The sequence below is a fragment of the Notolepis coatsorum genome (genome assembly GCF_963971535.1).
Source record: "Notolepis coatsorum genome assembly, chromosome: 9".
Lineage (NCBI taxonomy): Eukaryota > Metazoa > Chordata > Actinopteri > Aulopiformes > Paralepididae > Notolepis > Notolepis coatsorum.
This window is the reverse complement of record NC_140173.1, coordinates 127,823,705-127,895,793: the sequence shown is the minus strand read 5'-3', so window position 1 is coordinate 127,895,793 and position 72,089 is coordinate 127,823,705. Positions and strand designations below refer to the sequence as shown.

The following is a 72,089-nucleotide window of genomic DNA, read 5'->3' as shown; positions in this document are numbered from 1 at the left end:
TCGAACCCGGGTCGGCCGCACCGCGGGTGACAACATAGACCGCTATACCAAGAGGTGTCTATGTGTTAAGAGGAAGTGAGTTTAACTCGCAGTACCGCTTACTGCCACAGTCACTTCACAACACACGTCCATCGTGACTGTGGATATTACTCACGGACCTCCGTTACACTCACCTCCCTAAACTCACGCCACCTCAGGACATCCGGGTCACGGCACCAGTGTGACCAATCGTATGTTACTCCTTCTGCGTTGTGTTAAATGTCGATGCCCCGAGGGAGTTTCGAACCCGGGTCGGCCGCACCGCGGGTGGCAGCATAGACCGCTATACCAAGAGGTGAATTCACTTCTTGGTAATGTGTCTGTGTCTTTTAACACATCCACCGCCATAAACGGCTTACGACGGGTTTGCTGATCATGCGAATTCCTCCAATCCACGGCATACGACGTTATTGAGATCATATTTTTTCGCCATGGTATTCATAATTCCGCCACCCAGCCTCTGCTGAGACAGTGGGACTCGGCACAACCGTGCAACGCTTCAATACCGCCGCCTGGTGGATGATCGGGCGAGTTACAACCGGAAATGGATCTCTGGTGATCTCGGTGCATCTCGGAAAGCCGTCCGGCAGGCACATATTGTTGCAGGACTCTAGACACACATCCGTGTATATGGATCGCTGCCATAACTCAATAATCGATATGATTGGATCTAGTCGATCGACGTCAAATAAGTGGGATCTTTTTCCTCCAGTCTGATCGGCGAACGGTAAGAGGACAGTAACGTTACTTTCAGCGTGATTGTTTATTCATTTCAATGCAAACCGCTCTGATCAATATATCACCCATACTACATAAAGCATTTACTGACGATCACGGAATTATAAACGACCCCCCCCCCCCCTTTCATCCGTGCATGATGAGTCATAACGTTTAGGATCGTATTCAGTTGGATTTTTTAATATAGCGTGTATCGCGAATAAACTGCAATCGATAATCTATATTATGCGTTTAGGCCTATAACTAGCGTTCTAGGAATTACTGCAGAAAACGATTAAATTATTAAATTATTAAATTAAATTATTTAAAGGTCAAACTTTTGAACTTTGAAAGATCATGGCTCCCACGCCGTGAGCTTGATTGATGCACACATTGGTACAGACATCCATCTATCCTCCCCCCTACAAATTTGCCTCAAGGACCCACAAAGTTTGTCATATTGGATTTTCTGCCAACTGTAATTTTCTGTGGATCATTATTGGAATATGCTTCTCAAAGGTTGCCTACGGCTTGTTGATATCTTATTGTGTTATGAATAGGGATGCTCGATATTGGCTTTTTTACCGACACCGATATACCGATATTGTCCAACTCTTAATTTACGATACCGATATCAACCGATATCAACCGATACCGATATATGCAGGGTCCCCCCCCCCCCCCCCTAAAAAACTGAATAATTTCAGGTAATTAACATTACATATCTCTTGTTGTGGAATTAACACAACATGATGCATACTTTTGACAATAAATAAAATCAGAATTTGTTCTTACTTGCTTGCCTGGGTAAATAAAGGTTATAGAAATGTAAAAAAGAAATAAAAAGAAATTGAAAACCGATACCGATATTTTCCGATTTCACATTTTAATGCCAATATCGGCCGATAATATCGGACATCCCTAGTTATGAATATACTGACCAATGAACTTCAAAAGGGTACATAAATAAACCAAAGTCAACTAACTGTCAATCATAACGAGACTTACAGGATATGTCCAGATAAGTGCCTGAAACATTCCCTGAACGGTTTCTTCAAATCGACCTCTAAGCGGTTGTCCAATCATTAAAAAACACACATGACGTGTTTTATAACACTGTTGCACCTTGTCTGTGGAATCATTTTGAAATCTTAATAGCTTGAACCCTGGGAATCGCAGCTTGTGGCTATATTTATCTGTTTGGACTTGTACAAAAGCCTACGTCAGGGTGGTGTAATAGAGATGACACAGAGATTGCAACCAAAGGCCCTCACCAAGCTACAGTGCCCTGCCCAGCACTTCTTGCCTATATCAAGTTTCAAGTTCAAGTTTGTTCATTATTAGTCACAACTAGGGATGTCCGATATTATCGGCCTACCGATATTATCGGCCGATATCGGCATTAAAATGTGATATCAGAAAATATCGGTATCGGTTTTCAATTTTTTTATTATTATTATTATTATTATTATTATTATTATTATTATTATTATTATTATTATTATTATTATTATTATTATTATTATTATTATTATTATTATTATTATTATTATTATTATTATCATTATTATTATTATTATTATTATTATTATTTTTTTTTCTTTCTTTTTTTTTCTTTTACATTTCTAGAACCTTTATTTACCCAGTCCCAGGCAAGCAAGTAAGAACAAATTCAGATTTTATTTATTGTCAAAAGTATGCATAATGTTGTGTTAATTCCACAACAAGAGATATGTAATGTTAATTACCTGAAATGATTCCGTTTTTGGGGGGGGGGGGGGAACCCTGCATATATCAGTATCGGTTGATATCGGTATCGGAAATTAAGAGTTGGACAATATCGGTATATCGGTATCGGTAAAAAAGCCAATATTGAGCATCCCTAGTCACAACAAAATACAGGATACTTTATGATGAAATGCTTGTGTCTGTATGAGCCCCTGAGAGTGTGCTACATACAGTAAAAGAAAGTAAGTAAAAAAAAAAAAGTAATAAGAAGTAAGTAAAAAGTAAGTCAAGTCAATATACACAATACAGAGTAAAATGAGTAACAGTGAGGTACAATGCAGAAATGAGATGCGGTACAAAACTTAGGGTAGGGTGCAAATGAGGTATGAATGTAGCGCACATCTCTTTAATAATAGATACATATAAAGTGTGTTAAAGTGTCTAAAGTGAGTAAAGTGAGTGGTAAGGTGAGTGTTTGTTTAAAGTGAGTGTACATGTGGATGTGCGTGCAGTGAGTGTAGATGTCTAGATATATAGATACTCTATGTAGTACTGCACATACAGGAGACCATAATTTCACCTAGCCCACTACACCAGACATATTATTTACTAGTTTATTATATTTCATAAAGTTTGATTAATGAGGCTATAAACGTTTTAAATTTCTTTTTGTATGAGGTTTCATCTCCCCAATGACAGATCCATTCCCTGACTAATGGCTATATCACAGAGGCAATCCTAATAATAATGTCCTGTCATCTGGCAGTCCATCTAAAACAACACCCACTTGTCTATACCTGAGCCTTTTATCTGATGTATTTGTCTTTTATAGAGAGTGGGCCCCACTCTCCTCTTTCTTCTCCCTCTCTGTCTCTTTCCCCGCTCTATTCCCGCCCCTCTCTTTCGCTAACACCACTCCCTTCCCTTTCTCATGTTCCCCATGTCATGTATTTCTCTCTGTCTCTCACTAACTCCTTGTCTCCCTCTCTCTCCCTCTCCCTCTCTCTCTCCACAGAGGGTGATCTCTCGGGTAAGGCTGCACTGAGTGATGATGACCAATGGAGATGAGGCACTGGACCGTGAGATTACATCCTGCCGCAATGCACACGTACATACGCACACATACACACACTCTCTCTCTCTCTCTCTCTCTCTCTCTCTCTCTCTCTCTCTCTCTCTCTCTCTCTCTCTCTCTCTCTCTCTCTCTCTCTCACATGAAAAGTGCACAACACTCTCAGGAACACACACACTTTCACATGAACACAGCCACCTACTCTCTCTGTGATGGATCACGGTTTATGTCGGTTTGGTTTTAGTTTATTCCTGTGTGCTTTGGATGTATTTGGGGTTTTCTCTGGTGTGCTGTCAATCGCAAGACACCAGTTAATTGCCATGTGGCATCATGGCAGGTGTGTGAGCTTGATTGCCACCTGATTGGTGTCAGGTGTGCAGTGCCTTTAAAGTAGGCTTGGTTTCCTGTGTTTGGATACTTGTTCATTTCATGTTTGCCCTCAGTAGTAGAGGAGTGTCTCAGGAATGGTTTGCTTTTTTGGTCGGGTGCCGGAAGGATGAGTCGGAGGGGGAGAGGAGGAGCAGCGAACATGGAAGCGCCAGCAGCACAGAAACGTTTCGAGTGGACCAAAAGTGATGTGACGGAGACTTCAGCCAAGGAAAAGGAGAAGGATAGTGACAGTATGGAGTGTAGTGAGGGAGAGGAGAGCGGGGGAGAAGGGTGGACGAAGGTGGAGAAGAAGAGTATGGAAGTGAGGGGAAGGGGAGTAAGAGGAAGAAAGAGAGGGGAGATAGCTTGAGTGGGTCAGAGGATGAGGGCAGAGGGAAGGATTTTGTGGAAGGGTTGAATGTAGTGGTGCGATTTGAGGGAGGAGACGGAGTTGGGGAAATAGAGCCGAGTCTGTTGTCTAAACTCATTGAAATGGAGTTAGGAGGGGTAAGGTACGCAAGGGTGTTGGACGGTGGGAACTTGTTTATAGGATGTGTAAGTGTAGTGCAGGCAGGGAACAAACTTAACTTTTTGACTTACCAGCCATTTGGCTGGTAGATTTTAAAAACTACCAGCCATCCAGATTTTTTACCAGCCAAAAATTATAAATAGCTTTTTAGTATATCGCCATGTGTTATTATTACTATATAATACTCTTGTATGCTATTTTCAATTCATATCATAAACAACATAAGGAATATTAGCATAATTTTTAGTGGACTGAAGGAATGAGTCGGCGTTAATAGTTTTAAATGCAAATAATTTATTGTGAATTTATTTACAATATGGAAGCAAAAGAATTAAAGAACATATTAAAACAACTTCAAACAAGATAAACAAATCCATACTTGCCACCTACAAGGGATGTTAGCGGAGTCTGTAATGCATCCAGCCTTGTATGGAATAATAATATAATAATATCATGCATTGTTATGTAAACAATTCCACTGGGTAGGCTTTACAACCATAATTAGCTGAAAGTGAAAGCAGACACACCTATATGAACATGCTGGACTAACGTTATAAAAAAAACACAATAAACTTACTCGCACATCCAGGCGAAGTCCCTGTATGGTCTTGATTTTTTCGCTATAGCGTGGGCGTTACGGAATAGTATCCGCATTTTAGCCAGAGTCGACTCTGACAGCTTGGTCAACAGTCGTACAGTCGGAGCAGCCAGGAGCGGAGTAGACTGTGCTTTGTATCTAACAGAGCAGTCCCTGTGACAGCGTGACGTCTCGTGGCTTTTGATGGCTTCCAGTTTCATCACCGACATCCTGATGACAAATGAATTTCGTTTTCTTTTATCCGTTGCTTTGGCACAACATGGTATACAAAACATTTCCCCCCCGCCCCCCCCCCCCCCCCCCCCCTCAAATTTAAGCCATTCTCGTGGTTTCCCGGAATCAGATGTGTACCATTTCTGGCTAAATTTCCTAACTACACCGACGCTAGTAGCAGGTGCAGTGTTATCGGTGGTGCTGGTGGTAGCAACGGACTCGTCAACGTTAATGTTGTCGCCTGTTTTTCTTAATTTTGAGGGGGGACCCGGGGGAGCTACTCCGGGAATATGCCTCCACATATTTGGTCAAATCAAATGCAAAATTAAATATCAGAGCACAATCAAAAACGCGATTGCAGGGTTTTTTTGTAGGCTAAAGAACGGATGAAGACAGACCTCATGTGTGTCTCATGTTACAAACTTGATCTCGTGAGCAGAGCGCATCTCATTTACATTTAAAGGTTCATTGTTTGTAAACATTAGAACGGACACGCGACACACACACAGTTTCACTTTCGTTTCAACTCACCACGCCCGCATCCAATAGGGTCCAGCTGCAGCCCCGGAGATTGTTCCAGATTGGGCAACTTCCGCCCGCTCCCACGACATTTCTCCCGCTCAGCTGGAGGCTACTCCCTGCATCATATTAATGCCGACCCATGCAGTGGATTTTGTTGGCCGCCAGATGGCGCCCAGGCCTTAATTTATGACGGCCAAACATTAAATCTACACGCCTGTGGCGCTGGGCGTGTAACTATTTTGTACCCTGAGTGCAGGTAGAGAAGGCAAGGGAAATGGAGAGCATTGGCCAGGTGAATGTCAGTAGAGTAGTGATAGTAGGGGAGAAAAGGGATGGTGGTTGCAAGGGGGTGATTAGTGGTATTCCAATTAAGGTTAGTGAAGAGCAGCTGTTGGGAGAGTTGAGGAGTGACGAACGTAATGGGAAAGTTAGGAGTGTAGAAAGGATGAAGAGAGGGGCAGAGAAGGAGGTGACAGGGATGATGGTCATTCAGTTTGAGGGTGAGGTTAGTCCGAAAGTGATATTTTTAGGGTTTTTGGCATATAGGGTTAGGGAGTTTGTGCCGAAACCGTTGAGGTGTTACAGGTGCCAGGAGTTTGGACATATAGCTAAGTTGTGTAGGAAGGGGCAGAGATGTGGTAGATGTAGTCGGGAGCATAAGTATGGGGAGTGTGAACAGGGAGTGGAGCCGAGGTGTTGTAGTTGTGATGGGAACTTATTATGGATTGAAAACTGAACCTTAATGCACAGTAACTGAACTCAATAAGTTCTGGTAACTTATTATTATTATTTTTTTTTACAGTGTAGTCTTGCGATCAATCAAAACTTATTTACACGATATACCTCACATTCACCCTCCATTCACATCCTGGTGTTCTCCTGGTGTTCTCCATTAGGCCTGTAGGTGGAGCTATGACAGCACATGTACAGTAACACACACCGATGGTGTGTGATGTGTCCAAAAGTGAATGGGCAAATGTGAGTGAAATGGTCGCACTATATGCAGCTGTTTGTCTGCATTGCATCCCCCCCCCCCCCCCAACTCAGATTTAGGGTTGATACAACCATCATAATAATATTGTTAATAATAACAATAACAATAATGATGTAATAATGTAAAAATTATCATTAAAAAGACCTGATTATGAGAAAAAATAATTACAATGCCTGGAATATTGTTGAGGCACACTAGTTACAACTATATTGCAAACAGGCACTCCATGTCAAAAAGGTTGCTGACCCCTGGTGTAGGGTATTGGGGTTGTGAGGCGATGAGACGAGAGGTAGTGGTCCAGCAGGTGAGAAGGGAAGGTAGGATTTCATATGCAGAGGCAGCTAGGAAGGTAGGACAGGGACAGCAAGACAAGGGACAGGGGTTTAGAGAAGGGCAGTTGGCAGTGAGGATAGTGCAGGAGAATCAGGGAAAGCAAGAGAGGGATCAGGGTTTTAGGAAAGGGCATCTGACAGTAGAGGAAGTACAGGAGGAGAAAAGGAGGGTGTGGGGGGAGAAGTTGGATATAGTGGCCTTTGTGGCAGGAGTAGTGATTACAACAGCGATGGTTAGTGGTAGGACAGATAGGACCAAGTTGGTAGTTCAAGCAGCAGTGGGACACTTGGGTATGAAGGGGTTGACAGTGTAGGATGTTATAAGGGAGTTAAAGAGGGTGGCTGATCAAGTAGAGTTAGAGAAGGGGGGTGTGTGTGAGCGAGTAGTTCAGAGTCAGGCCGCGGGAGGCGAAGCATGTATCGCGGAGGGGGACTCAGTCAGGGGGAAGCAGTGTTAGCTGCAATTCAGGATGGTGAACGCAGAATGGACATTGTGGGAGGTAAAGGGGGCCAGAAGATGGCGGTATTGTAAAGTTACGAACGTGTCAAGCTAGAGGAGGTGGCGGTAATGCACCCAGAAGGATGTGCCAACCGCCAATAAATTCAAACGAAGAAGAAGAAGAAGAAGAAGAAGAAGAAGAAGAAGAAGGAGTGTCTCAAGTTCATGTTCTAGTGTTTTCTCTGTCTGTAGTGCTTGATTGATTGATTGATTGAAAACTTTAATTAACATATTGCAGAATGCGTACAGTACAGTACAGCTCAATACACTTGTTAAGGGGATGCAGACCAGAGAAAGACTTTCGTGTTGTTTACATCAGGGTCCCCCATTTTCAATTCATAATGACATTTATGACATACCCAACATACAGATATACACAGATATAATAATCTAATCTAATCATCTAATCTAATCATGACATTTATGACATACATGACATACAGATATACAGTACTGTTACTTTTGTGACATACAAGATATGTAAATGTACAGTATATACATACGAGGGGGAGGGAACACATTAGGCGGGGGTGGGTGGGTGGGAGGAGGGTTCAGACATTTACCGGGGCCAGTTTCGAATGGCAGCCTCCCGTAGGTGCTCTTTGAGAGCGGTTTTGAAGGTGGGTAGTGATTTTTACGGCTGTGGGTAGAGCGTTCCACATTGATGTGGCATAATTACGGAACGCGTTTAGTCCCTTGTTTGAGCCAAATCTGGGTTGGACATGATTTGTGGAACTCCCTCTGGTGTTGTGGTTGTGTTGTGGTATTCACTGACCTTTGGGAAGTATTTCGACATGTACATGGGTACCTTAGTGGTGTAGTGTATCTTGTAGACCAGGCCCATTGCAAGTTGCTGAATGAATGAATGTATGAAAACTTTATTTAACAGATTGCAGAATGGGTACAATACAGTACGGCTCAATACACACAATTGTTAAGGGGATGTAGACCAGAGAAAGACGTTTGTCTTGTTTACATCAGGGTCCCCCATTTTCAATTCATATTGACATTTATGACATACTCAACATACATGACATTTATGGCATAGGGACATATAGGTATTTAGTACTGATACATTTGTGACATATACGGTATTCAAATATACAATACTGTTACCCATAGATCCTGACAGAGTATATACGGGAGGGGACTGTACATTAGGAGGGGGTGGGTGGGTGGGAGAGAAATATACATGCAGTGGGGAGGAGACTGTCTATTAGGAGGGGGTGGGGGTGGGGGGTTTGGACATTTACGGTGGCCAGTTTCGAATTGCAGCCTCCCGTAGGTGCTCTTTAAGAGCGGTTTTGAATGTGGGTAGGCATTCACATTCCTTTACAGCTTTGGGTAGGGCGTTCCACATTGATGTGGCATAATTGCTGTACTCTGTTAGTCTGTCGTCTACTCTAAGCCATCCTACTAGGTTGTCAAAATGGGCAGGGGTGAGGTGGGTTCTAGGAGTAAGGTCAAGCAGTAGTCTGACCAGTTTGTTTTGTGATGTTTGTAATCTTGTTTTTAGTGCCTTTGAGGTGCTTTGGTACCATGATGAGGTGCAAGCATAGTCGTAGTACCCTTGAATGAGTGCTCCTGCCAGAGTCTTCAGGGTATTTTTGTTTACCAGAGAGGAGATCCGGTACAAGAATCTTGTTCGTTGGTTGACTTTTTTTATTACATTGGATGCCATCTTGTCACAGGAAAGATTTGCCTCTAGGATGGAACCCAGGTATGTAATTTCATCTTTCCTTATGACAATATTGTCACCCACTGTAACAGAGAAGCAGTTGGTCTTGCTGAGTTTGTTATTTGATCTGAAGAGAATGGACTCTGTCTCTGTTTTACCCAGGTGTAATGATAGTTTGTTATCAGCGAGCCAGGTGCAGATACTGCCGAGTTCTGAGCTGAGGGTTTTTTCAACCTGTAACTTGTTCTTGTCATCTGCGAACAGGAACAAGTTGCAGTCACAAGCTGATGACATGTCATGCATAAATTAGGAACAGTAACGGTCCTAGTATGCTTCCTTGTGGAACACCACAGCTCACTGGGAAGGGGGGGGGGGGGCAGTGTACCGTTCACCTCCACCATCTGTTCTCTCCCCTCCAGGTAGGATTGCATCCAGCTCACTGATAAACTATCAAAACCAATTGCTTTTAGCTTGTCAATCAGAATGGAGTGATTGACAGTGTCGAGGGCCTTTAGGAGGTCCAGCATGACCATGCCGCAGTATTTGCCCGCGTCCACCTCTTGTTTGATGTGGTCGTTCAAATAAGAGAAGGTATGTGTCAGTGGAGTGGGATGTTCTGAAACCAGATGGGAATTCATAGATTAGATTGTTTCCTGTGAGGTACTTTTCGACCTGTTCGTAGACAATTTTTTCCATGACTTTCGAGATGGAGGTAAGAATAGAAACAGGGCGGTAGTTACCTGGGTCTAATTTGCTACCTTTTTGTGCAGGGGGGTCACTCTCGCAATTTTGAAGCCTTTGGGGACGTGTCCCTGTTTTATGGAGAGGTTTATTATGTGTGTGATGTGTGTGTATGCTATGATGTGTTCTACCCCATAATGCCCTGAGTGGGAGGGTAGTTTATTTACCAGTGTTGTGGCTATGTTAGTGAAGAATGTGTTTAAGTATTTGGCCACATCCAGCTTGTCTGTGATGAGAGTGTTTTCTGTCTTTATGTTTATGTTTGTAAACCTGGTTTTTAGTTTTTTACTGCAGCCTAGTTGGTTGTTGAGTAATTTCCAAAGGTCACAGGGTTTGTTTTTGTTTTCTTCAGTTTTGTCATTGATGATTTTTTTTTGCGGATTTGATCATGGTGTTTACATCGTTTCTTAGTCTGTTTCTTTGTATTTTGAGTTCCTCCACATGGGTTTGGAGAACACTGTTTGAGCTTTTGGCAAGCTTTGTCTGACTTTTATGAAGTTGAGAGAATTTTTTTGTCTCTGGTTTTCATAGCGGTCAGTATTTCAGAGTGCATCCATGGTTCAGCACGATCTTTAACCCTGGTGGTTCTTAGGGGGGCAATGTTGTTAAGTATTGTTTTGAATCCAAGCCATGTTTCTTCAACTTGTGTACCACTGAGCTCATCTGACCAGTCCAGGCTCTCCAGTTCTAGGTTAAAGGCCTCTCTGGAGTAGGTTTTGAGGTCCCTAGATGTGACTGTTTTGTGACAGTCAGCCTTTTGTTTTAGCTTTTTGCGGGTACAGAATATCATATAATGATCACTTAACCCAGGGGTTCCCAAAGTTTTCAGGCCGCAACCCCCGAAATAACGGTGTCAGAGACAACACAGTAAGGGCGGGAGGCGTGGATAAGGGGGCGTGCTAGCGCGGGTCACGTGGGGGTCGCGGCCAATCAGAGGAACCCGGAAACCGAGCTCCGTTGCGGAAAGTATAGACGCTCCCCCACCAGGAAATGTTTTGTTACAAAGACTTCATTTCCTGCATTCTGGTGCAGGATTTTTTTTATTTGTACCCTTTAAATGCCAGTGTTTGTGATGGCATCACAAATTATTGTTAAAAAACCGGCTAGCATGTGTATGATTAGCAACAACACTGATTTTGATGGATTTTCTGTTTTTTTGTAATGTCAGATTGAAAAAAATACAATCTTTTATTCAACTTCAGCCCTGATCATAACACCACATATTCATTTTATAATTCTAACCCTTTAAATGCCAGTGTGTGTGATGGCATTATATTTACAATATATCAAATGCAAAGTAGATTTTTCTGGGGGGGGGGGGGGTATTACAGGCTAGCATGTGTCAATGATTAGCAACAACACTGATTTGGATGGATTTTTTGTTTTTTGTAAGGGTCCCGCGTCCACCAATCACATGCGGCTCCCTTTGTGTGTGTGTGAGCAAGAGAGAGAAAGAGAGATCGTTCTCCAACTTGTGTGAGTTGCAGTGATCTCCTGGTTGTTCCCCACCTAGGTTATCTAACTATTGCGCCGCTGCAACTAGAAACACTGGCCTGGCCTGCTTCTAAGTTCAGTGGCCTGACTGCATAAAAAAATATATATATATATATATATATATATATATATATATATATATATATATATATATATATATATATATATATATATATATATATATATATATACAGTTGCCCTCATATTTATTCGCCCCCCATGTTAGTTAGTGACAACAAGGCCCTGCCTTGTGTGACCAGAGTGAGAAGAGCTGAAACTGTGAGAGAGAGTGCAGTGCTAATCAGTGGCACCTGTGGTGCCTGTAGTCTGCAGTGCAATCAGTGGTAATCAGTGGCACCTGTGTCGGACTCAGAGATGCAATAATCATGGTGAAGATAAGGGAATACTCCGTGAAGTTTAGGGGAGAGCTAGTCCGGTTGTACCGAGGGGGAAATGGATATAAGACTGTATCAAAGCTCCTTGATGTGCCAAGGTCGACTGTTGTTAGTATCATGAAGAAGTTTAACCAGCATGGGACCGTTAATAACATCGCCGGGCGAGGTCGGAAAGTCAAGCTAACGGCGGCTAACTCTCGTTTTGTAACAAGGAATGTAGCCAAAGATCCACGCCTCACTGCAAAAGAACTGCGTCAGACATTGGACGTGACTGGTGTCTGTGTGTCAACCAGTACCGTGCGACGGGTCTTGAACAGAAATGGATACCATGGTCAGACTCCACGAAAGACCCCTTTATTGACAAAAAAAGTTAAAAAACACAAAGGATTACGGGTGAAATATGCCAGAGATAATCTGGCGAAGACACAGAGCTACTGGAGGTCCGTTCTATGGAGTGACGAGACAGGGATTCGACTTTTTGGCCCGATGAACTGTCGGTATGTGTGGAGAAAACCCAACACTGGCTTTGAAGAAAAGAATTGTTTGCCACAAGTCAAACATGGCGGCGGAACTGTCATGCTTTGGGGCTGCTTCTCTGCTTCTGGTACCGGCAATATAGCACGAGTTGATGGCATTATGAACAGCATTAAATACCAACAGATCATTGCGGGTAATGTGTTGCCCTCTGTGGCAAAACTCAACATGGGGAAAGAATGGTGCTTTCAACACGACAATGACCCAAAACACACATCGAAATCAACCAAAGCTTGGTTACATAGAAGGAAATGGACCGTTCTCGCCTGGCCGAGTCAAAGCCCCGATTTAAATCCAATTGAACATTTGTGGTGGGATTTAAAGAAAGCGATTCAAAAACACAGACCAACGAGTCTGTCTCAAATAGAGGAAATTGCACGCCTCGAGTGGGGAAGAATTTCACAGGCCCGCTGTGCAAAGCTGGTTGATGGATACGGTGCACGGTTGAATGCAGTGCTGAAAGCAAAGGGGTGTTGTACCAAGTATTAATAACCGGGTAGCCTGGGTCTTGTTCATGTGAACAGACATCTCATGTTAATATCCTGTTAAAAAAACATTAAAAAAAACCAAAGAGTCATTGTGTGTAATGTGTGTTTTGTGATTATATTGCAATAAGGGTCAATAAAGGTCAAACCTCGCATAAGACCCCTAAGAGTAGCCCTCAAACTGGGCATGCCATCTGACACACACACCCCCCCCCCCTAACCATAACCCTAACCCCTAAGAGTAGGCCTCAAACTGGGCCTGCCATCTGACACACACACACCCCCCTAACCATAACCCTAACCCCTAAGAGTAGGCCTCAAACTGGGCCTGCCATCTGACACACACCCCCCCCCCCCTAACCATAACCCTAACCCCTAAGAGTAGCCCTCAAACTGGGCATGCCATCTGACACACACACCCCCACCTAACCCCTAAGTGTAGGCCTCAAACTGGGCCTGCCATCTGACACACACACCCCCCCCTAACCATAACCCTAACCCCTAAGAGTAGCCCTCAAACTGGGCATGCCATCCTCAAACTGGGCATGCCATCTGACACACACACCCCCACTAAGCCTAACTCTAACCCCTAAGAGTAGGCCTCAAACTGGGCCTGCCATCTGACACACACACCCCCACCTAACCCTAACCATAACCCCTAAGAGACCCCTTTGGGCCAGCCAGCCCAAATGAGGGTCGAATATTTTTGGTTGCAACTGTATATATATATATATTAGGGCTGTCAGTTTATCGCGTTAATTAGATTAATTAATTACACAGCAAATTATCGCGTTATGAAAATTAACTCAAAATTAATTACAATTTTTTTTTTTTTTTTTTTTTTTTTTTAATAATATTTTTTTTGTATCTCATTCATTCCATAAGAATGTAGAATACAAAATGAATCCAAAATGTCAATGTGGTTAGAAGTGGTGGAGAGAATAAAAGCTAGCTTATAATGGTAGTGTCTGGTTAGGTGCGAGGGATAGTGGAGGTACTTCTCAAGGTGGGGTCCGGGAGGGGGGGGTTCGAGCTGAGCATATGTATGTAGGGTTTTTTTTTTAGATAACAGGTATTATGGGTATATCTTATATAAAACAACTAACCAAAAGGTGATCCCATTGGATGTGCCCTGACAATTAATGCTTGTATATCTTATCGTGTGTTGTCATGTTTGTTTATATGTTTGTTTTAAAAAAGAATAAAAAAATAAAATACAAAAAAAGAATGTAGAATACACATTTACAGATTTTTTTTTAATATGGTCCATTTGCATGTTCTTGGTATCTGATTCTAGGGACATCTATGAATCTCAGGGAATGTATTCCCAGTGTCAGAAATACTGTGGGCTAGATCCACAAAGAATGGATTGCACAGTGCAAGTTGCACCCTTACTTACAATTCATTATGAATTGAAAATGGGGGACCCTGATGTAAACAAGACGAAAGTCTTTCTCTGATCTGCATCCCCTTAACAATTGTGTGTATTGAGCCGTACTGTATTGTACCCATTCTGCAATCTGTTAATAACATTTTCATTCAATCACTCAATCTGTGCTGTGATTGATTGAATGAAAATTTTATTTTGAGTAAATTGTAATGAACCAAATGAGAATATCAATATTTTTTTTGTTATCTTTGACTGTGAATAACACCATGCTCAAATTGACCAGACCTGAAAAATCTAAGCAAATTAATAGATGGAAGATGATTAAACAGAAGGTTTTGTAGATACAGTACTGAATTCTGCCATCCGGACACATGCAATTTGAAATATGATTATAGAATATAGAATATCAGGCATAAAATGGTTATGCGATTAAAATGCGATTAATTAGATTAATTAATTACAAATCCTGTAATTAATTAGATAAATTTTTTTAATCGCCTGACAGCACTAATATATATATATATATTTTTTTATCATCTGGCGACCCCCCCCCCCACTTTGGGAACCACTGACTGCATGCTATGCTTTCTTGTTTGTTTCCAACTGCTAGGCAGTGGTGGTTACTTTGGGTTTTTTCCCCATTTATTTTATACTTGTGTTTTGTGTTTTCTATAGCTTTTATTTACATTTATTTTATTCCTGTGATTTCCCCCACCCTATCTCATCGCTCTGCGATTCCAGACGACCCGTTTTGTGTGTGTCCTACACCCCCGTAATCCTGACACTCTCTCTCTCAGTAAAAAAAGTCAACCAACGAACAAGATTCTTGTACAGGCTCTCCTAATAATAATAATAATAATAATAATAATAATAATAAACTTTATTTGTATAGCACTTTTCATACAGAAGTTGCAGTTCAAAGTGCTTCACAACAGTAAAAAATACAGGCATAAGCGAGCATAAAAAAGATAGAGAGGTAGCAAGGTAAGGTAAATCACAGTGTTTCACATTAGGATCAGCATCCCAACAGTTTCATTCAGTAAACAAGAATACCATGAAGACTCTAACAGGAGCACTCATTCAAGGGTTCTACGACTATGCACCTCATGGTACCAAAGTACCTCAAAGGCACAAAAAACAAGATTACGAACATCACAAAACAAACTGGTCAGACTACTGCTTGACCTTACTCCTAAAACCCACCTCACCCCTGCCCATTTTGACAACCTAGGATGGCTTAGAGTAGACGACAGAGTACAGCAACTTGCAATGGGCCTGGTCTACAAGATACACCACTAAGATACCCATGTACATGTCGAAATACTTCCCAAAGGTCAGTGAAGTCCACGACCACAACACAAGAGGGAGTTACACAAATCATGTGCAACCCAGATTCGGCTCAAACAAGGGACTAAACACGTTTAGCAATTATGCCACATCAATGTGGAACGCCCCACACAGCCGTAAAGGAATGTGAATCTCTACCCTCCTTTAAAACCGCTCTCAAAGAGCACGTAAGGGTGCGTGCAATTAGAAACTGGCCCCGGTAAATGTCAACCCCCCTCCCCCCTCCCTTCAATGTACAGTGTCTTCCCCTTCGGATGTATATTTTTTTATGATCTCTTTTTCTTACACAGTACTGTATATTTGTAAGTCTTGAGTTGTATGTCATAAATGTCTTGATGAATTGAAAATGGAGGACCCTGATGTAAACAAGACGAAAGTATTTTTCATGTCTGCATCCTCTTGACTTAGCAGTTGTTTGTATTGAGCCGTACTGTATTGTACCCAATCTGCAATCTGTTAATAAATACAGTTTTCATTCAATCAGTCTGGAATACATGCCGTGCGCCATACTTTCTCTCTATCTCTCTCCCTCTCAGCCAAAAAAAAACCCTGGCTGCTGTAGAATGACCACCAGGAATGGGTATCTGTGACGTGTATGTCACACACACGCGCACACACACACAATGTACAGTAAATTACCATGTATGGTTGTCAATATTCCAATGTACAGTTTTGCTTGTACAGGTGTACAGTGTCCCACCCCACCCACCCAACCTCCTCCAATGTACAGTCCCCACCCCCCCACCTAGTACCTCCAATGTACAGTCTCTACGTCAAATGTATATACTCTCTTTTCTGGACTCTTTTTGTATCACAAACAGTACTGTATTTGCAAATCTGATATGTCATAAATGTATAGATGTAGCAGTACTGTCTATCTGTATGTCATGTATGTCATATACGTTATGATGAATTGAAAATGGGGGACCCTGATGTAAACAAGAAGAAAGTCTTTCTCTGGTCTGCATCCCCTTAACAATTGTATGTATTGAGCTGTACTGTACTGTACCCATTCTGCAATCTGTTAATAAAGTTTTCAATCAATCAATCAAAACACACACACGCGCGCGCGCGCACACACACACACGTACACACTTACTGTCTTTCACTCTAACTGCGATTAATGATGTAATTTACACTCAGCCTTCAGCAAAGGTGAACTAACCGATGGAGTGGAGACTAAATCAAACGCGCTTCCACAGAAGGCAGTACATTTGTGTTTAAACTACAGAAAATATCCCGGCCCGTTTTGATGACGTATACGCATGTCATTTTACATGGACATGAAATTGTAAACATGAAAAGTGTGCAAACTAGTCCTGTGACTTCCACATGATTGTTGTTTCATTTACGAGCAACACACACACTGTGTCTCTTTAGATTTTAGACGTTCGTAACCGTTTTGACCGACAACACGCTACGTTATTATTTAAGAAGAGTCACTGCGCATAGCAGCAGTCTTGGAAACGTGCGTTTCTATCCAAATCAAACAAACAGTTTGGTCCGCACTAGTTGACAAGGGGTTTTGAAATGGCACAGGTGTCAAGGGAGGACTTTGGTGAGATCTGCGGCCAGGGTCGCGTGGAGAAGTGGACCCTGCTGTCGCCTCACGCCGCGGTAGAAATCATCACCCTCGGCTGCATCATCAGATCAATAAAGAGCAAAGGGAAGGACGGGCAGGTGGCTGATGTGGTCCAGGGCTATGACACTCTGGAAGGTAAGCTACCTGTCCTGTACAGTACAGTATGGCACACTGAACGTTATCCTTCAAGGCAAAACATAGCTGGTATCCCAACATCTTCTGTGATGATCAACTGCATAGTATTTATTGATTGATTGAAAACGTTATTAACAGATTGCAGAATGGGTACAGTACAGTACAGTACAGCTCAATACATATACAATTGTTAAGGGGATGCAGACCAGAGAAAGACTTTCGTCTTGTTTACATCAGGGTCCTCCCTTTTCAATTCATCATAACATATATGACACACACGACATACAGATAGACAGTACTGCTATATCTATACATTTATGACATACCAGATTTGCAGTATGATGTTGGGTGACAACACCACATTGCTTTGACTTTGTTATTATAAGTTGTAATATTCAGTCATTCGTTTGTAAAGTGCAATGTGTGTATAATCCCAGCACTGTTTGTTTGCGTATGGCTTTCCCTCAAAGTGAGCTACTGTACGCATTCCGACACGTGATTGCATTTGCAGGTGACTGGTCATGCACAAACCATGTAGTAATTTAAATTGGGATGAATGAAAACTTTATTTAACAGATTGCAGAATGGGTACAATACAGTACGGCTCAATACACACAATTGTTAAGGGGTTGCAGACCAGAGAAAGACTTTTGTCTTGTTTACATCAGGGTCCCCCATTTTCAATTCTTAGTGACATTTATGACATACACCACATATATGACATGACATTTATGGCATAGGGACATGCATGACATATAGTACTGTTACATTTGTAACATATATGATATGCAAATATACAGTACTGTTACCCATAGATCCTGACAGAGAGTATATGATGGGGAGGAGACTGTACATTAGGAGGGGGTGGGTGGGTGGGAGAGAAATATACATACGGTGGGGAGAGAATATATACATACGGTGGGGAGGTGACTGTACATTAGGAGGGGGTGGGTGGGAGAGAAATATACATACGGTGGGGAGAGAATATATACATACAGAGGGGAGGAGACCGTCTATTAGGAGGGGGTGGGGGGGTTTGGACATGGTGGCCAGTTTTGAGGAAATGTTTTGGGAAACCTAGAGGAAGCCTAATTTTGGCATGGCAGGTCACCTGCAAATGCAATCACGTGTCAGATTGCGTGGCTCAGTTTGAGGAAAAGATTATAAACATTGCACTTTACAAACGATCGACTGAATTATTGCCATTTCGCGCCAAGGTAGTGTAATAACAACATCATTTCAAGTCTTTATTATTAAGTCAGGCCCTAATTGGCGAGCATTTGTTTGACCAGATACCTATAATATGACATAGTACTGTAGCTCTTGTAGGAGTCTGAATAGTTTTAGTTTGTCTCTACTCCATGGTACTGTAACCTAATGTTGGCGTGATTTAGCCCATTTCGGTACTGTAAATCACGCCAACATCGTTGGACGAGCTAAAGCTCTCTGTGAATCTACAGTACGTCTAGTAGGAAGAGGGGGGTATCATGCACCACCCGGAAATATACTTCTAACCAGACTTTCTAGATTGGAAAAAAGGTGAAAAAAATGATAGGCTATGTTAACAAGTTGTCAGAGTGTCCCATGTATCATTTATATGCAAATTAAGGACGCGATTATCAAAAAATCACAAAGAAATCAGTTTAATATATCTCAGCCAATAATATTGCAGATAACTGAACAAATGAGGTGTCTAGACCCATGTCTCGAGGGTCAAAGATCACAATAACACTATCCCTAGAGTGATCACATGTTTCTATGTAAGTAGCCTATGCAAATCTGTGCCGTCAATACAAAATACTCATGTTTTGAGGGTTAAAGATAGTACAATTTCTGAAGTGGTCACATTTATCTCTGGCATGCTTATATAGTGCTGCTTTCAATGCCATTTTTTACGTAGGTCTACATGTATGTAATAAGGTAAATACGCCCTCTGTTCTGGATATCTTCTTTGTTGACACAACATTCAAGTCTTTTTTTCTATTTGTATTTTGTGCCCTAAACTACTAATCATCATCATCATCACTAAAACAATTGTCAAAGTCTATCTCTTCGATCTCCATCTCTTCCTCCGCCTCATCACACTCGTACTCTCCATCCTCCTCATCCATGTTATTTTTTGTTATATATATATATATATACTGATGATCCTCCTCTACCATGTCAGCATGACCAACCTCTATACATACTGATGATCCTCCTCTACCAGCATTACCAACCTCTCTATATACTGGTGATCCTCCTCTACCAGCATGACCAACCTCTCCATATACTGATGATCCTCCTCTACCATGTCAGCATGACCAACATCTATATACTGATGATCCTCCTCTACCATGTCAGCATGACCAACCTCTCTATATACTGGTGATCCTCCTCTACCATGTCAGCATGACCAACCTCTCCATATACTGATGATCCTCCTCTACCATGTCAGCATGACCAACATCTATATACTGATGATCCTCCTCTACCATGTCAGCATGACCAACCTCTCCATATACTGATGATCCTCCTCTACCATGTCAGCATGACCAACCTCTATATAGTATATACTGATGATCCTCCTCTACCAGCATGACAAACCTCTCTACAGTATATACTGGTGATCCTCTACCATGTCAGCATGACCAACCTCTATATACTGATGATCCTCCTCTACCATGTCAGCATGACCAACCTCTATATACTGATGATCCTCATCTACCATGTCAGCATGACCAACCTCTCCATATACTGATGATCCTCATCTACCATGTCAGCATGACAAACCTCTATATACTGATGATAAGGTTGTCCCCGAAGCCTGTTTTTGGGATTCGAACTTTGTCAGGGTTTTTCGAACGGACATTCTAACCTTCGTTTTTAATGAAAAAGAAATTCTATAATATATTCTATAATAATACTATAATATTAGTGTAGCCTAATCTTTATCTGCAACTGTGAAGAAAAATAACGTGTACCATGTCAGCATGACCAACCTCTCCAGATACCTGGACCACGGCACTGGCACTGCAAGCTAATACATGTGTCCATTCCGAACTGGCTGAGTCTCTGGGCTCAGAGTACTGCAGCACTCTGCTGGGATGACTTTTCTGGGGATGACTGTGCCAGCGCTTTCAAAGGAAAGAGACGGGTGAATCCGTTGAATAAGCTGCAGAAGAACCCTAGATTCCAGAAGGTTTTTAGTCAGCTTGGCACATTGTCGCTGGTAACAGATGAGCTCCAACAGGAGATGGAGTCCTTCACATGCATTATGGATGGCCATGGTCGGATGAAGTGAGTTGATGCTGTGTGAGCCAAGATGCTGCAGAAAATGATGGGTGCTGATAAAGTCCTGGATGCAAACTCCAAAGTAGACATTGAACGCCTGCCTCCCCCCAAGGTCTGTCATCCCACATGTACAGCGAGCCAACTTCAGAGTCGCCTGCTACAAAAGAGCAGAACAGCCAATATTCAAGAGGCCCAAAGTCTATGATCAAAGTATGGACTGGGAAAAACAATGGATGAGGAGGTGTTAGAGCCTGTCTGGACTGTGGGACCCATCCTCCGTCCTTCTCTTGTTGAGGTACTGGCCCAGAAAGTGGAGTAAGAAGAGCAAGAAGCTCTTGATTAGGAGGCAGATTACGCAAAAAATAACATGGATGAGGAGGATGGAGAGGGAGTACGAGTGTGATGAGGCGGAGGAAGAGATGGAGATCGAAGAGATAGACTTTGACAATTGTTTTAGTGATGATGATTAGTAGTTTAGGTCACAAAAAGAAAAAAATACTTGAATGTTGTGTCAACGAATAAGATATCCAGAACAGAGGACGTATTTACCTTATTACTTACATTACATGTAGACCTACGTAAGAAATGGCATTGAAATGAAAGCAGCACTCTTGTATATAAGCATGCCAGAGATATATGTGACCCCTTCAGAAATTGTATTACTATCTTTAACCCTCAACATGAGGCCACATATTTTTTTGTTCAGTCATCTACAATATGATGTGTCTTTATTGGTAAAAATGCTTTATTCTTTGACTTTGTAAAGGTGCCACTAATTTGCATACTAGCTCGCCACAAACAGGTGATCATTCTGGGAATAGTTTTATTATGATTTTTGACCCCTACTTGTTCAGTTATTTGCAATATTGGCTGAAATAGCGACATAAATCTTTTGATGATGGCGTCATTAATTTGCATATAAATTATACATGGGACACTCTGACAGAGTGTCTGACATAGCCTAACATTTTCTACAAATGTTTTCCAATCTAGAAACACTGGTTAACAATATATTTCCAGGGGGTGCATGATAGTATCCGCTTTCCTACTCAACTAATTGGTAAAAATGTGATTTATTTTGTATTGACGGCACAGATTTGCATAGGCTACTTACATAGAAACATGTGATCACTCTAGGGATAGTGTTATTGTGATCTTTGACCCTCGAAACATGGGTCTAGACACCTCATTTGTTCAGTTATCTGCAATATTGGCTGAGATATATTAAACAGATTTTTAATCGCCTTCTTAATTTGCATATAAACGATATAGGGGACACTCTGACAACTTGTTAACATAGCCGATCATTTTTTTCACCCTTTTTCCAATCTAGAAAGTCTGGTTAGAAGTATATTTCCGGGGGGTGCATGATACCCCCCTCTTCCTACTAGACTAAGTCCCTTCTACGACCATTGAAAAATCCCACAATTAAGTCATTGGCTGGTCGGCAACAAAACGCGTTGCAGAGACATTTCTAGGGCTGACCCCTATTAGTCGATTAGTCGACTAATCGGTCGAAAGGAGCCGTAGTCGACTAGCCAACCTCTTAGTCGAATATAAAAAAAAAAAAGTATAATATTTTTATTTTTTATTTTTTATCATTCTTTCCAAAAGAAAAGAGGCCTAGAAGCGTGGCTAACACTAATGGCACGCATATTATGTTTATTGATAAAGGATTTGCACTACAACTCGTACACCTTACTTTAAATTGTACCTAAATTGTACCTCATCCCATTTCTGCTTTGCACTATATAATATTGTATATTAGTACTGTTACAAAGGGTCAGATTAAACCGAATATATATATTTATTGCCTGAGATCCCATGTATGATATTTGTATGTCGTTTGATATCCCTTGTATATTCTTTGTACATATACACGGAATATCCCTTTACCTGGTACAGGACAGACCATGATATTCGTTCTCCTATTGGAAGCGATCCCCTAGGCGCCAGTGACTTACCCCCTAGAGCTGACTTGAAAGCTACCGACATGACTTGTCTTAACATGCCCGCTTCTGCCCATGAATACGGCTACCGAAAGCAGAGCGGCACTATTTGTCCACCGTATGTATAAATATGACCAGCGAATACAGAACTTCCTTTTCAGTTCGCCTTCAGTTCAGTCTGGTTCAGTTACCAAGTAAAGCCTTACCCACTACGCAACGTGCGGTACAGCAGGGCTCGTATTGCCTCAAATAGAGTCGTGTTATTCTACTACGTTTGTTTAACGTATCGTTCGCTCCTATTTACTAGTAAAAGCCTTCATTACGAGTCAAAGACCACGTGGAGTGAGTAATTGTGCGTCTACATAGAGCACTTATAGCCGCGGGCGAATAAGGATAGTAACGTCAAGTTCAACCGTGGACCACCGCGCACCACGGAGGATATCTACATCGGCGCCAGCAGAGCCACCTTCCGGCAGGATTATTCTTCATTGCTTTGACTGTGACTGCTGGAGCAGAGAACCGTCTACACCCACTGCTGTGGGATCTACGCATTCCCGTGGGGACATCACTCGAGCCCGTCTCTGTCGGAGCAGAGACTCCACGGCTTCATCTGCGGCGCGCACCCTGGGACCAGGCTGCTTTCCCCGCTGACACAGGGGTGATATCGCCTCCGTGGACCCTTGACCTTTCATAGAGCATTGCCTCCCCCTGCTGGCTTACAACCGGTAGTACACCCCTTCCCAGAGTACAATAGAGAATTCCTAATATTCAGTATTGACTTGCCTACGCACATTCTTTGCCTTACAAGTGCATTCAAATGATAAATGTAATAATACCTTTTGATGTAATAAATATTCTAAACAAGTATTTGTGTGGAAACCGTGTTATTGTGGAGAAGTTCTCATCATATACCTGTGTACGGTATTGGCCAGTAATGTACATAAGACGGTAGTAGTTTAATGATACTAATACTTGATTAATACAGTCAGGGAATTGTACCCCTCAGTTACAAGTACACTGCATAGTATATTATATGGTAACTCAGTTACGTCTATTCTGCATCGAACATTGTACATATGTCTATACTGATACTGAACACTGTGACCTCATTTTTACTTCTAATTTACATGCTATTAGTGATGCACGATATATCGGCCGCCGATATAATATCGGACGATATGGCCGTTTTTTTACACATCGGTATCGGTCCGATATCAAGATAGGACCGACATTAAAAAAATAAAAATAAAAATGTATTTTTTTTCTTTTTTTTTACTGTTTTTCTTTTTCTTTTTACATGTTTTGGCCTTAAATAGTTTCAAAATATCAGTCATTTCTGAAAATAAGTTACAAAAGTAAAAAGATTATGCGTTTTGGAAAATAGCTCTTTATTTGATTATCATAAAAAAGTGTTCTCTATACAGAGATATCGACATCGGTAAATATCGGTATCGGCCAGAACAGCAATATTAATATCGGTTATCGGTATCGGCCACAATTTTCACATCGGTGCATCACTACATGCTATACTATGTTATTTCATACTTATCTTGTCTAGCACAGTCTCTGGAGCGTAACAGTAAGAAGCATTTTGTATAAAAGTATTCTGGACTTCTGTATGACAACTATTAAAGAAACTTGAAACTTGAAAACATACCAGAGGCTAACTGCCTACGAAAACTGGCACAGAGGCACTGAAAGAGGATTTCACCCATCTAATGAACACACTAGACTAGACAAATATCAAGATGTATCCATCAGTGGACCAATTGCATGCTTTTTCAGAGGACAAGAAGCCTGCAGTCGACTCCTTCAGACATTAAGCACCCCCACAGCCCAAATGGAATGATACAAAAAAGAAAAGAAAAAAATATTTCTTTATTTTTTATATTATACTTTTTTTTTAACTAACGGCACATTTTGGCCAATCATAGTTGACCATCCAAATCCTTAGTCGGGGACAGCCCTAGAAATTTCAAAGCTACTCATGGTTGCATGAGGGTTTCGGACAGACAGACGCTAGGGTTTGAAAGCTCGGCGTTGCTAATAAACATTTTAAATAATTTGTATAAACTTGTCAACTTTATTAAAATTATTTAAAATGTTTATTAGCAACGCCGAGCTTTCAAACCCTAGCTTCTGTCTGTCTGAAACCCTCGTGCAACTACCTTTGAAATTTCTCTGCGACACTTATACATATATATGTATGATGAATTGAAAATGGGGGACCCTGATGTAAACAAGACGAAAGTCTTTCTCTGGTCTGCATCCCCTTAACAATTGTATGTATTGAGCTGTACTGTACTGTACCCATTCTGCAATCTGTTAATAAACTTTTCAATCAATCAATCAATACGACGAGCGTTTTGGTGCCGAGCAGCGCGACAGACTTAATTGTGGGATTTTTCAATGGTCGTAGAAGGGACTGTAGATTCACGGAGAGCTTTAGCTCGTCCAACGATGTTGGCGTGATTTACAGTACCGAAAGGGGCTATGTAACCATATGCCTGCAGTATCTCTGTGTAATGATGTCTGTGGTCCTGAACTCCAGGTTATGTGTCGGACCGGCGTTATTTCGGAGCTGTGGTGGGCCGCGTGGCCAACAGGATAGCAGGTGGTCGCTTTGTAGTGGAGAGAACAGAGTATCACCTGGATGTTAATAACGGTCCTAATGCACTTCATGGAGGGCTGAGGGGGTTCAACAAGGTAAATACACACACACACACACACACCCACAATTGTATCAGCTCAGTTGTTAAATTTTAACATGAAACATTTTTGTAACCCCATTTCTTAGGCTCCCTCCCTCATGAAAGAAAAATCTATGGATTTTATTTGTGACATATTAGCTAGTTAATAATTATTATAATAATAATAACTAATTAAACAGTTTGCCACGACATGTCGCCATAAGTTTATCAATATTTGCCAGTATAGTGGCATATCTACAGAAAACATCTGGCAGTAACGGAAAGTTCACCAGAATCTCAATATACATTTACAGCTGGAAAACCTTGAAATGTGGTGAAATTGTAGCAAAAAACCTGAGGCCTTTAGTGTGTCAGTGTTGGCTAATTATTACAGCGAACTCAATTAACAGCTCTATCAACTACTGCTAATGGCTCCTCACAACACAACAACAACAACACACACACACACAGAACCACAGTCTACTAATGGCTCTTCAGTTAGAACAGCACTCGGCAGAGCATCTGTTAATGGCCCCATAAAGAGACAATAACTAAAAGGGCAGACAGTGCGTGCGTGTGTGCGTGTGTGTGTGTGTGTGTGTGTGTGTGTGTGTGTGTGTGTGTGTGTGTGTGTGTGTGTGTGTGTGTGTGTGTGTGTGTGTGTGTGTGTGTGTGTGTGTGTGTGTGTGTGTGTGTGTGTGTGTGTGTGTGTGTGTGTGTGTGTGTGTGTGTGTGTGTGTGTGTGTGTGTGTGTGTGTGTGTGTGTGTGTGTGTGTGTGTGTGTGTGTGTGTGTGTCTAATAACAGTATGATGTCATTTGGCAGGTGCTATCTTTGTATGTATGCAACACACACACACACACACACACACTAGGGCTGGGTATTGAAATTCAATAAAAACGGCAGTACTGCATAATTTTACTGTCTATTTTATTGCACTTTTTTACTCTGTATTCTATTTTATTATTTTTATTACTGCCTATTTTAAAACTGAATCAAACTGTAAACAGAGAGGCCTATTGGGATGTTAGATCCTAATGTGACAAACTGATTTGCCTTACCTTTATCTTTTTCATGCTCGCTTTATGTCTGTATTTTATGTATTTTTTACTGCTGTGAAGGACTTTGAGCTGCAATTTTATTATTTTGTATTTGTATTTATTTATTAACACAGTTAAACAAAAGTAAAAAAAAAAATACATAAGTTATAACCATATTGTGAAGGAGAAGTTAGAAACCTAGAGGCTTATTGAGAACTTCCCCTGTTTTGTAAAATCAAACATACAAAAATATTAGGGCTGTCCCCGACTAAGGATTTGGATAGTCGACTATGATTGGACGAAATTTGCCGTTAGTCGACTATTAGTAAAAAAAAATAAAAATATACCTAATATTATTATAATTTTTTTTTCATTCCATTTGAGCTGTGGGGGGTGCTTAATGTCTGAAGGAGTCGACTGAAGGCTTCTTGTCCTCTGCAAAAGCATGCAATTGGTCCACTGATGGATACATCTTGATATTTGTCTAGTCTAGTGTGTTCATTAGATGGATGAAATCTTTCAGTGCCTCTGTGCCTGTTTTCTTAGGCAGTTAGCCTCTAGTATGCGTGCCATTAGTGTTAGCCACGCTTCTAGGCCTCTTTTCTTTTGGAAAGAATGATACATTTTAATTTTTTATTTTTTTTAAATAACTATATATATTTTTTTTACTAAGAGGTTGACTACGGTCAGCCCTAAAAAATATACATGTTATAAAATACCAGAATACATTCAAAAGATACGTGTTAATACAAACATACATACACACAGTACATACACATACATGCATATACTGTATACTGCGTACATAATAATACATAACCACCCACCCACCTGCCTACAAACCTACCCACCCACATAACCAAATGCCTAAAAAAATTCTGTTTTATCGAAATTTGGTATCAAATGACACCGTCATTCTACGCCAAGTTTAGATACCTAAGTAGTCAATCTCATCAGTGTCAGTGAGCCAATAAGCATGTTTGTTCCAAGATACAGTATAACATTTCTTCTGTTCAATTGCAATCCAAAACCATCCTAAATGTAACAAAGCCTCTGATTGGCTCACACGGCACACATGACACACATAACTCAAAGGTATCGGTATTGTTACCGATATAGAGGATTTCCAAACGATACCCAGCCCTAACACACACACACACACACACACACACACACACACACACACACACACACACACACACACACACACACACACACGGAGACACACACACATACACACACATATATATATTATTCTCTTTGATTGTTTTGCCTGCGGTGATTTGGGGAACATCAAAAGTGTGGTAATGTTTTAGTCAGACACTGCAACAGAGTGGAGAGAAAGAGAGAGGGGGGAAGAGAGACAGAGAGAGACAAAGACGGGCGAGAGAGAGATTTGTTTGATTACAATTTCCCCTATTTCTCTGTTAGCAAACATGTACAAACATCAAGCTATTTTGCATACTGGTTGTGTTTAGTTGACTCTTGTGTGGGTAAAGACGAGCCCTGCTGCAGGCTGCTAAGAACAAGAATGAGGTTTGATTTCAAAGAACATTTTCTCTGTTAATGTTGTGTGTTTGTATCTTCATTATTATGCACTGTGACACACACACATTTACATACTGTAGTGTAGCCACATGCTCACACACACAATAATGGCTTATTAATACCTGCTGAGTGATGGATTTATTGATTAGTTGAGTGTTAAGCCACATACTGTAGCAAGGGGAGTTTTAATGGCAGACCCATTGCTGTACAGGTAGCTTTCTCTCTCTTTTATCCCTCTCCTCTCTATCTCTCTCTGCCCACTCACTCACTCACTCACTCACTCACTCACTCACTCACTCACTCACTCACTCACTCACTCACTCACTCACTCACTCACTCACTCACTCACTCACTCACTCACTCACTCACTCACTCACTCACTCACTCTCCTCTCTCTCTCTTCTCTCTTATCCCTCTCCTCTCTCTCACCCCCTCTCAATCTCTCTTCCCTCTCCTTTCCGATCCCCTCTCTCTCTCATCCCTCTCCTCTCTCTCACCCCCCCCTCTCTCTCTCTCTCTCCCTCCTTCCAGGCTATCTGGCATGCTGAGCAGGTGGACGGTGGTGTACATTTGACTCATACCAGTCCAGATGGAGACCAGGGGTACCCAGGAGAGGTCCATGTCTCAGTCACCTACACTCTGCAGGTACCCCACCCACCACCACTCTTAGCTAGACCAGGGGTACCCAGGAGAGGTCCATGTCGTCTCAGTCACTTACACTCTGCAGGTACCCCACCCACCACCACTCTTAGCTAGACCAGGGGTACCCAGGAGAGGTCCATGTCGTCTCAGTCACTTACACTCTGCAGGTACCCCACCCACCACCACTCTTAGCTAGACCAGGGGTACCCAGGAGAGGTCCATGTCTCAGTCACCTACACTCTGCAGGTACCCCACCCACCACCACTCTTAGCTAGACCAGGGGTACCCAGGAGAGGTTCATGTCTCAGTCACCTACACTCTGCAGGTACCCCACCCACCACCACTCTTAGCCAGTGGTTCTCAACGTGGGCCCAAAGGGTCCTTAAGCAGGTCCACAGCAAAATGGGAAATATGTTCAATGGAATTGAACACAGGCATTGTGTGAAAGTTCCCGACAGCGGCGAGTGCTAGAAGTTGAAAATATTTCCACTTTTAGCAAAAGCGCACAGCACTTCTGGGTTTTCAGTAGTCGCCTAGCAACAAGCTTCCACCAGCAGTCAGAAGCGCTTCCACCGAAGCGCTGCCAGATGAAAAAGATGTTTCCTTTGGACACTTTGCCATATTCTTCAGTCACACTTCAGTCATTGGAGCAATGCACACTTACAACAGATGTATATAACACCTCATCTTATACCACGCCTCATCCTTAGCCTCAACACCTTGCACTTCACTAACCTCTGTTCTGGTTTAAATGTACTGGTTGTAAAGCTGTACTGATGTACCAGTGCATAATGTGACTTCACTAACCTCTGTTCTGGTTTAAATGTACTGGTTGTAAAGCTGTACTGATGTACCAGTGCATAATGTGACTTCACTCGCAATACCAATTTTGCTGTCATATATAAAAATAATAATGTTTTTTTTTTTATTATTATTATTTTTTTTACTTACCGGATGAATGGTCTTAAGCCACAGGACAACGGGACATCTAAATATGATGCACTTCTATAAACCTTTCTTTTTCACAAAATGAAATACTGTTCCTGACTGCTAGTATGTAAGTGAACTCAAACTGTATATTAGCCAACCATTTGCCATTTGATTACCTTTACTGTTCTTTTGCTAGAGTGTAAGCTAATGTTAGACTTCATTTGACAGTGCTAACCTCGATGCCAACGAGTGTGGACACAACGGGGCGGCGCAAATCATTTATTTCATGAAAATCACAGGAATATATGTTGCAACTCCTCCAGCATATACCAGCCGGATTGGACACCACCACCACCACGCACAATGACAGGCACGGTGCCACAATGGTGGCTCAATCTGACCTTGCAAACAATCCAAGTACACTCTAACTACCACGTCCCCCCCAACCACGACACGCCCCACCAGAAACTGCATCCCACATGAAGATGCAATGAAGGCCAATGCGCGAAACACCTGAAAAACTGACCACCCACCACACACCCCCAAGCAACACAGCATACAATAGACAGGACAAAAAGAATGCACTAAAATAGCTCTCATTTACAGTACAATAATCATGTCTTCAAATGTTATCCATATTAAATAAGACAATAAAGATATTATTTAATTTAAAAGCTAGTTTAAAAAGGTTTTTGGCAAAAAGTTGTTAGCTGTTTTTTAAAAGTGTCAACAAGTCTGCTGTCCTAATGACCTGCAGGAGAGTGTTCCATTGGAGCGTAGTAGCTGAAAGCACTCTCGCCTCTTTTTTAGTTTTTTTTTTACAATGGGTACATTAACACATTGGTTGCCAGCCGGATATGACGATTTATCGCTTGGATGCCAGCACGTTAATCAATGGGAGGACGAGCACATTTGCGAGCGATTAAACTATATCTTAAATTATGGCTATATGTCTAATACACCCGTCGCTTATCAATGACTTGCTTGCAGTCAACATGTACGAAACGGATTGTTTTTTCATCAGTACATTTCCGTTTTATACCGTTTTGAATACGAGTATAGTTTTGGAGATTTCTAGTGATTCCAGAGAAATCCGCGAAAATAGCCATTTACTGGAATACACAAAACATGTTGTCATTTTCCGGCTGATTTATGAATCGTTTTCAAATAAACGCTAGATTATCGAGAGTATTTGTGTTCTTATGCACGATACAAAAGCGGGCTGAAAAATCATTTATTCGTGCCGCGCTCAGCGCCTAACGCCACGCACACACATGTTGTGAACGCTATGTAAAACAACTCTGATTAACCCAAAACTGGTAACATAGATTCCTTCCGAAAGCTGCTCCGAGCCTCGCCAGTGAATCTGGTAACAGACACTGCTTGCCAGAGATGGGAAAACCCTGGACCGGAGTTTTTCTCTGATGCACTTTTTCACTCAATCCAATCCAATGATGTGCATTACCATCCGGGAGACGATAGGGGGCGGTTTTTTCCCTTTTCAAGCTCAGAGCCATTCCCAATGATAACGTCAAGCTGGACGGATGAAAAATGAATGGATATCGCTAATAAAAGAAATAACGAGGATTTCCCCCCCCCCATGCTTTTCATTCAATCCAATCCAAAGGGGTGCAGTACCACACGGAGAGACGATAGGGGGCGGTATTTTCCCAATGGAGCTCAGAGAGACTTCCAGTGGTAACGGGAGGCTAGATTGATGAAATATGAATGGAAATCGCTAATAAAAAATAAACTATTAAAAACGAGATCTCTCGTCAGCTGGCACTCAACGGTTGGCATGAACTAACGAGAAATCTTGACGCTGGCACTCAAAGTGTTAAGGATTCACAAGAGTTTGACTGAAGATGCAAAATACAACAGGAGGACTGACACTCCCTCAGTGACGCACTCCGCTCTGCTGCACAGTGACACAGGGGAATGGAAGAACCATGAAAGGAAGGCGACGTACAGATGGCGTTAAGGAGATAAACCACTGCCGCTGGTGCATGAATGGGAGGTGATGTCATTCAATAATCAACATCACCGAAGAAGTCAGGGATGAAACTGCCAATCATCTGTCGAATATAGCAATCAACTGCTTAAATACCAGGGATGTCAATTTCAAAAAGGCAAATTGTGTCATCAATATGTGCCCAAACGATACAAAAAAGAAACAATAAAAAAGAATTACATTCCAAGGTGTATACAGTATATAAGACCCTAAACCAGGGGTCAGCAACCTTTACTATCAAAAGAGCCACTTTTCCCCCGTCCCACAAAATAAAATGCTCAGGGAGCCGCACAACCTATTTACCCTTAAAATGAAGATAACACAGTGTATAACGTTTTATATATCCCCAAGCATACCCCACATTTAGCATAAAACGCCTGACAATTGCATACCCAAAGTAATTTGCGATTTATTATACTTTATACTTATAGCACACAGTTTGTTGCATTAATGGGATTATAAAGCAACAAAAAGAAAAAAAATTACTTTTTAATTGCTGTTTTTACCTGTTATAACAAAGGAAAACCTCAAACTCTTATGAAGAGGAGACAAAACACTGGTGTCTGTAGACCGACTTTGAAATAAAACCCTGAACTATTCAGGTATATTTGAGTCCTTCCCTTATTTGTGGAACATATATAAAATAAAAAGTAGTCCACTTTCAAAAAAGACTACCATGTGTAGACCTACTTTGAAATAAAACACAGACGAGGAGAAAAAACACTGGCATCTGTAGACCTACTTTGAAATAAAACCCTGAACTATGCAGCCCTATTTAGAGTCCTTCCCTTATTTGTGGAAGATCTATAAAATAAAAAGAAAAATATTTCATTGTTCGCAAATTTCGCACCACATATCACTAAGGTAAGCCTTTTGTTGACTAAATATCTTAGTTGATGAAATATTTTTTCATTTCAGTGTCGCAGTATGACATCGATCTCCAAAATAAGAGAAAAAAAAGATTTTTTTTATTTCTTTTTTTTCTTTTTTTGGGGGGGGGCAGGGAGCCGCAGCTGATTGGCTAAAGAGCCGCATGTGGCCTCGAGGCCGCAGGTTGCCGACCCCTGCCCTAAACATTGCAACGCTCTTAAAAGTGAAGTCCCAATGTGCTTCAGCCAAGTTTCAAATTAAAGGGTTTTGGTGCTAAACACCAGAGGACAGTGTATAGGCACATGTTTGTACCTGGGCACTTCAAATAGGCTATGCAAAACAAAACACTGAAGCTCAGAAAGTCTGTATGTTTGTTTCAGGGGGGTGACTGACATTTGGACAAGCGTTTTCCTCCAAGTCAACCAAGTGTTTTGTCTATTTGTGGGTAATCTTAGTTGCAGATGCCCAGGTAAAAAGCCTCTCCTACTGCAGAGCTCTTGTTCAAACACTGGAATGAGCTGTTTTATGTCCCACCCCATTCATTCCGGAGCTTTGTCGAGGTCTGCATATTATTTCCAACAGGTGCTGATGAAAGTAGCTGGTGAGAACAACAACGTCTCTGTTCCTTCTGTGTCTGGTCTGGGCCCTATTCCCCGTACGTGGCTAACTGAGTTAGCCGGATAATCTTCAGGATAACTTGACATAAGTCAGGCTTTTCGGTTCCCCGAAGCACGTTTGTCTAAATCACTATGGCAACAGATCGAAAAGTTTGAAACTGCTCCAGCATAGGGTTTAGTTCAGTTAACTGGATAAACATGGCCACGCCCTCGCAAAAAAAATGCCAGCTCCCTTCCTCACAGATCACATTATACCATTCTGAATTATGTTTTTGTGCTTAGTTTTTCTAGAGGGGGCTTTTCAAATGTAAAATAATAGACCTAAAAATGCTGATTTACTTTGTCCTAAATAATGCACGTCATAGCTATACGGCGCTCAAGAGTCGCGACACACACTATGTGGTTATTTTAATAACGGAGCAATGCAAATGTGAATCCCGCAGGGATATTTTTAATGAATGAAATCGGGCGTTTGGCTCTGATTCGTTTCATATTCTCCGCTGTGGATGTATTTTCTTAACAGAGCGCCCGGATTTCTGCGATCGACATCTGCTGCCTTTTCAGGTGAGGCGGCAGCGCGCAATTATCCTGAGTACTCAAGTCTGATTCGAATTAACGCGAGTGAATCAGCCTTCGAGGAACAGGGATAGCCTGGTTTCAATCATCGCGTTAATTGAATCTGGCTAATGGGACTTTTGATCGACTTAGTTGAACCAGGTACGGGGAATAGGGCCCTGGAGTCTCCACCATATGTCCCCCTCCAGGCAGCCTGCCAGAATGAGCAGGAATCGAATGATTTTCTCCTGTTGTAAGCCACTGTGTGAAGGAACGTCAACTAAGGCTGAGACGATATGCCATTTGGAAGAATCGATAAATCGGGACAAAATTATTGATAAATATCGATTCTTCTTCTTATTATATAAAAAAATATATATATTGTGGCGATAAGAAAATAGCGAGCCAGAGACGTAGTTCGAGTCGAGGTATTTTACTTATCACTACACATAGCATTTACAATAACAACAAACCCTCAACCCGGAACCGGAAGTGGTGTTTACCCTTTCCCCTAAACAGTAAACCCCCGCTCTTAAAGGCACAAGCCCACCTTAGTGAATGTTTCTTACATATGGGTCACCACAATATATTAAAAAAAGATATATATATTAACACATTCCCGGCCATTGGGATCCGTCTAATCTCACTCTGAGGCCAGCTTCTCATAACAACGTTTCACTGTGTGTGAGGTTGTTTGTAGAGCTAAATCTATATTTTATATTATTGCTATGTGTCCATTCTCATTGTCAATTGACAGTATAAACCTTCCCTTCAATATGCCATAAAGAAATAATTTTTTCATCAATACGTTCCCATTTTATAGCGTCGTGAATATGAACGTTATACCGCATTGGTCTAGGGTAATTCCTGCAAAGCTAGTTATAGGGCGCTAAGCTAATAACGTTAAATCGATTGCCGTTTAGGCCCTACACAAGCTACAGTTAAAAATCTAAATGCATATGATCGGTATCATGGTCCACCATGAATGCATGAAAGGGGGGGGGCGGGGGAAGTCGTTTCTGATTATTGATTACCAATAACGGCATTCGTTATTACAACAACATGCGCTGATCGGGGGTTGGCTATGCTAACAAGGCCCGATCAGGCTGAAATTGACGTCAAATCGCTCTTACCTGTGGCCGGTTGGATTCCAAAATGAATTTCCCAGTTATTGATCGCCATCTGGTAGATCGATATGTCCATTGATGCTATATTCCTTTACTGCATACTGAATTCGGCGTCGCAATAAGTATTCCAGGCGATCGGTTGAAGCCATAGCTTCAGGCTAACAGAAAAAAATTCCCGGAATGAAAAAACAGTTACACCCGGCCTGAAGCAAGGATTACTCCATTCTCGAGACAGCGCCACTACCAGGATCTGGCCGCTAATGCTCTTTTCCGAATCCCAAAGGCATTTTCCAGCCAACATACAGCTCTGTGACATTAGGATAGTTAGGATTAGTGACTGTAAATTGTACCTAAATTGCACCTCATCCTATTTCTGCCTTGCACTATATAGTATTGTATATTAGTACACTACACATATTATATGGTAACTCAGTTACGTCTACTCTGCATCGAACATTGTACATATGTCTATACTGAACACTGTGACCTAATTTTTTTACTTCTAATTTACATGCTATACTATGTTATTTTATTTCATACTTATCTTGTCTTGCACAGTCTCTGGAGCGTAACAGTAAGAAGCATTTTGTATAAAAGTATTCTGTACTTCTGTATGACAACTATTAAAGAAACTTGAGTAGGATATTAAAATGGAATAAAAGCAAAAACTAGTCAATAACGTATAATATACGTTGTTGGCCCTTTAACACATTGGTCGCCAACAACGTCATAATTCGTTATTGCCCGCCATGCGTTGAACGCCAACAACAATCAATATTTCACTTTTTCGCCATGGCATTCATAATTCATCCAGCCTCCCTGCGGGACTGCAGCTGCACCCTGTCTGATATTGCAACGCCTCAATACCGCCGCCTGGTGGATGATCGGGCGAGTTACACTCTACGCCAAACCGGAAGTGGCGCTAGTGCATCGAGGAAATCCCTCCGGCAGTACTATCTTGTTACGTGGGTCCAGACCAGGGGTCGGCAACCTGCGGCTCCAGAGCCGCATGCGGCTCTTTAGCCAATCAGCTGCGACTCCCTGGCCAAAAAAAATATATATATATATATATATATATATATATATATTAGGGCTGTCAGTTTATCGCATTAATTAGATTAATTAATTACACAGCAAATTATCGCGTTATGAAAATTAACTCAAAATTAATTACAATTTTTTTTTTTTTTTTTTTTTAATAACTTTTTTTTTTAATCTCATTCATTCCATAAGAACGTAGAATACACATTACAGACTTTTTTTATATGGTCCATTTGCATGTTCTTGGTATCTGATTCTAGGGACATCTATGGATCTCAGGGAATGTATTCCCAGTGTCAGAAATACTGTGTATGTTACTAGGCTTGAGTAAATTGTAATGAACCAAATGAGAATATAAATAATTTTTTTTTTTATCTTTGACTGTGAATAACACTATGCTCAAATTGACCAGACCTGAAAAATCTAAGCAAAGTAATAGATGAAAGATGATTAAACAGAAGGTTTTGTAGATACAGTACTGAATTCTGCCATCTGGACACATGCAATTTGAAATATGATTATAGAATATAGAATATCAGGCATAAAATGGTTATGCGATTAAAATGCGATTAATTAGATTAATTAATTACAAATCCTGTAATTAATTAGATTAATTTTTTTAATCGCCTGACAGCACTAATATATATATATATATATATATATATTTTTTTTACTTTTTTTTTTTTTTTTTTTTTTTTTCAAAAAATGAAAGTCTGAGGAAAATAGAGGGTTTAATTCAGCGTGGACAGATTAATTTGCTTTCACGACTAACGATGCAGGCTTGCCTGATATGTGGTGCGAAATTTGCCAACAACGAAAGATTTACTTTTTATTTTATAGATTTTCCACAAATAAAGGAAGGACTCAAATAGAGCTGCATAGTTCAGGGTTTTATTTCAAAGTAGGTCTACAGACACCAGTGTTTTGTCGTCTCTTCTGTGTTTTATTTAAAAATAGGTCTACACAGCCAGTATTTTTTCTCCTCTTCATAAGAGTTTGAGGTTTCCCTTTGTTATAACAGGTAAAAACAGCAATAAAAAGTCAGCATTTTTCTTTTTGTTGCTTTATAATTCCATTAATGCAACAAACTGTGTGCTATAAGTATAAAGTATAATAAATCGCAAATTACTTTGGGTATGCAATTGTCAGGCGTTTTATGCTAAATGTGGGGTATGCTTGGGGATATATAAAACGTTATACACTGTTATTTTCATTTTAACACTTTAACTGCCGAAAACGCCGGAACTCGTCATTCCCCGCCATGGTCAAGTTGCCGAGGACGCCGTAACTCGTCTTTGATATCAATATTTCAAAAATCTGTGATCGAAATCATATTTCCCCTCCGCAGCCTTGACACACAGTGCTGATCTCCTCTCAACCCTCTAGCGGTTCAAGAGCGCCATCTGGTGGACGATCGGCAGATCGAAACCGGATGTCAACCTTTGAACCGGCAGGACTCACTCCATATGGGGTCCGGGCACTCGCTAATGTTAGAGAGACTCTGTCTTCACACAGTGAACATCGATCGGTGGAAATAACTCGAAAAAACAACATGATTTGGACGTATATACTATTATACAACCTGGAAATAGATTGGGCATTTCAACATCCCATAATTGAAAACTGTCTACTCCACGCTGATCGCCCAACGGCCCGAGGAGACTGGGGTGAGTTTTAGCATGTAGTATTACCGTGTTCGATATAAACTGCTATGATGAACATATGACCCACATTAGATGAATGGTATAACGTTGCCCACGGAATTATAAACGCCCCCTCGCCCATCCGGTCAACATCAGGTGACGTGTAGTAAATTCTAGAAGTACGTCCAGTTGAAATTTTTATCTCGCACAGATTCCTACCAAACTGTATTTGATCATCAATATAATGCATTTGGGGCTATAAATCAGGTTCTGGAGAAAGCTGCAGAAAGAGATGAAAACATACTTATACTTTAGACCATATTTTAGTATGAATATGTGAATGAAAAAGTTTAACGTTGCTACACCATGAACAATACATATAGGACATTGAATGGGCCCTAATAATGGCAATCTAGCAATATAATTTAAAAAGTTATAGCCCTGCAAAGAAGGGGAACTTCTCCATGTTAAATAGAGCTGGCAAGGGATGCTATATCATGAATTTAACCATGGCAATCAAAGTGTTAAGGGTAAATGGGTTGTGCGGCTCCCTGAGCATTTTTTTTGTGGGAGGGGGGAAAAGTGGCTCTTTTGATAGTAAAGGTTGCTGACCCCTGGTCCAGACAAACACTCGAGTGCATTGGGATCGCTTTCGAAACGCAATAATCTATATGATTTCGGCGTTTATTGCGTCATACAAACGGGAAATAGATCTAGCAGATCGACGTCAAATAATTGGAATATTTTTCCTCCAGTCTCATCGGCGAACGGTAAGAGGAATCTAACGTTATTTTCAGCTTGATTGTCCATTTCTTTGTTTGCAATCCATCTGATCAATGTATCAACCCATACTAAATAAAGCCGTTACTGACGATCAAGGAATTATAAACGACCCCCCCCCCCCTTTCCTTCACGCATGATGAAGCATAATGTATACCGATCATATACATTTAAATTTTTTAATATAGCGTGTATAGGCTTCAGGGCCTATAACTTGCGTTTTTGGAATTACAGCAGAAAAGCTTAAAAACATACTTATATTCTCGACGGTATTAACATAACAATGTATGAATGAAAAAATATAACGTTCCCACATCCGGAACGATAGATACCCGATGTTGAATGGGCCATAGTAATGTCAATATAGCTATAATATTTAAAAAGTTATAGCCCTGCAAAGAAGGTAAACATCTCCATAGGCTCACAGCGGTGGCAGACTGGACCCAATGATGGGTACAATGCACAGCGCCCAATGTGTTTAAGCATGGAGCCCAATAACGTATATACGTGGTTGGCCGGGACAGTGTTAAATTTTTTTTTTTAAATATTATTATCACACACACACGAACTAACGTTAAATAATAGTTTTTCTTTTTTAACTCATTGACGGCCAAAAACATAGCTCTTGTTTCGCCGCCAACGCTTGAGCGCCAAAAACGTAATATCTCATTTTTAGATCCTTTGATCTTTTTCCTTGATCCCCATTCTAAACACTCGCCCGGAGCTCTCTAGGTCTCTCTGGCTCATCTGCCTATGTTGGAATTGCAACGACGATCGAATCTCACCAGGTGGCAGTATCGCCTACCTTTTGAACTGGGGATATCAGTTGTCTTCCAGCCTCCGGCTCTTTCCGCCTAGGAGTGGATCACAACATAGCAATCAGTGGAAGATTTGGTGCCTCAGAGCTATTCTTTCCCATATGGTAGACATGCCCAATATACACGAGTAATTGCGATCGCCATGGGATCGACTGGGATTTATTCATTTTGGAGTACTTTCTGACTGAGGTAAGGTCTCCTGCTGGTATTTTCTTAACGTAAAACATGCTTCTTTAACGATCACAGTGTCGTGTTTTACCGGACGTAAAACATGCTCGACAAACACGATCGCGGTTTCTAGTTAAAACGACCCCCCCCTTGATGATTTTGTGAAGACTCATATGTACATGGTATATACCTTTTGATTTGGAAGTATTTGGGGTTTCAGGCGATCAACCAGAACGATTTGGGCATATTGCATATAACGTGTCATATCTCGCTATCTATGAAAAAATATTATTTTGGAAAGGGGCGATGTTTAGCATGTAATAGCACAAAAACTACAGTATGTAGAAATGGACTGATTAGTCAGTGATGGACTGTGAACAATGCCTATCAAATGAGCCATACTATTGACTCCATAGCTATAATACAGAACACACGATGGGTCTGCAAACATCGCAAAAATGGTCAGTGACACCACTTTCATGCAGTTATAGATAATTATCGATAAGTGGTCTCGGCCTTAACGTCAACTGAATACCAGGAGTGGCTGCTTGTGTTGATCCACATCAAAGTGACACTGCAGTTCATTGTGTCTTTCTATGTGTTTGCTAAATATGTTGCGATATGAGTCTGTTTACACTGAAAGTGTAAAATCAGTTTGCTGAAGGCTTGATATGTGTGTCTTCAGGGGGAAACGCTGACAGCCCAGTACCAGGCCCGGTCCAGTAGAACCACACCCATCAACATCACCAACCATTCATACTTCAACCTGGCTGGACAGGTCACTCTACTCATTAATTAATGATGATATTCATTGGTTGAGAATGAGTGGGTGAGGGAGTAGAATGGGGGGTAAAATAAAGAGAAGATAATAAGACAGGTTGGGAGCCAATAGCATGCCCAGTTCAATAGACCCGCCCCCATCAACCTCGTACGAACCAGCGGGATGCGATAAGTAACATTTTATTAAAAGGCTACTTTTACCAACAGCTGCTAACAAGTTGTTGTAGTATGTCTGAAAGGATGTAGAACTGCTCTGCTTGGCAAAGAAATTGCAGACCTAATTTCAAGGTCAAATCAAAGTATTCCCTTAACAAAGCATCAGCCAGCTATTTCTTGGTTCATCAAAGTGCCATTAAAACACTGCCTGGTGTGAAAGAAATAACTTTATTTAAAAAATGTTAACCAAATCAATGTGGGGTATATTCACATACATACTGTATATTCCTGAATAATCTGCAGATGGAAAACATGCTGTTTGGAACTTTCTTGACTCATAAAAATATATGAGTATAGATATTTTTTCTCTAGATTGCTATCTTTTAAAACATTATTATTATTATTATTATTATTATTATTATTATTATTATTATTATTATTATTATTATTATTATTATTATTATTATTATTATTATTATTATTTTGAATTCCTTTTTTTTCTCCTTTTTTTACTATAGGGTAGAGTAGAATAGAGCAAGTGGTTGGAGGGAATGAGTAGGGAGCCAATGGCATGGCCAGTTAAATAGACCCCACCCTCACCAACCACTCTTAGTACAACCCCACAGTATCCCTAGGTAGAGTAGAGAGGGGACATGTTTGTGATGCAGCTGTGATTCATATGAGGAGCGTGCACAAGGGGACCCTGTTGTTCCTAAACCTGTCCTCTTTGATAACAGCCAGGTACAGTGTTAGTAAACTCAAATCTAGCGTGTGTCTGTGTCTGTAGGGTTCTGCAGATATCTATGACCATGAAGTGTCCATCAGTGCATTGTCCTACCTGCCTGTAGATGACTCATCAATTCCTACTGGTAAGACACACACACACACACTTAAATTATTTAGTTATGTCCACAGACATTTTAAGGAAAAATAAACATTGTAAATGCAGTCATATATTCAGAGATCTTTACACATGCATTCAATTGACAATCAGGTTGGTGTACAAAAAGTTAGACAGACAGCACAATAACACACAGTTTGCTTTAAGGAATCCTCCATGGAGATATACTAAATACTAGATATTAAATAATACCCTGCTAACTGCAAAATCTCCCCCACAGAGAGATACTAAATACTAGATATTAAATAATACCATGCTAACTACTACATCTCCTCCATGGACCGATACTAAATACTAGATATTAAATAATACCATGCTAACTGCAAAATTTCCTCCACAGAGAGATACTAAATACTAGATACTAAATATTACCCTGCTAACTGCTATATCTCCTCCACAGAGATATATTAAATACTAGATACTAAATAATACCCTGCTAACTGCTAAATCTCCCCCACAGAGAGATACTAAATACTAGATATTAAATAATACCATGCTAACTACTACATCTCCTCCATGGACAGATACTAAATACTAGATATTAAATAATACCATGCTAACTACTACATCTCCTCCATGGACAGATACTAAATACTAGATATTAAATAATGCCCTGCTAACTGCTATATCTCCTCCACAGAGATATATTAAATACTAGATACTAAATAATGCCCTGCTAACACTGCTATATCTCCTCCACAGAGATATATTAAATACTACTAAATAATACCTTGCGCTAACTGCTATATCTCCTCCACAGAGAGATACTAAATAGTAGACAGAGTAGAGACTTTTCTTTGTCAAGTTTCAGCAGTGCATCTGCAATTAAGCTAGCGACCACCGCTGCCCCTGTCGTCCACTGTCAACACCAGCATTCCAGCACCCAGGTGTCGGGTCCTCATTCAACTTCCATTCATTCCGAGGACTAAAAATATCATACTTCTTGAACTAGGTAAATCTTCAGTAGTACACGTGCATGTGCACCATGCATATGCACTGCTAAATATACTATATTTATTTGGCTTGTTCTTACTTGTTTAACATTATTGTGTTATTGTTAGGGTGGTGTACTGTCTTAATAGAACCCAAGAGCAGAACACAAGGCACAGGAGAATGAGGCGGTTTAGGGTATTTAATGGTAAGCCCGTTAGATGACAAGGCAGGCAGTGAGGGAGTACAGGTGAGGGATGTGTGTGTCCATGAGGTCCCGGGATAGTCCATGCTGGTGATGTCCAAGGGTGGGGGTGCAGGCCGGAGGTGTGTGATCCTACACACAGGAGTTAGAATGACGCAGGCTACAGAGTTCACAAAAACACAATATAAATATATATATATAGTATGGAGGTCCAGATAAGAGTCCTAATACCAAGGCAGGTGAAACAACACTCTGACCAGGAGTGGCAGGGGTGCAGGCCTCTTATCCTGGCTCCGTGATGATGAGATGAGTCTCAGGTGTGTAGATCGGCACAGGTAGGCAGGCTGAGGGTGAAGCGGGAACCTGGAGGGACCCATATATGGTAGTGGGGACCTGCTGATAGGGAGAGAAAGACCCTGTCTGTGGCCGTAACAGTTCTTGTTTATTTTCCCATGGCATTCCCCTCCAAATCAATCAAAGTCACCAGGGAGTTTTGCCTATTTTATATTTCATATATTTCACACAATTTATATCAAAACGGATTGAAACATGCCGCATACCCTGTGATATCACTAAACCCCTCCGTTCTATCTTCTCCTTCCCTCCTAGTCTCTTACTCTGAAATATTCTCTCTGGACGGGCGGATGGAAGCAGTGAAGTGTTGCATGAAATTATATTCCATCATCCCCTACTTTCCCCCCTCCTACATTCAGTCAGTCAGTCAGTCAGTCAGTCAGTCAGTCAGTCAGTCAGTCAGTCAGTCAGTCAGTCAGTCAGTCAGTCAGTCAGTCGGTCCACTAGACCAGGGGTTCCCAAACTTTTCAGGCCGCGACCCCCAAATAATGGTGTCAGAGAGCCGCGACCCCCACTATTATAGGAGGTAAAAAAAAATTGTTTTTTAAAATAATATATATTTTTTTATTTTAATTTTTTTTATAAATGGAAATGTATGGTTGAAACATGCAAACGTTCAAACGCACACACACTAATAAGCATTGGAGGCTTTTAACCAGGGCCGGACTGGGGAAATCATTCAGGCCAGGAAATGTAGTGCAAAATATAGCCCCAGTCAGGCCACTTTTTAAGCAGGGGGTCCCCCACCAGGAATTCTTTTGTTATAAAGACTTCATTTCCTGCATTCTGGTGCAGGAATTTTTTTATTTGTACCCTGTCAGTGTTTGTGATGGCATCACAAATTATTGTTAAAAAACATATGATTAGCAACAACAGATTTTTATGGATTTTCAGTATTTTTGTAATTGAAAAAAATACAATCTTTTATTCAACTTCAGCCCTGATCATAACACCACATTTTATAATTCTCACCCTTTAAATGCCAGTGTGTGTGATGGCATATATTTGCAATATATCAAATGCAAAGTAGATTTTTCTGGGGGGGATTATTACAGGCTAGCATGTGTCAATGATTAGCAGTTTTTTGTAAGGGTCCCGCCTCCACCAATCACATGCGGCTCCCTTTCTGTGTGTGTGAGAGCAAGAGAGAGAGAGAGATAGTTCTCCAACTTGTGTGAGTTGCAGTGATCTCCTGGTTGTTCCCCACCTAGGTTATCTAACTATTGTGCTGGTGCAACTAGAAACACTGGCCTGGCCTGCTTCTAAGTTCAGTGGCCTGACTGCATTAAAAAAATCTTTTTTTGAAATTGTTTTTGATCATCTGGCGACCCCCCCGCGGCGGCTCGTGACCCCGACTTTGGGAACCCCTGCACTAGACATTCAATCAGTCAGCCACTCAGCTTGCTTGCCTGCCTGCCTGTCTGTCTGTCAGACAGACAAGTATAAGCAACCAGTAAGCCAACCAACCACTTACTCACTCAATCAGCCAGGTAGCCAGTTAGTCAATCAATCAATCAATCAATAAATCAATCAGTAAGGTAGAAAGCCAGTCAGCCTACTAGCCCACCTATCAGTCAGATAGGTGCATGGCTGCATGTTTGTAGCATATATAAAATGACTCAAAGCGCTTTACGATGGAATTCTTTTTCCAGTACTGGTGAATGGGAATCTAGTCAGTCAGTCAGTCAGTCAGGTACAGGCAGTCCGTAAAGAGAATCATCTTTTTCTCTGGAATGGAATCATCCTTTTCTCCGTTTTTCTTTGAGTTTTTGATGAATGCTTGGCCTTTACGAATGCTAATGGCTCTGAGTAGAGATGTTCCGATACCATTTTTTACTTTCCGATCCGATTCCGATACCTAAGCTTTGGGTATCGGCCGATACCGATACTTATCCGATACCAGTGCATACATTAAAAAAAATAAAAAAAATATATAAATTATAAAACTTTTTTTTTTTTTTTTTAAATACAGCTACTGTTTTATATATACTGTTTTTTAGTAATAACTATAAAGTAATGGTATTTATTCAACAACAGGTGATTGTATAGATTAGTATTAGTATCAGTAATTGAAAACTCTCAATGAGTTCACCCACGGAAAGGTTGTTGTTGGCACATTAGTTCCACACGGACATTCGTTGCTGCACTTGCTTCCACAAGAAGGCTCCGTTGAAGTAGCAGAGGCTCTGTTGTTGTGATTTTTGCACAATAAATATTCAACATTCTCTTTTGAGACTCCGCCTCAGACTCTTATCATTTGGCACTAAAAGCTAAACATTGTCGCCGATATGGCTGTCCGCAACATGTCATTAATTGTGTACGCGACGTGCAATTGTGCAATGACGACGTTACCATGAGCTAGGAAAGACTAACGTTACTGGTGACATTGTGATTTAACTTGGAATACTCCTTTGCCAACTTGCTGTACTTTGCTTGCAGGTCTGCAGCCATTATTGCTGGATTATGAATAGCCCCAACTTTAGCCAAGGTAACGTTATGGCTAAACCTTTAACGTTAGTTAATGCTAGCTTTCGGTTAGCTGTTCAGCTAATGCTAAAAACATCAGAGCTCCCCGTCAACAGCGCTCTGCCGGGACGATGGCATTTTAAGAAAGTATCTGCTCTGCTGTTAAAATGGCAATTGACACTTTAATTCACGGTCGATTAAGCACACGTTTGTTTTATAATGCTCACTCAGCGAGTAGGGTATATCTACAGAGCCCAACGTCCGCAGTGTTGTTGATAAATGACGTCATATGGTATCGGAGCGCAACATTAGAGGGTACTCGCCGATACCGATACCAGCATTTTAGGCAGTATCGGCGGCATTTCCGATACTGGTATCGGTATCGGAACAACTCTAGCTCTGAGTAAGTACTGAGTAATGTCGTGCTGAGAGGGAAGTATGGATGGATTGAAGAAGAGTGACGGATGGTAACGTTAAAGGCTTGTAGCTGAGGTGACAGTCAGTCAAACCTTTTCCTCTCTTTCTCTCTCTCTCTCTCTCTCTCTCTCTCTCTCTCTCTCTCTCTCTCTCTATCATCCAGAATCTAGCTCATTAACCTAGCTATTTGTGTGTGCTTGTGTGCATACAGTATGAATTTGTGTGTGTGTGTGCAGATCACTTTTCAATTTGTGAATGTGTTGACGTGTTGTGTTGCTGTGCATACCTGTATGTGTGTTCATGTTGTCATGTATGTATGTCTGTCTGTCTGTGTGCACATTCATAAGTGTGTGTGTGTGTGTGTGTGTGTGTGCGCCCCTCCTGCTCTTCAGATAAAGTGTCTGTCTTTGAGTGTGTGTGTTTGTGCGCCCCTCCTGCTCTTCAGATAAACAGTCTCATTACTCCCCAATTAGTCAAAATGTCCCCGGTGGACATGTGACCAGTGTGGAGCCAGAAGCCAGGCTAATGACTGTTTATTTATAGCAGCTGTATCTGTGTTAGTTAGAATGGAAATCACCCCAAGGACTGCACACAGAAGAAGGTTCTCTCTTTACATCTTTGGCTCAGGACCACAGGGTGATTTGAGAGGCCCGACCGAGGTAGATGTCCCTCAAACGGGTCATAGAGACGTACAGTTACCTTGATCCACATAGTCCATCATTTTAAACCTGCAGTATGGAACTTTTTCATGAAGACATCTTTGTTCTTTTTGCAAGCTAGATCACGGAGTTGGGCCAACTTGGGCTGAAGCGAGAGAAATCCCCAACAGTGATGCATGAAATACAGTGACATTGCCAATAGACCACTGCACTTCCGCGTTATGCGGAAGCTCATGGAGGAGAGGGCAGGGGGCGAAAATAAATTAATGTGGATGAGAGCCTTGACATTAAGTGTTTGTAGCTACGGCTGTGGGGGTGCTGGAGACATGATCCAATATACTTTTATATATACGCATGAGTCTCCTGAACACGGAGCGACCAATCCCAAGTCGAGGCACTTTTTCAGCCGAGCTATAGTCACTTTCCCGCACCTACTCCCGAACTACGCATGCGCAGATTGATGAACCTAGATCTCTGGACAATCCAGAGAGACTCCGTGGGCAATCTGCGCATGCGGAGTTCGGGAGTAGGTGCGGGAAAGTGATTATACTGTAGCTCGGCTGAGAAAGTGCAGATCGTATAAAAGTCTATTGGATCATGTCTCCAGCACCCCCACAGCCGTATCTACAAACACTTAATGTCAAGGCTCTCATCCACATTCATTCATTCCCCCCCCCCCCCCGCTCTCTCCCATAATTTCAGAATACTGGAAGTGTCGCGGTGGTCTATGCGAGCTATTCTGGTCTGGTCCTGCAAAGCTGGTCATTTCTAGAGCATGAAATGTGAACGACACATTGTCAAAACACACAGTGGCCAAAGTTTCCTTGCTTGAAGATTTTTTGTTGTTGTTGTTGCCGTTTCCTCTTAACTCATTCACTGCCAGCTATTATCCTTATCCTGTTCTAGCTAGGCCACGTTCACACGTTATCCCGTGGTGAATAAAAGTATAGTTTCGGAGTGATCCGGGCTAATTCCTGGGAGGCTGAGTTAATTCTACTAAAAGCATTGGCGTTTCATCCCTGGACATGCTACTATTTCCAAATCAAATGTATATAATAGGTATTATGTTTCATCATGCTTTGATTGCCAGTAACATCATTCGTGTTGAACACTACAGACGATGGATATGAAAACATTGTTGGATCAAGCTGAAATTTATGTCAGATAGTCCTTACCTTTGGTCGGGGGTATTCCAAAAAGAATATTCCAATTGTCTGATCGCGATTTCCAGTATTAGTGTCCATCTGGTCCCAGACATAATTTGGCACAATTTATGGATCAAGTGTTCCAGATGTGTTTCAAAGTGGTCGGATGAAGTGATTTACTCGGCTCTGTCTAAATTTAGCGCCTGTGGGATTTGAGTGTAACACAGGGTCTGGAACAGGGTTTACTGCACTCTCGATACTGCCACCTGGCAGGATCTGGCCGGTATTGCACCCTCTGGGTCCCAGTATGCCTTTTAACGGCAACATACAGGTCCGTGACATTGAATAGAATATTAAAATCGAAAAAAAGAAAAACGGACCAAATAACGAGTTCACTCGTTGTTGGCGCTCAACCGCTGGCGGCCAATAACGAGTAAACTCGTTGTTGCCGCAGAAAGTGCTAATTGTGTCTTCATTGCTTTCTGGATGGTTTTGACTGTTGACAATATTGACAATAAGAAGAAAGAAGAGGAAAAAAAAACAAATGTGACCCTTTTAACTAAATGTATCCCATGATGTTCATAGTTTTTTGGGAGGGGAGAAACGTGGAGGGATGTGTGTGTACATGTGTGTATTTGGAAGTTGTTGAAAGAGCAATTGTGTCCATCTTGTGTGCAGGCAGGCATCAAAGGCTATAACATCCAGAATGGAAGAGAGAATAGAAGAGAGGGGAAAGAGGGGCAAGGATGATGGTTAAGAGGAGATGAGAAAAGCAGGATGGGTTTAGTTGGAAACAGTAAATGGTTTCATTATGTCTGGTATCAACCTTGTTGCCTCCAGACGTTCTATTCCATCCAGGTTTTAATGAAAAGGCCCCACCATCTGCTAACACCAACCCCCCACTGCCCCAGCCCACTACACCCCCCCCTGACCACCACTAACAGCCAGGTGCGTTGGCAGTGAACAAGGCCCAAGGACCCTGCAGTGCTCAAGGCGTGCAGCTGGCAGCACCATTTCAGCATCTCTTCAACCTCTCCCTGAGGCTGGAGAGGGTGGCCTCACCTTTTGGTAGGCCTGCATTGTTCTGGTGCCCAAGAAGGGACGCACGCCCAAGCACCCTCAGCGACTACGTCACACCAGTGGCGGCTGGTCCATAGAGGGCGCTTTTCTGTCGTCAGACAGAAAAGACTTGCCGCTTAGCTTAGCTAGGCTATACTCGGTCGTTTAGCTGGTTCGGTAATAAGAAGTGTATTCTCAGGAGTCGGGGAGATAATCACGAGATACTGTACATTTAGACAGTGTTGGATCTAACAAAATGGATTTATATCGACACTTTATCATGGAAAGTTCAAGCCCGGACCACAAAAGCTTCTCGAAGGGTTAACGCGACGGCTCGAGGCTAGTTTCAACCTGATGCAACAAAACAACAAGTGAGTCTAGCAATATGTACTGTTCTGTAGTTACTGAAACTGATTGAATATGGCAAGATATAAGTCGAGACCCCCCGCGCCCTTCCTACTATACGTAGCACCAGCCGCCACTGTGTCACACGTCATGAAGACCTTTTAAGAAGTTGGTCCTGCAACACCTCATTTCCTCACCAGCCCCTGGTGCGTGACTCCCTCGACACTCTCGACTCCCTGCAGTTATATTAGCGTACCAGGCAAACATCGGGGTGGAGGACGCCATCATCTGCATGCTCCAAAGAGCCTACATGCAGCTGGAGAGGCCGCACAGCGTAGTGAGAATTATGTTCTTTGACTTCTCCAGCGCCTTCAACACCATCCAGCCTTTAAGGCTATTGGAGAAGCTCACGGTGATGTGACCGGTCCGTGGCCTGGTGGCCTGGAACACTGACTACCTCACCAACAGACCACAATACGTCAGACTGCAAGGCAGCCGATCAGATGTGCTGGTGAGCAGGGCCGCCTGGGAGAAATGCGAGGCCCTGTGCGAGATTTAAACGCGAGGCCCCCCCCCCCCTAAAAGGTAAACAAATTAAAATAAAAAGTATATATATAATATTATTATTATTATTATTTTTTTCTTTTCATACAGTCAACATGTTCTTAAATAATAGCGCTGCCCGAGGCTGGGCATGATACAGTCAACATATAGCAAGAGAGAGAGCGAGAGAGAGCTCCCGTTCTACAGTCAATATACCAGTCAGTGTTCATACCACCACGTATCTGTGAAAGCATGGGTTTGGATCCCATTCCTGTTTTCTCTTTTCTCTTTCACTCTATATCGTTACACGTTAATACAATTAACTGCTTGTTATTTGGCAGCTTGTCTTTGTATCCCTCTGTTTGTTTGTCGTCTTCCCGGAAACTGTATTTACTTTTCTTCTTAGTGTTTTTGAAAGGCCACATAATGGGGGCAGCGGTGGCCTGGCTAAAGGTTAGAGAAGTGAATGAACAACGCTCTCCCCTATCTCAATACCGACCGCTGAAGTGCCCGTGAGCAAGGTAGGAACACGCCAACATTTTGGGAAATTAGCTCATCGTCTTCTCCAGAGAGAGACAAGAAGATACTGTAGATACCTGTTTCCTCTCTGTACGTTCAGTAGAAAGCTATCTGGCTGCGCGCTAGCCTAGCTTAGCACAATGAATGGAAGCGGAAGTGGCCGGTTAGCCTAGGCAATGTCCAACTAACGCCTCTCCCGAAGGCTAACCGGCCACTGGAGTTGCTCAGAGGCAAACGGTGTCAGACTGTGGTTGTACTGGGCATCTCCCAGGTGCGAACGTAGGCCTATGTGTTAACTGTGTGAGTGTGAAGCAGGGCGTTGCTGAAAAAGAGCATCTGTGCTCCGATAACCTACCCTGGGTAAATAAATGTAAAATGACATTTAAAAATCTGTCCATGTGAGATTATCTCCTGCTTTCATTTCCTGTCTGATTTCCTTTTTATCTTTTGAGCGACAGAGGTGGATACAGAAGATGAGGAGGATGATAGCGGCAGTTGCCATGGCTGTTGTCAAGGCATTATGTCTGGGCTAGGATGGTCTGGGGTTGCTGGGGTGCGCTGGTGGATGTGACATTAGAATGACACTATGGTCAGTGTAGCGGCCTCTGCCTGGTTCCGCTTCCGTGGCAGTCGGGGAGGTATTCCGTACGCGCTTTCTAATCAATAATAGTCTCCACACTTTCAGTTCCGTTGTCAGATATCAAGTGGATATCTGATTTATTTAGAAAAGTAATTCACATGGAAGATGGGACCAAAGCGGTCAGAAAACTGTGTGCCATTCCCCGTTCTACGCCCACCCAGGTGATTACCATTACTAATTAATGCCCTCAGCTGCGCAGTGGCTGGTCCGCCTAGACCGTGCCATTCAGGCAAGCCAGGTGAACCACCCACAATACAACTGAGAATAGGCCAACACTGGGCAAGCATTCCCCTTTTGGCTACACAGATAAATCATAACATTCACATAAATCATATCCTTCTATTTGATATAATAATAATAATAATAATAATAATAATAATAATAATAATAATAATAATAATAATAATAATAATAATAATAATAATAATAATAATCCATAACTAAAACACTCATATGGCTCTTACAGTCAGGGAGAGAGAGTTAAAGAAAGAGGCATGTTTTGACATGTTTCTGAACAATTTCCTGGAGACAAATGATTACTGCACTGCCGTAGCTGCTGGTGATGGTGTACGCTGTGGGGGGTAACATCAACTCAAGAGACGCTAACGAACTGAACAAACTGGTGAGGAAGGCTAGCTCAAACTGGTCATACTGGAGGTGGTGGCTGAGGGAAAAATCTGGACGCTATACTGGAAAACCCCTCCCACCCCCTCTATGAGGAGCATGTTCAGCCGTAGCGCCCCCCCCCCCACACCACAAATGGCCTCTGCCAGTCCTTGGTGCCAGTAGCCATCAGGTGCCACAAACGTGGGCATGGACTGCTGCCAATAGTTGAACTAACAGCTGGAGAACTTGAGAAGTATGTTAGGACTGTCTTGACTCTTAATTACTAAACACTGCACAGACTCTGGCGCAGTGTGCTACTACTACTACATACCGTGTATACTATTATCAATAGAATATACTGCCATTCTATTATTACTATTCTGTGCTATTCTATTATTTGTATATTTATATTTGTATATATTATTTTATTCTATAGTATTATTTCTACTTGTATTATTATACTCTTTCCAGCTTGTACCTCCCCATCCCCCATGCTGCTTTGATGCCTGAATTTCCCCAAGGGGATTAATAAAGGAACACTTGACGATGGTGTCTAAACTAAGCTACTGTGTTTCCTCAAGCACTGTGGTGAACTGACCAGTTTAACACAAGTTCAGCTGGACTGGTTTCTGGGCCTCTCGGATCACAGCGCACAACGACTGCTGTGACTGTGGTACAATTTATGTTTCTAGGCTAATGTTGAGATGATGATGTCATAATATGTTTGGTTTGCTATTGCCTGGAAGCTGTGATGATGATCGTGTGGTTGATTACCTTCCTATCCTCTCAGTGTACAAGAGTATCAAGGCTACTGATGCGTCGGCTCTTTTACTCTTCCACAGGAGAGGTCAGAGCAGTGGAAGGTACGCCCTTTGACCTCAGGAGGTCTGTGCTGATTGGCCCTCGCTTGAAGGAAGTTCCAGGACCGGGGTTTGACCACAACTTCTGTCTGGCATCACCTGGAAGTGCATGGGCTGAGAGGCCTGCTGCCAGGTGGGAGAAATGAGAAGTGTGTGTTTGTTTGTGTAGGCAGTGTGGTGGAGACAGTTTGCTGTACCCATTAAATGTCCTCAAAACCTTTATCGAACATTTGTCAATAATTTAATATTATGTACGCGTGTGTGATAATGATCTTTGGATCTTTGCTGGCATCGCCCTAGATCAGTGGTCACCAACCTTTCTTTTTTTTTTTTTTTTTTTACTTTGACCAGTCAGCTGGTTCTTTTTGCGTTTATCGTTTTTTTTTTTTTTTTTTTCTGGTCAAGTATGACCGACAGAAACAGGTTGAATGGGGGTACAGATGGGGGGAAAGACACTCTGAGAAAGTACGGCTTGTCCGGGAGTCGAACTCGCTACCCCAGATCCGTGACGCGCACGGTTGTCCCTGACGCCGAAATAGCGTTCGAGGTACGCGGTGAGCTACTGGAGCTCCCCTGTCACCAACCTTTTTAAGCCCAAGATCACTTTTTTTTTTTTTGGTGAAGGCAAGATCTACCTATTGAAGCGTTGAGAGAAAAAGACAGCCAAGATTGTACTTTAAACTAAATGACTTTTATTTGCCTGTATTCTAATTACATGCAATGCTTTGGTCCAACATTAAAACGGCAAAGTAGAACTATTATGTACTTTCTCAGTTAGTGCTAAGTGCAGTCATCTTATGCAGCATCACTTTTCACATCAAAACAAAAGTAGAACTGTAATGTGGACTCTCATATTATTAACATTGACAAACATATTTACAATTAGCATTTTATAAAGTAGTAATGTGTACTTTCTCAGTCAGTGCAGTCAGTGCTAAGTGCAGCATCACTTTTCACATCAGAACAAAAGTAGAACTGTAATGTGGACTTTGCCATATTATTAACATTGACAAACATATTTACAATTAGCATTTTATAAAGTAGAACTGTAATGTGTACTTTCTCAGTCAGTGCTAAGTGCAGCGTCACTTTTCACATCAAAACAAAAGTAGAACTGTAATGTGGACTCTCGGGGTAAGATCTAAAAAAAAAAATTATAATAATTTTCAGGGAAAGTTCTACAGGGACCGTCTCAAAGATCGACCAGTCGATCGCGATCGACGGGTTGGTGACCACTGCCCTAGATGGAGAGAGGCCCTGTGCCACGTTACAAGATGATTGGTTTGATTGATGGTGAGGTGGAGGAGATATTGTATCTGATGAATGTTGCAAATTATATGTGAACGGTGTCCTTCCTTCCCTTCCCTTAGAAATCCCCTAAACTTGGGGGCGGTCAGGTGGCGTAGCGGAGATTGCGCTCGTCACCAACGCAGGAGACACTGGGTTTGAGCCCAGCTCTCGGCGTTGCTACCAGCTTGGCTGGCCGTTCATACTAATACAATTGGCAGTATTAGGGGGTGGGAAAGCTGGCGGGTGGGAATCTGGCGTTGTGGACAGCGACGCCTACAGGTCGGGTCTCGGCGCTTGCTAAGCGGGGCAGGACTTGGTGGAGATAGCGTGCCCTCCCACGCGTTACACTTCACCAATGAGAGTCCTCGCTGCCAAGTGAAAAGAGCGTCACTGGCTTGACGGCGCACGTCTCGGAGGAAGCGTGCGTTCGACATCAGGACACCCTTATACCGACTCGTGGGAGAACATGCGTACAACAACCAGGTAGGGGAAAACGACTAATTGGGACGGGGAGAAAATCAGAGAAAAATAGGAGAAAGAGAAGGTTACATTTTTTAATTTTTTTTAAATCCCCTAAACTATCTCTGTCATCATGACGTCTTTCTCCGTTGCTCTTTCCCTCCATCTCTTTGAAGAGTGTGCCACCGGGCCAGTGGACGCGTCCTGGAGGTTTCTACCAGCCAACCTGGCATCCAGCTCTACACGGCCAACTTCCTGGATGGCTCTCTGACAGGAAAGGGCGGGGTTTGCTACATGAGGCACAGTTCCTTCTGTCTGGAGACGCAGAACTGGCCTGATGCTGTCAACAAGGTATGGTACTAGTAGTAAACAATTTCCTTCATTTTCGTGAAAATGATAAGACATACCATTCTATCCATTTTGGTCCCGGGTCACTCGTCTATCAAAAATGAACAACTTCTGGTGACCGGTTGATTGAGTTGCTCACTGTGTGTACGTGCTGTACTGTAAGGACAGTCAGCAAGGTACTGTACAGTACATGAACAACAACAATATTAACAGTCAACAAGGTACTGTACATTACATGAACAACAACAACAATATCAACAACAGTCAACAAGGTACAGTACATGAACAGCAACAACTACAACAATATTAACAACAGTCAACAAGGTACTGTACAGTACATGAACAATAGCTACAACAATATGAACAACAGTCAACAAGGTACTGTACAGTACATGAACAATAGCTACAACAATATGAACAACAGTCAACAAGGTACAGTACATGAACAACAACTACAACAATATTAACAACAGTCAACAAGGTACTGTATAGTACATGAACAACAACTACAACAATATTAACAACAGTCAACAAGGTACTGTATAGTACATGAACAACAACTACAACAATATTAACAACAGTCAACAAGGTACTGTATAGTACATGAACAACAGCTACAACAATATGAACAACAGTCAATAAGTACAGTACATGAACAACAACTACAACAATATTAACAACAGTCAACAAGGTACTGTATAGTACATGAACAACAGCTACAACAATATGAACAACAGTCAATAAGTACAGTACATGAACAACAACAATAATAACAGTAAAAAGGTATAGTACATGAACAACAACTACAACAACAATATTAACAGTCAACAAGGTACAGTACATGAACAGTTACAACAATAATGAACAACAGTCGATAACAACAACAGTACATGAACAACAACAATAATATTAACAGTAAAAAAGGTATAGTACATGAACAACAACTACAACAACAATATTAACGGTCAACAAGGTACAGTACATGAACAACTACAACAATAATGAACAACAGTCGATAACAACAACAGTACATGAACAACAACAATAATATTAACAGTAAAAAAGGTATAGTACATGAACAACAACTACAACAACAATATTAACGGTCAACAAGGTACAGTACATGAACAACTACAACAATATCAACAACAGTCAACAAGGTACAATACATGAACAATACAACAATATTAACTCATGGCGGCTGGGTGGCACAGCGGACATTGCGCTCGTCACCAACGCATGAGACACCGGTATCGAATCCGGCTGTCGGCGTTGCCTCCGGCTTGGGCCGGCCGTCATACTAACTCAATTGGCAGAGTTAGCGGGTGGGAAGTCGATGGGTGGTAATCTGGACGTTGTAAACAGCGACTCCTACAGGTCGGTTGGGGCGCCTGCACAGCAGAGACAGGAAAATGGCGGGGGCAGTGTGAGCCTCCTACACGTTACTCCTCGCCAAATGAGAGTCCGCGCTGGCAGGTGAAAAGATGTGACAGGCTGCCTACACATGTATTGGAGGGGACATGCGATGGGCTTCTATCCTCCCTACGACCGGCCAGTGGGGGGAACATGAGAGCAACGATCAAGACAGTGGAGGGGAGAATTGGCACGGCTAAATTGGGATGGGAGAAAAATAGAAAAAGGGGAGAAAAAGTGGATAAAAAAAAAAAAAAAGATATTAACTCATTGACTGCCGGGAATTAGACGGGGCCCGCTCTAGCACTGCCACGCTTTAAAAGATAGGACTGCATCACCTTGTTTGTCTAGCTATAACTATATTATATATTATAGCTATGGATACAATACTATGGCCCATTTGACATCACCAATCTATCGTTCAATATGTGAAAAAGAATAAATTTTTCCATCCATACGTTCCCGTGTTATACCGTGGTGAATATAAGTATGGTTTTAGAGCGGTCTAGGGTAATTCACGAAATGCTGAGTTATGGCAGTATACGTCAATTCCACTATAGACTTTGTCGTTTCTTGCCTGTACACGCTATTATTCCGAAATAAAATCTATATCATAGGTATTATGTTCCATCATGAATGCATGAAAGGGGTGGGGGGGGGGGGTCGTTTCTGATTATTTGATTGGCAGTAACGGCATTCGTATTGAACACTAAAAATGCATATCAGCCCGATCGGTATAAAAGCATTGCAGGATCGAGCAAAAATGTACGTCAAATCGTCCTTACCTGTGATCGGGAGTATTCCAAAAATAATATTCCAATTGTTTGACCGCCATCTGGTATATCCAATGTCCATTTGGTCCACGACATAATCCACCACAACATATGGATCGGGGATATTTGACGCGCTTCAATGGAACCGGGAGAACCGTTCGCCTCGCCCGACAAGGAAAAATTAAACCCGAGACATTTGGCCGTCCCACAGGCCAAGATACAAGGTTACAAAGGGTGCTCGATACTGCCATTTGGGTTGATGCGGCCGGTATTGCACTTTGGCATTCTCAGGATAATTCCCCATGTTAACCCAGATGTCCGTGTGCCTGTAATGAATGGAAATATCGAATAAAAGAAATAACGATGAAAACCTGACTATACTCGGGTTTGGCGCCCAAGCGTCAGCGAGTTAACCCGACTATCATCAGGTCTGGCGTGGATTGAGTTAAATATGTAATATGAAGAAACTGTAACAGATATAGTATGTAATATGAAGAAACTGTAACAGATATAGTAGGTAATATGAAGAAACTGTAACAGATAATAGTATGTAAGATGAAGAAACTGTAACAGATATACCGGTAGTAGGTAAGATGAAGAAACTAAGACCGATATAGTTGGTAATATGAAGAAATGGTAAGATAGATATAGTATGTAATATGAATACATTGTAAGACATATTAAGTATGTAATATAAAGAAACTGTAAGACAGGTATTAAGTATTTAAGATGAAGAAACTGTAAGGCAGATATAGTATGTAATATAAATAAACTGTACAGTAAGACAGATATAGTATGTAAGATGAAAAAACTAAGACGGATATAGTAGGTACTATGAAGAAACTGTAAGACAGATATAGTATGTAATATGAAGAAATTAAAGACAGATATAGTATGTAATATGCAGAAACTGTAAGACAGATATAGTATGTAATATGAAGAAACTGTAAGACCGATATAGTATGTAATATGAAGAAACTGTAAGACGGATATAGTATGTAATATGAAGAAACTGTAAGACAGATACAGTACATTATGTAATATGAAGAAACTGGCATGGATGTTGTTTTGTTTTCTTCACCTTGGCATCCATCCATCCAGACATTCATCTGATGCCCTATCTGTGGCCCTGGCAATCTGCAAAACAAATAAAATAAAATGTTGTGTCTGTGTCTGCATGTACTGTATATGCATACATCTTATGTGTGTGTTACATTTTACATTTAGTAATTTAGCTGATGCTTTTATCCAAAGCGACTTTACATGCTTTTCTAAATAAATGCACCACAACAGACTAGTCTGAATAAATACACCACCACAAACGAGTCTGAATAAATACACAACAGGGTAGTCTGAATAAATACACCACCACAAACGAGTCTGAATAAATACACAACAGGGTAGTCTGAATAAATACACCACAACAAACGAGTCTGAATAAATACACAACAGGGTAGTCTGAATAAATACACCACAACAAACGAGTCTGAATAAATACACAACAGGGTAGTCTGAATAAATACACCACAATAAACGAGTCTGAATAAATACACAACAGGGTAGTCTGAATAAATACACCACAATAAACGAGTCTGAATAAATACACAACAGGATAGTCTGAATAAATACACCACAATAAACGAGTCTGAATAAATACACAACAGGATAGTCTGAATAAATACACCACAACAAACGAGTCTGAATAAATACACAACAGACTAGTCTGAATAAATACACCACAACAAACAAGTCTGAATAAATACACAACAGGATAGTCTGAATAAATACACCACAACAAACGAGTCTGAATAAATACACAACAGACTAGTCTGAATAAATATACAACAAACTACTCTGAATAAATACACAATAGACTAGTCTGAATAAATACACAATAGACTATTCATAATATATATACAACAAACTACTCTGAATAAATACACAATAGACTAGTCTGAATAAATACACCACAACAAACTACTCTGAATAAATACACAACAGACTAGTCTGAATAAATACACAACAGACTAGTCTGAATACATACACCACAAACAAGTCTAAATAAATACACCACAACAGACTAGTCTAAATAAATACACCACAACAGACTAGTCTAAATAAATACACCACAACAGACTAGTCTGAATAAATAGGGAAACAAATTAAAGAGAAAAATAACAAGAGAAAGACAAAGAGAGAGAGCGTTCTCTTAAAACGCCTCTGCACTAAATTATAGAGCAGAACATGAACACAGACCCCTGTCTGAGGACAGAGAGAGTGGCGGGATATATATAATTATAGAGAGAGAGAGAGAAGGTTAGAGATGAAAAGAGGGCATGGTACAGGGGAAGAGAGGAGGAGAGTGCGTGGGGAGGGAGAGATGGAAGATGGAAAGACAGAGAGAGAGAAAGAGGGTTAGAGAGATGGAGAGGGGGGGGGGGCTGCAGGGGAGGAGAGAGAAAGAGGTTACACCACATTTGCATGGGATTGTTCTGCTGAACACAGAGTGAGAGTGAGCAGGCAAATGACAGATTGAGCCGCAGTCATTTGCATACATATCAAACCACAGAGGGGTGGCAAGGTAGAGAGAGAAGGGTAGTCTTCTCAGTTTCAGCCTGAGTTTGACGTGGGCCCGGAAAAGCCCTCCGGGGTGCAAGCCGACAATTTATGATAATTGGTCGGGTTAGGACTCGGGCTGTGCAAAAACAAAAAAGAATACACACACACACACACCATGTATTGAATGCTGGCTCTGTTTAAGTAACTTTAAAGTGCACAGGAAGTGAGAAGCAGATCATTTTTTTTTTTTTTTTTTTACCATATCCTACAGTAGATTTTGCATTTTAATCCCATTGTTCTATATTCCTGGAAAGGAACCACCCACCCACCTTGGAGTTAGGGGCCCTCCTCACCCCTAGTAACCAATTCCTTGGCAACCAGTGTTCACTACATTTCACCTTTCATTCTTTGCTCTCTCTCAAAAATGACTGTGAAGAGCCAAAACTGAATTCCCCTGTCTGCAAGAAGACACCGTATAATTGTCCTTTTTTTTCCTGGTTGGGATGGAGGGTTCAGTCAAGACAACAAATAAAACAAGATAATAATCGGAGGAACCCAGAAGCTCTTGCTGGAAATTGTGTATTGCGCTAGTTCGTGCACAGGAAGTCAATTACTGGATAAAGCTGGTGAGTGATATCACTGATATCAAAGGACACACTGATAATTGGGACAGAGTTGGTGCTATGTCTTTGGCGAGAGATTTTTTATTTATTTAATTAGTTTCTGGGGAGTTTGTTGTTTCCAGTAGGCCTACAGTGTGTCCCTGCACGGCCGACACATGACCAGTCAAAATGGACCTAGGCTTGGGTGATAGGACGATATTATCGTTTACGTATCGTGCACGTGGCCACGATGATGGCACTCACGGCCCCCGATAACAGAATGATGTTCATTTGTGCAACATCTTTTTTTTTTTATCTTTTTCCCCCTCCCTTTTTTCCGATTTTTCTCCCATCCCACTGTTAGTCGTTATGCCAATTCCCAACCCCCTTCCTGGTTGTTGCGCACTCCCCCCTACTGTTGGTCCGGGAGGCCGGAGACTGTCGCATGCTTTCCTCCGACGCATGTGCAGCCAGCCAGCCGGCAGCCAGCCTGGCAGCGCAGATTCTCACCGGGAGAGTGTAACGTGTGGAAGGTCACACTACCTCCCTCCAGATCCTACCCTCGCTGTGCAGGCGCCCCGACCGAACTGTAGGGGTCGCTGTCCACAACGCCCAGGACCCACCCATCAGCTTTCCCACCCCTAACACTGCCAATTGTGTTAGTATGAACGACCAGCCAAGCTGATAGCAACGCCGAGAGCTGGATTCGAACCCAGCGTCTCCAGCGTTGATGGCGAGCGCCTTGCCCACTACACCACCTAGCCGCCCTATGCAACGTCTGTTGTGAATCTTGCACTATAGTCAGTCTCTCTTTCCCTTTCGCTCTAGCTTCACCACATTGTGAAGGGGGAGTTACTAACGTTAGGGAAATAAGTGGTCTCTATCCATACAGTTGAATAATAATTTCAATGAAATGTTAAATAGATTCTGTTATGTTCAAGAACGAGGAAACCAATGTTAGCTTTAGGCTAGAGCCATGTTTACTTGTTACGTTTACACTAAACTCCATCCTACAGTAGCATCCTAGCTCTCCAATCTGCGCAACGTAAAATATGGTAACCCATAGGAACAAACAACTCCATAAGGCACAAACAATTGAATTTAGTCTATTCTAACAGAACAATCAGCAACTGAAAAGGTTTAAGCAAACGGATTTGCAATATGACTTACCAAACTGCAGATAATGCGCTGACCACAGACATGTGGTGAAGTGTTCATTTACAGCGATATGTCCATCACCGTTCACTTGATCAATTCTGATTGGAAGGTGGAATCAAAATGCTTGAATATTGAAAAGCAATATTGTCAGTAGGGGTATTTCAGTATCACCCAAGCCTATAGACCTATCTCAAACCCTGTCCTCTTTTCCTGTTCCTCCAATCACAACCGTTGCTTCCCTTGGACAAACAAAGAGGGAAGCAACAGTTGTGATTGGAGAATCAAGAAAATAAGGAGGGGTTTGAGACGGGTCAATTGAAACGCCTCCTCTGCACAGCTTTTAGATAACTTGACGTTAATACAAGAATCTTGATTATGAGATTACCAAGACAGCAAAAAAACATAGCAACATCAAGTTTGTCTTACAACCCTGCAGAAAGGAGATACAGTATATTACACAAGTTCACCTAGCGCTGGTCCCAGGTCAGACCAGTGAGCTCACTTCACATCAGGTTTTAATATTCTCTGAGATGCTCACAATAATGATGCAATGCCTTAATGCTTCTCTCATGGTTTTTATATTGAATTTGTCTTATATTGAAAAAAATACACATTACAAGTTATTTTTGTTTCATGTGAAACATCATTAAATGTAGCTCTTTAGAAAGAGTATTCCATCTTTAATGAGGCTGTGGTTTAAAACAGGACATGATAATATCTGGACATGCAATATACAGTAGATGTTGCTGTACAACAATGTAATTTCAGTTGCAGTCATCTAATTAAATCTGTAGCCTATATTGATTTTGTCATGACTTTTACCCTCTCTGGTCTCTTCTGTGTGTGTGTGTGTGTGTGCATGTTTGTTTGTCCAGGTCTCATTCCCTGACTCTCTGCTGCGTCCCGGTGAGGAGTACCGACATGTCACACGTTTCACCTTTACCACCATCTGACCTTTCACCTCTACACCCTCTGACCTTTCACCTGGACCAATCCTTGACCTCCTGGACCAAAATCGTCTCCACTGAGTGACTATCAATAACACCCGTAATGAAGGATTATGCTTTATGATGATTGATTTCCTAAATCTTTTTGGTCAGGACCCGGATGTGGTTGCAAGCCTCCTTCTGGTGGCGCTGCACACGACAAGAGCACTAGCATGTCTTAACGAGCCCCGTCTCCGACATCCTCACATTCCCTCATTCCACCTTTCTTGAATAAACCGTGAAAAACCCTTATCTTTTGTAAGCGTTGTGTGTCATCATGCTGGATCAATGTCACTAATGCTCCAGTCTCCATAAAACACAAATTGCACACATTCTTTGAATCAGAAATATGAGGTGTACCAGCTAACTAAAATGGAAGGAATCTCTGTCTGTCTGTATGTTTGTCCTTGGATTTTCTTAGATCATTCATTCATATCTTACACTTGTTATTAATGTCTATTTAAAACTGAATCAAGCCTGTTGGGATGTTAGATCCTAATGTGAAAAACTGTGATTTTTTTTTATGCCCGTCTTTCTTTTCTGTTGTGAAGCACTTTGTGCTGCAGTTTCTGTATGAAAGGTGCTATACAAATAAAGTTTATTATTATTACAATTATTCATCTGGTTGACTTCACACTCGGTGTATTGCTGAGCACCCAAGAAAGTGCAGTATTGACTATGAAGTTGATTGGATGAGTTCTCGAGAAAGCTGCAAGCAGCAATACCGGGGGCCAATCAATTGGCCCGTTCCGAATGGGCACTAAAGATGAGATAAGATAAGGTGTTCCTTTATTAATCCCCTTTTGGAAATTCAGGTGTGATAGCAGCACGGGGGACGGGGAGGGGACCTACAGGCATGGTCATAGAAATTATAATAAAAATACGAGAGTAGAGGTAAAGAACGAGATCAAATAAAAAGGTGATGATGGTGAGGTTCTGGTCGGTTGGACAGGTGAGACACATGTATTGATAGTAACACTATGGTTGAACGTGCTCCACATCTTTGCTAGCTCCTCATAGGGGGGGGGTGAGGGGTCTATGGCTGAACTTGCACCTCATAGAGGGTATAATGGGGGGGATTCTGTGGAATAATAATATAATGCCCTCATCATGTAAAGACGTTCCCCTCCCCTGTGTCCCCTTACCTGTGTGCCCCTCCCCCACCCAATTGACCTATCAAATGGGACCACATCCCCCCCTTTTAACTATATAGGGCTCCTCCCGACCAGAATCCGGGTCTCTTTACCTGGGTCATTTTCAGCTGATCACCTGGGGCGAGAGCCTCAGCCATTCTCTCTATGTACTATATATATTTCTATCTGTTTGGTTAATAAACCTTGTTATTATCCAAACCTCGGTTGACTGAGAACATTCTTCTTCAGGATATCCACGAATATCCCACAATTCTCTATGACTGCAATACATAGTATTGACCAAATACATTTCGGGTGGAAGGTCGCCGGTTCGATCCCCCGGACCGGCAGGGAAAATCTTGGCGGGGAAGTGAATGAATAACGATAGGTTATGTAGATAACCTAGTTATATTAGTATAGGCTAAGCGTCCCGCTCTGAGCCTTACGAGATACTCATATCTCCTGTGATACCTAATGTATCTCCCACGAACAAAAACACATGCACCCCACCTGTATGGGGCCCCGCCCCTTATGGTGGCCACCGCCCATATAACCATGACCCTGGTCATGAAACACCCTTCCTCGCCAAAACCCGTCCCAGGAAAAGATCCCTCAAGAGGGAACTCAGGGCGCGCAGAGCGGGACGCTTAGCCTATACTAATATAACTAGGTTATCTACATAACCTATCGTTATATATCGTATAGCATCGCGTCCCGCTCTGAGCCTTACGAGATAATGGGGAAGAGCGGGCGCGAGACCCGACAGATGTACCCCCTGAGGACCCGTAAGCCCACATCAAGGGGTGCGGGGAGCCCTGTCACCCCATCCTTCCTAACGAAGGGGGGGCGCAGTCAACTCCACCTGAATGCGAACAAGAGGGAGCCAGAACCCCTTGAACACACCGTACAGGCGGAACCACGTGTGACTCAACACACTGCGGCCCATACCCATACACTCCTGCTACCCGACCAAAGGACGGGAAGCAGGAAAGGCCACAGACCCCAGAACCGCCTGGGAGACAGAACCCCCGGTCATGTCCATGAGGAAAAACCTTACAAAGGAGCCCGGGGAGGACCATGAAGCTGCAGCACAGATGGCCTCCACCGAGGCCCCACCCAGGAGAGCGGCAGAGGCAGCCACCCCACGAGTGGAGTGCGCCCTGACGCCCCCAGGGGGATCCTGCCCAGCCAGCGTGTAGCAGAGGGTAACACCCTCGCACAACCAATGGGACAGGCGCTGCTCCGACAGTGCCTTACCAGCACGAGCCCCACCGTAACAGACAAAAAGCTGGTCGGTAACCCTGAAATCCTGAGTACGGCTGAGGTAAATCCCCAAGCACGGACTGGACATGACAGGTGAAGGCCTGCATCTAACTCACCAGTGTGAGGAGGAGGACGAAACGCCTGAACCACAATATCCCGGGAGCGGAAGGAACTCCGGATATTCTCAGGCACGAAAGCAGGATTAGGTCGCAGAGTGACACCGCAATCGGTCCGAAAAGACAGGCACTCTGGATGTACCGAGAGAGCACAGAGCTCACCTACGCGTTTAGCGGAAGTGACAGCCAGAAGGAACGCGGTCCTGAAGGACAGCTGTCCCAACGGCGCCCGCTCGAGCGGCTCAAACGGGGCCAAGGACAACCGACCGAGGACCAATTGAAGATCCCAAGTCGGAGCCAAGGAGCGTTGCACCGGCTTAACGCGTCGAGCGCCAAGCAGGAAACGCTTCACAAGAGGGTGGCTGAACAAGACATCCCCTCAAACCCCTCATGATAGGAGGATATAGCTGCTGCATATACCCTCACCGTCGAAGCCGACAGTCTATCAAGGAGAGACTGGAGGTAACTAAGGACAGCAACCAGGGGGCAGGAGACCGAGTCCTGGCCCCCCGCTTACACCACACTTGGAACATACGTCATCTGCCCGCGTAAGCGCGACAGTGGAGGGAGCATGCGCATTCCAGATGGTAACACCATCAGGATCAAGAACCTGCGCCCCTCAACGTACCCGTCCCAACAACTGACCTAACAGATGTATGGGGAAGAATCCCTGGCGGCACGCATCGGTCCCAGACCTGCCTGGCCATGTCCAGACGCAATCCTCACCCGTCAGGATGAGGGCCGCCCCGCGACAGTACACCTGCACCCACATTCTCCCTGCCGGGGATGTGGGGAGCCCTTAGGCCGCGCAGATGGAGGACGCCCATAGCCAGCCGCCCGCCGCCTGGTGCAGACAGGGGGAGCGTACTCCTCCCTGTCTGTCGATACACGACACTGACGTCGTATCGTCCGTCCTGATCAACACCATTTGTGGACCAGAAGGACCGCTTTCAACACCAACACATTGAACGTAGCGCAGACCGGGCAGCATGGTTTGCCAGCTGCCCCCTACTGCGTTGGCCCGACGCATCACCAGCGAGGGAGGCGTCGGTGAAAACGCGACGTGAGACAGCGCCGTAACCGTCCTAGGACGGAACCTCCCGAGCGTGTTGACAACACGCTCCGAGATGGATGCCCATAGCCCTCCAACCGTTGACTGGGAAGAGGAATACTCTACATCCAGTCTACAGCAACCCCAGGCTGGTAGAGACCTGCCTGGTACGAGACCTGACGATCCACCTTGACCGCGAAGGACCAGAACGTCATCAGGGCAGAACACTCCGTAACCCCGGATGACGCAGAGGCCCCAGTGCGGCCTCCACGCACTTGGTGAAGATGCGGGGAGCCAGAGAAAACCGAACGGCAGCCTCTGGTACTCATACGCTAACCCTGCAAAGGAAGCGTAGGTAAGCCCTAGGATGGAAGATCGGGGATGCGCATACGCATCCTACAGGTCTATGGAGGAGAACCAGACCCCCACCTGACAGTGTTCAACAGGTAGGAGACGATCCAAAAGATGCTGAACCTTCCCATGGGACAGGTCCAGCCTGGGTCTTACACCCCTCCCCCCCGACTTCTCGGGCAGAGAACACCGGGAGGAGAACGCCACGACGATGGCATGCTTCGTCCACAGAGATTGGATCTCGTCGACCAGAGCTGTCCCTGCTGGAGACCCCGACAACAGGGTCTGTACCAAACCTGAAAACGGGTGGGGTTGTGTAAACACAAGTCCCCGCCTCACCATTCTCTCCATCTACCTCGACATATGGTACTGCCGTAGCCATATGTGACGACACTCCCAACGCACCCGCCGTCACGTGGCGCAGGTCCGCCAGGAACTGTAGATAGTTGGCCCGGTCCCCCCCGCTGTGCGAAGACAACCCTGGAATCGTGCGAGGAGCGCGTTCCGTGTCGGAACACCTGACCCTGACACCACCCACGAGGCAATCGCACCCAAGGGGGAACCCCGACAGAAAAGGGCCTGTCTGATACGGGGGGCTTCCGATCAAAAAAGCCCCCCCACTGAACACCCCTCCAGAACATGCTGAAGGAGTTGTTCTGCAGCCGGACATGCAAGGTGTAAGGCCCCCATGGGTTCCTACACACCGTAGCCCTGCAGTGATATCACTACCACCCCAAACCATGTGAGCTGCGACCACTTGCCAATATTCCAGGAGTGGGAGCACCAACATGATACCTGGCCTGGCGAAGGCGAGGCCGGGGAAGCCCGCACTGTGTGCCTCAAAAGGTTTCGAGCCCCCCTGCTGACAACACTTAAGTTGACAGACGTAACACCAGGCTCAACCAACACAGTTCAAGGTGTGGGAGCCGCTTGACAGCACAACATTCTCACGGACAGACCCAGGCTCAGCCATCAACTGGGTGTCAGCCCCTGTCTCCATGAGAAGCGAAGAATGGGGCCGCATACGCTTCAATGAAGGTTCGCGGCCCGCAGCCAAAGGAGAACGCTCAGAGCCCCGCTTCTGGGGATACCAGAGAGAGGATTGAACGGGGAGCGGGCTGCTCGCGGCAAAATGACGACGGAGTGGTTTACCAACACCGAAATCACCCAAAATGGCCGATCCCTCGGCCGCCAAGACTGTCGGCCTCACGATACCCTGTCGATTCTCCAACCAGGGCACCACTGGCGGGGGAAACATGGCCGCCTGTCGAGGGCCCCGTCATCGCCGCTGACGAGGCCGTGCTCTCTCTTCTTCTGGCTGCGCGGTGTGAGGCGGTGTAGGGCCTAGGACAATACCGCCCGCGCTCCAGCAGAAGACCAAAATCCCCTGCGGAGAGGGGAACCCTGAGCGGTTATAGCTTGCGGCTGGGTCAAAGCTAATAACGTCAACAACCTTGCGCGATGTGTCGACGTCGGCCGGCCCTCAAGGCCCCTCCACCAGACACCACTTCTTTAATAGAAAAAACACCAATTCGAACACAGTTCTAATCGTTGCCAATTCCATACCGTGGCGGTACAAGCCTTAACAGCCCACCAGCCACTCGCCAGGCCGACCCATGGTGTCGGCCGGGCGGGGCATTGTTTCAATATATCAAAAACAAAGGACTGACGTTAACATGGAGCACCAGTGGTGATTGCAAACAGCACCCTCCACTGTGGTGTGGACCATGAAAAGGTTAAATGAATAAAAGAGCTAAACCACAAAAACTGTAGAATGAGCAAACCCATACACACAAAGTTTAAGGGGAGACGGACCAGACCCGTCTTCATTCAAAATATTCACAACAGAACACCAGCCCTAGTTTAGCCCATTTACCAAAAAAGGTAAACAAAGCCCCCCCCCCGCACTACTCCCCCAGTATACCGATTGACCGTCAGTATGAATGGTTTGAGAGGAGAGAAAGCTGTAGCAAGACAGACCTTCTCATAGCAGAGTGACAAAATGAAACAATAGCCCCCTACACAGGGCCGCCCCAGGAGATGGGGGGCCTCGCGTCTAAAAACGCACAGGGCCTCACATTTCTCCCAAGCGGCCCTGCCCTTATACTACTGCAGCCTAACGCCAGGCAATGTGGAACCCAAGACAACAATTGCCTGTGCACAGACACGCAACATGTTTACCATGTCGGCTGGACCCATAGCCCCACTACCCGACGCCAACCCAGATGGGAACACCGTTCAACAAACCCCGCCGGAACACAAGGTAATACCTGGCTAGAACCTAGCCACGACCTACCCCGTTGTCAACCCATTTACCCGAAAAAGGTAAATAGAACTCAAAACCCCACAACAGCTACCGACTGACCTTCATTGATGAACCGGGCAAGAGGCGGGAGAGTGACAACATCTCACGGCGGAGACATTAAAACAGCATAGCAATTAGCAGTAGTGATAGCATGCGGCAGTAGCGATAGCATGTTAGCATAGCTTTAGATGTTTTAGCAGCACGCCCAAGACAGCTTGGAAACCGTTCCCTGCAGAGAACGTTCACCAAACCATCTTGCCCCTGGCGCCAACACACAACAAGGTTGTGTTAACAACACAAACCAGCATTACTAACACTAATACCCATGCCTGAAGACACAGGGCCTACCTGAGTACAAGCTGGCCCGACAGCCAGCCTTGTACAGCTGAACCTCGATGTGCAGTCATCAAACGAGGAACATCACAGGCCCGTCGTGTCGCCGAAAACATGCGTCGAAGATGCCAGGGGCCAGCAACCTCCGGTAAGCTTCCAACATTATTAATCTCCCTTAATCTTTTCATTCCGCTAGCTCGTATGGTGCACGCATCCAACACGCTGGGACGAAAATAGAGGAAGGGTGTTTCATGACCAGGGTCATGGTTATATGGGCGGTGGCCACCATAAGGGGCGGGGCCCCATACAGGTGGGGTGCATGTGTTTTTGTTCGTGGGAGATACATTAGGTATCACAGGAGATATGAGTATCTCGTAAGGCTCAGAGCGGGACGCGATGCTATACGATATATAACTCCCGTCCCTCAATACTGAACTGCCCTTGAGCTAGGCACTTAACCACCAACTGCTCCAGTGGAGTTGCTCAGTGGCCAACAGTGTCAGACAGTGTCTGAGAAAGCATCCATGCTCGGAGAAGGAGACACAATTAATTACTGTGACACTTTGATGGCCTTTTTAGTGAAAGACAAACAACCTCCCTTGTCCTCTCATTATGATTTAGCCAGCACTCTTATCCTGACTGACTCACAATTCAAGTGTGAAGTCGATAAGAACACGTGAACGTTCATACTGAATATCACATCATCAACAAGTAATCAAGACTGTGATAAAACAACAGTAAGGGGTGGGAAAACACTGGTCCGTGTCCCCTGCTGGGTCCCAGGGTACCACGCCCCCTGCTGTGTCCCAGGGTACCACGCCCCCTGCTGGAGTCAACGTGAGCTATGTGTTAATTTTTTAATGAGCAGCGATGCTCTGTGATTAAAAGTGGAAGTTGATGCAACTGGAGCGCCTTTTGAGAGGAGAAATAACATTTAGAAATATGATTTAATAGAACAAAAGGACTCCCGCACACCGTCTTCTTGCAATCGGAAAAGATGTATTCAGAACAAAATTAAGCAAAGACATATTAAATCATATTTTAAAGAGCAGAATTTTGGCACACCTGTAGAACGATATTCCACATTTCTTGTATAAACTGTGAAACATCCTTATCTTTTGTGTGTCATGCTGGATCAATGTCACTAATGCTCCAGTCTCCATAAAACACAGAACAAATTACACACATTCTTTGAATCAGAAATATGTGTATACCATCTAACTAAAATGGAAAGAAGAAAGGTCTGTCTGTCTGCATGTCTGTCTCGAGAACCGTTCATCTAGTTGACTTCACACATGGCGGGTGTATTGCTGAGGACCCAAGACAGTGCAGTGTGAAGTTAATTGGACGAGTGGTTCTCGAGAAAGCTGCAAGCAGCCATACCAGGGGCCAAGCAGTTGGGCACGTTTTTGAACAGGCACTAAGATAAAAATAAGATAAGATGTTCCTTAATTAATCCCCTTGGAGAAATGCAGGTGTCATAGCAGCATGGGGAGGGGAGGTACAGGTACAAGCAGGATAATATAAATGACAATAAAATAGTCGAGGTGGTGGGAGTCGAGCTACCTAGACTAGAGGTGATGGCAGAGAGGGGGATGAGAAGGAAGCTGGCTGCCATCATGGAGAACCCCTACCACCCCCTCTACGACGAGCTAGTCAAGATGAGAAGCTCGTTCAGCCACAGACTCATACCCCCCCGACACTCAACTAACCGCCTCGGACAGTCCTTCATACCAGCGGCCATCAGGCTCCACAACAGTGGGCAGCGACTAGCGGCCTCCAGGCTCCACAACAGGGGGCAGCGACTAGCGGCCTCCAGGCTCCACAACAGGGGGCAGCGACTGCTGCCAGACATTGACCTGGGACTTATAGGAACCCAAGGAGGACAACACTATCTTAGGCATACTGCACCTTATGTGGATACTGTGATACTGTGAATAATGTATATTCAGTTGATAGTAAATTATAACAATACCTTATGCATACTGGCTGCACCTCATGTGACACTGTGAATACTGTGAATATATTTTTCAGCTAGTTAGATAGTAAATTATATTGACCTATTTGTTTACACTGCTTGTGTTGTTTTTACTACCTCTACCCCCCCCCCCCCCCCTTCCCCCATGCTGCTATGAGCCTGAATTTCCCCAAGGGGATCAATAAAGGAACATCTTATCTTATCTTATCTTAGATAATAAAATCTTCAGGTAGATTGACAGGTGCATAGGAGAAGATCATGGGCCGACAATAGTAGAACAATCAACTTGCAATCAAAAAAATAATGTGTCAGTACAAAGGTATTGGAGTCTTGCAGACAGACGTTAAAGTATAGGCATGAAAATCCTACACCCCTCTTTCTAGTCACAGTATATCGGTGTGTGTAGGTTACATGTTATATGTGCTTAGAGCTGTGGTGAGGATGGATCTTTCAAGGAGGGTGATCAGTAGGTTACTAGGCTACTGCTCAGTCTGAGTTTTTATTGGCAGTGGAGCAGACGCTGCTATGTGATGTCAACACAGTCTCATCTGTACCATTGCTGCTTCCTATGCATTGTGTTTGAAAATACAGATATTACCATGTTGGCAGGTTCCTTTCATCTGCGGCTTTATTAATAACTCTGTGGATATAGTCTTATGTGGATTTATGCAAAGGAATGTATGCAAAGTTGCAAAGGAGAGGGAGAGAGGCTGATTAAGAGGTGCCAGACGGAACAAGAAAACACCCTAAATATATTTTGGTGCTCGCATTTATTATCACCCCCTCTAATTGTGCCACAATTTCGTTTTGCATGATGCCCCTGCCTACTGCTTTGGCTTCAGCCACCACAGTGTACACCGGCTAGCTAGTTGACTTCTCGGCATATACTGGCTCCGAATGCGTCATTATATGACTGGTGCTAAGCCCCCTATGGATGGGTAACATGTTCAACTGTGATTCTACTGTGATTCTAAAGTTTGCCTTTCTTTTCAGTGTACTGTCCCTTTAGACTAAATGTGTGCTATGCCAGCGCCTGTTTACAATGTTACATATTTACAGTCTATAGCCTATACCGTTTAGTTCTTCATGGCATTAGTAGTCAAATCTGGCCAAACTCTCTGTACAGTATTATGGCTCTTCTCTGCCAAGGCTTGTATGTTTGTTAACCATATAAAACCCATAAGAAATATAAAGAGCTGTCATTTTACTCCAGCCCAATTTCTTGTGTCCTTTACTTCAAAACGTACACAATCATTTTCATTAATGGTGATGTATTACTCTGTTTAATTTACATGAATAATTATCATTCATGGTGATGTATTACTCTGTTTAATTTATATGAATAATTATCATTAATGGTGATGTATTATTACTCTGTTTAATTTAAATGAATAATTATCATTAATGGTGATGTATTACTCTGTTTAATTTATATGAATAATACTCATTAATGGTGATGTATTACTCTGTTTAATTAATATTATTAATACTCATTAATTATTATGTATTACTCTGTTTAATTAATATTATTTATAATCATTAATGGTGATGTATTACTCTGTTTAATTAATATTATTAATACTAATTAATGGTGATGTATTACTATTTAATGTTTATTAATACTTATCATTAATTATTATTTGTTACTCTGTTTAATGTTTATTAATACTTATCATTAATGATGATTTATTACTCTGTTTAATTTATATTGTTAATTAGAGGCAGTTGTTAATCCTCTAGGAGGGAGAATTTATTAAAACTTGTCATATGAGTTTGATAGAACACTGAATACCACAGCTATACTATTCATACTGGAATAAAACATGTAGTTATTTACAAGTTATCTTCCCCCTTCAGCTGCCCGACTGAAGAGACTGATCCTGTCTGCTTTCTGTTTCATCTCAGACGTGTGTGTGTGTGTGTGTGTGTGTGTGTGTGTGTGTGTGTGTGTGTGTGTGTGTGTGTGTGTGTGTGTGTGTGTGTGTGTGTGTGTGTGTGTGTGTGTGTGTGTGTGTGTGTGTGTGTGTGTGTGTGTGTGTGTGTGTGTGTGTGTGTGTGTGTGTGTGTGTGTGTGTGTGTGTGTGTGTGTGTGTGTGTGTGTGTGTGTGTGTGTGTGTGTGTGTGTGTGTGTGTGTGTGTGTGTGTGTGTGTGTGTGTGTGTGTGTGTGTGTGTGTGTGTGTGTGTGTGTGTGTGTGTGTGTGTGTGTGTGTGTGTGTGTGTGTGTGTGTGTGTGTGTGTGTGTGTGTGTGTGTGTGTGTGTGTGTGTGTGTGTGTGTGTGTGTGTGTGTGTG

General features: G+C 42.7%; 1 protein-coding gene across 1 annotated transcript; it reads left to right on the top strand.

Moving 5' to 3' along the window:
- The first annotated feature begins 17,019 nt into the window (after positions 1-17,019).
- Positions 17,020-61,790, top strand: galm (galactose mutarotase). The gene is made up of 8 exons (XM_084321392.1): positions 17,020-17,393; positions 25,167-25,321; positions 28,424-28,537; positions 39,780-39,872; positions 40,818-40,899; positions 51,662-51,812; positions 53,605-53,779; positions 61,157-61,790. Exons 1-8 carry the CDS (start codon positions 17,207-17,209, stop codon positions 61,232-61,234), a joined length of 1,035 nt encoding a protein of 344 aa, XP_084177518.1. The 5' UTR covers positions 17,020-17,206; the 3' UTR covers positions 61,235-61,790.
- Positions 61,791-72,089: the final 10,299 nt, after the last annotated feature.

Bases quoted from the DNA above. Each gene is read 5' to 3' on its own strand.
- galm (XM_084321392.1), top strand. From the start codon at position 17,207: ATGGCACAGGTGTCAAGGGAGGACTTTGGTGAGATCTGCGGCCAGGGT. The intron at 39,873-40,817 runs GTCACTCTACTC...CTGTGTCTGTAG, and splicing joins ACTTCAACCTGGCTGGACAG to GGTTCTGCAGATATCTATGA. The intron at 40,900-51,661 runs GTAAGACACACA...ACTCTTCCACAG, and splicing joins TGACTCATCAATTCCTACTG to GAGAGGTCAGAGCAGTGGAA.